The 71,199-nt window shown below is 44.0% G+C and overlaps 2 protein-coding genes across 5 annotated transcripts; one reads left to right on the forward strand and one right to left on the reverse strand.

Annotated features, from left to right (window-relative positions):
• Window positions 1–10,494: 10,494 nt before the first annotated feature.
• Window positions 10,495–38,635, reverse strand: SNX5 (sorting nexin 5). Of its 3 annotated transcripts, none has more exons than XM_080813185.1 (14): window positions 38,490–38,635; window positions 38,169–38,251; window positions 26,367–26,471; window positions 24,358–24,468; window positions 22,985–23,106; window positions 21,533–21,656; window positions 19,883–19,978; window positions 18,473–18,578; window positions 18,312–18,387; window positions 17,290–17,329; window positions 17,113–17,199; window positions 15,403–15,562; window positions 12,257–12,342; window positions 10,495–11,089 (listed from the first exon to the last, which is right to left on the reverse strand). In XM_080813185.1, exons 2-14 carry the CDS (start codon window positions 38,217–38,219, stop codon window positions 11,039–11,041), a joined length of 1,215 nt encoding a protein of 404 aa, XP_080669311.1. In that variant the 5' UTR covers window positions 38,220–38,251; window positions 38,490–38,635; the 3' UTR covers window positions 10,495–11,038. The 3 variants fall into 3 exon arrangements, with proteins under 3 accessions (XP_080669311.1, XP_080669312.1, XP_080669310.1); XM_080813186.1 differs by having other exon boundaries at window positions 38,169–38,247; window positions 38,490–38,534; XM_080813184.1 differs by lacking the exon at window positions 38,490–38,635 and having other exon boundaries at window positions 38,169–38,389.
• Window positions 38,636–38,733: 98 nt separating this feature from the next.
• Window positions 38,734–56,292, forward strand: MGME1 (mitochondrial genome maintenance exonuclease 1). 2 transcript variants are annotated; one of them, XM_080814499.1, is made up of 5 exons: window positions 38,734–38,914; window positions 39,588–40,167; window positions 44,214–44,430; window positions 54,614–54,746; window positions 55,131–56,292. In XM_080814499.1, exons 2-5 carry the CDS (start codon window positions 39,654–39,656, stop codon window positions 55,290–55,292), a joined length of 1,026 nt encoding a protein of 341 aa, XP_080670625.1. In that variant the 5' UTR covers window positions 38,734–38,914; window positions 39,588–39,653; the 3' UTR covers window positions 55,293–56,292. The 2 variants fall into 2 exon arrangements, with proteins under 2 accessions (XP_080670625.1, XP_080670624.1); XM_080814498.1 differs by lacking the exon at window positions 38,734–38,914 and adding an exon at window positions 39,049–39,193.
• Window positions 56,293–71,199: the final 14,907 nt, after the last annotated feature.

The following is a 71,199-nucleotide window of genomic DNA, read 5'->3' on the forward strand; positions in this document are numbered from 1 at the left end:
CTGGGTGGCTCAGTTGGTTAAGCGTCTGTCTTCGGCTTAGGTCATGATCTCAGGGTCCTAGGATCAAAATCGTGTTCCCTGCACCATGGGAAGCCTGCCTCTCCCTCTCCCACTCCCCCTGCTTGTATTCCCTCTCTTGCTGTGTCTCTCTCTGTCAAATGAATAAATAAAATCTTAAAAAAAGGGGTGCCTGGGTGGCTCAGTGGGTTAAAGCCTCTGCCTTCAGCTCAGATCATGATCCCAGGGTCCCGGGATCGAGCCCCACGTCGGGCTCTCTGCTCAGCGAGGAGCCTGCTTCCCTTCCTCTCTCTCTGCCTGTCTCTGTCTCCTTGTGATCTCTGTCTGTCAAATAAATAAATAAAATCTTTAAAAAAAAAAAAAAAAAAAAAACCCACACTTTTAATTAAAAAAAAATTTTTGTCCAGATAACAACTCCAAGCCACGGAAGTCTCAGTCCCTTCCCACAGGAAGGCTTCCCTGAACCCCCAATCCCTGGGCTGGCTTCTCATCTGGCACTGGCCACACTGGCGTGTGACAAGGCACTGACCCTTGGCTGCCCCACAGCAGCACAGTGCCTGGCACACGGACGAAGAGGCGGGTCGAGGTCATCAGGGATCTCTCTGCAGTGGCCCACTGGAAAGTTTGGGGTGAGGAGATTTACTCGCGGTGAGGGGAGGCACATCACCCAAAAGAGAGATGGCAGCTGGTACGCAAAGCCCAGCACACATCCGCATCCAGCCCCACCTCCCCTTCCCCCAACATCCCCTCCCCCCCACCCCCCACCCCTGCCACCCACCAGGGGGCTCATCCATCGAGAGGGCTGTGCTGGTAATCAAAACTCTTCAGGATCCAGTCCAGTCCTGTCTCCCTGTCTCTCTTACACCTACTTCTGCCTTTTTAGGGCCGCCTGGAACAACACTCCCCTTTGTTGGCCTGATGGCCCTCAAAGGGTTTGGTGGGAGCTCTCATGTCCTCCACCAACCACCCCAACTGTGCTCCCCCCACATGGGTTAACTCCAATCCCTGCACTCCCATTGCCTCTGTCCTGGACACCTGTTGTTAGTCACACACGGACCACTCTCCTTCTCCAACCCTCAGTGGCAGCCCATTCCCTGCCATTCCTAGATCCATATAACCTAGCCCCCATGTGCCTGGGTGGCTCAGATGGTTAGGTATCTGCCTTCAGCTCGGGTCGTGATCTCGGGGTCAAGCCCCACGTTGGGCTCTCCGCTCAGTGGGGAAACTGCTTCTCCCTCTGCCTCTCTGTCTCTCATGAATAAATAAATAAAATCTTAAAAAATAAAATAATAAAATTGTAGCCCTGGCTCCCAAAACAGAATTGGCAGCTAGTCATTATCCCATAAGTGTGTTCTGATTATTTGTAATAAAAAAGGTAAATATCTCCAACTTCTCTGCCCCTCTTGGAGATTGGACCCACTCATGCGCCCTCTTCTCTTGGGCAAGCTCCCAGGGAGAGCAAGTGGAAACTGCCGGGAGCTTGCCTGCCTGCTGAGAGCACAAGCCTGGTCTAGCCTGCCGGGAGTCAGGAGATCACAATGGAGCAGAGGTGAGCTGTCCCAGCGGGGGCCATTCTAAACCTGACCTCAGACAACCAAGGGAGCCCAGCCCAGCCCAGAACTGCCCAGCTGGGCCCACCCATTCAAAATACACAGGGCTATTCTAAGCACTAGGCTAGTTTGTTATGCAGCAATAGCTGAGAGCACACTGGAAATGTCCCTACTTCACCCTCGCTCTTTCTTCAGCCTGGAATCCTCTTCCCCCCAGTATCCATGGATTGGTCTGCAATGTGGCCCCGAGGTCTCTGCTCAGTGAGGTCCCATTCACTCTCCCTGATAGACACGTTGTGATAGCACTCATCACTTCGCCTCTTACATTGGCCTGTTTATCGTCTCTCCTGCCCCAAAATTCCCGGCAGAGTCTAAGCTCCATGAGACGAAAGACAGTGTCCATTTTCTCCATGCTAGCCCTAGTGCCCAGCACGTGTACTGGCTCAGCTTCTCCTGGAATGAACGAAGGAGCTCATCTCACACCCTGGTGATTCCTATTGGGCTGGGCACGGACCACCACTCTGGGCCTCCCTGCACCTGCCAGCCTTGCTCTGGGCCCTCAACTCCCCTGAATCATAGTGGTCCTTGTATTTGAATAACCCCCTTAGCTTGTAAAAGGTCCCGCTGTTTGGTCTCCCCTTTCCCTCAGTCTGCCAGTGGGGGACGCTCTCACCCCTATTTCTCAGATGAGAAGCCAGACGCTGAGAGGCTTGCACAAGAAATATTCTGAGGCCCATCTTGCCCGGAGCTCCCTGAGATCACCAGACAGAGGTAACTCCAGCTACCACCTGGGACTCCCCCAGACTCCCGGTCAGGAGACCCCGCTCTGAGCCTCTCTCCTCCTCCCAGCCGGGGCTTGGGAGGTAGCCGCAGAAGTTCTGGGCATGAGGGGCCGTGAGAATCCAGCTCCAATTCATCCCACCGACAGGCGGGGCAAGGACCTACCAGCTCCAGCCTCTGCCAGGTGAAGGTCACTGCTGGGTGCTGCAGGCAAGCATGCCCTGGGACAGAGAGCTGAGACCTGACGTAGGCCTGGTCCGCCTGTGCAGGAACAGCCGAGGTGGCCTCAGTGACCAGGGCCCTGGAGGAAAACTGATAAACCCGAGGATGAATCAAAGAATGGCTCTCAGGGGGTCTTTCTGCTGGGAAGGCAGGCTTGGCCTGGAGGACTCTGGCAGGTGATCCGGCTGGGTAGCAGCGCATTGTCCAAGCTCGCCAGGCCCACACAGGCATCGGTGGACAAGCAGAGCAGGGAGCTGCCTGCCCAACCATAGGAGGCCATGACCTGTTGCCTCTGGTTATCCTCTGGGAATGCTTCTTGGGCAGAGATGGAATTCCTAGAATTAGCCCCCAGGTAAAAGGCTCCAAATCCATGGAATAAACACCACTGACTTGGAGTCTACCTGAGCACATTCTGCACAGCCCACAGCCCAGAGAGGGGCAGGGACCAATCCTACGACAACAGTCACATTTATTAAGCACTGACTGTGTGCGTGCCCAGCCCTGTGCTTAGAAGGCTTTTGCATGGACTCCCCCCACTTTTGGCCTCACAGTCCCTCAAAGTGATCTGAATTCTTATCTTTATCACAGAGGGGACCAATATTCCAAACACCTCTTAGGTGCTGGCATGGGAGCCAAAAATTTCACCAAAGAGACCCTCTGTCCTCAGAGTAAAGATCCCCCGCTTTAGGAAGGCCAAAAGGAGTATGCCCACGGTCACCGCTGGGTGATTCCAAAACGCCACCAAATCCTTTCCCACGGGAGCCCTGGTTTGGCCGGGGATACAAGACCCAGGGGAGAGCAAGAGAAGTTAAACCCCAACACAAAGCCCACACACTGGGGAGGGTACAACCCCGGAGGTGGATGGTGGGCGCCCAGGTGTCCCAGCTGCTTCTCCCCTGGTGGGGGGAGGGGAGGGGAGGGGCCTGCTCTCTTCGCATATTCTGTGAAGTTTCTATAAAGATGTCTGAAAGACTACTCCGAGCGTCACTTGGTGGACAGAAGGGGTTGTTGCCCTCTACTCTGAAACACTTGCCACTGGATTGTGCCACCCCTGTAGGGTTCTAGAGCTGCTGTCACCTCCCGTGCTGTCCACCCTGCTCCTGCCCCCAGGACAGGCAGCCAGCTGCAGGAAAGCAGCCCCTTTCATTAAGCCAGGGAGGGTTCTCCCGCTGGAAACCACGTCCCCAGGTCCTGGGAAACTGCTGAGGAGGCAATAAAATTAGAGAGAAGGGCGGAGAGCAAATTACAGAGGGAGAGTGGGTGGGGCCAGAGAGCCTCTCATTAGCCTGATTAGCTATGGGTGAGGGCCTGGATAGAAGGAGGCCGGGCTCTGCTGGAGGTGGTTATCGGCCTCCTGTGGGATAGAGGGCCCCTCCAAAGTCCTCGGGGCCCAATCCCCAGGCCTCTGCGTTCTGGCCAGACCCTGTCCCCTCACTGTAGCGGGAGGACCCAGGGACTCCGAGATGCACTGTTTCTTGCCCTTTACCTCCTCTGGGTACTCTGGAGCCTCACTGTCCTCATCTGTAAAGTGGAGCTGGATCACAGGCAATAACCAGGATTCATGTAAACAAGTGGTTCTTTTTTTTTTAAGTTGGCTCTACCTCCACGCTGGGCTTGAACTCACCACCCTAAGATCAAGACTTGAGCTTAGATCGAGTCAAATTCTTAATGGACTGAGCCACCCAGGCGCCCCTAAACAAGTGGTTCTAATCCTGCCTGTACTTCAGAACCACCAGGTAAGTTTTGCAAACTGCCAGCATTTGGGCTGGAAATCGAGAACTATGAAGGCCGGCCTAGGCACCAGAATTTTAAAAAATTTTCCACAGTGAGAGGCTGAGACAAGACCATGCCTGGGAAAGTAGCTATGATGCCTGCGTTCATGTCACCAACACCAAGTGAAACGGTGATTTGAGGGTCGCCCTCCTGGAACCTCACCCTCTCAGAGGAGAGACTGCTTGAGGACAGGACTGTCACCCGTCATGGCCACCTCTGTATCCCCAGGTCTTGGGATGGTACCTGGCATGGAGTGTTTGTTGAATGAATACCCTTCACAGGGAATCTAGGGACAGTGAACAGCACAGCCATACCTGATGGGTCTGGAAAGAGGTCACCCCCTCATCCACTTAACACTGATTCACTCATTCCACAAATATCTACTGAGTATCCACTGTGTGAAGGGCACTCTTCTCTGGATCTGGGGCACATCAGAAAACAGGAAGGTTAAACAGAAATAGATAGAAAACAAGCTGCATGTATACAGCCAAGATGGAGAGGTTTGTGAACATTTTTTTACATAGAGTAAGGTAAAGTGAATCAGGAACTGAACAGGGTGTTCAGGGATAACAAACTACCACAATGTTATTGCTTGAAAACAACCACCTTGTCATGCTTTGAGACAGGGTTTAGTGGTTACACAAAGTCTGGGGCTTCAGCTGGGGAGACGTGACTGTCTTGGGATGACAGGAGTGACTGGATCTGGAATCCTCTAGAGTGCTCTATCCAGTGCAGTAGTCACCAGGCACATGTGGCAAATCAAATTAAAAATTAAATTTAAACAAAATGTCAAAGTCACTTCCTCAGGGGCACTAGCCACATTGCAGGTGCCAGACTTAGCCAGTAAACATGCAGGATGCTCAGAAAATTTGGATTTCAGGTACGTAATGAGTAATTGTTCTTAATGTAAGTATATCCCAGATGGTGCATGGGACATACTTATACTACAGAAGTATTTACTATTTAACTCAAATTCAAACTGAACAGGGTTTTCTGTGTTCTCTCTACAACTTAGCTAACATGCGCTAATGGCCACTGTATTGGACAGCACAGATAAGGAACATTTTCATCACACACGAAGTTCTATGGGACACTGCTGATCTAGAGACTTCTAGAAACCTGTCTGGTTTCTGGGCTGGGATGACTGGAAGGCTGGGCTTAGCTGGGACACAGGGCCTCGCCCAAGTGAGGCTTAGCTTCTCCCAGCATAGCAGTAGAGAGACAGAGACAGAGAGAGGCTCCAGGGGAACAACGGTCATCTAGAAATCCAGGCTTCTTCCTCTGGTCTATACTGGGAAGGTACCTCCCCCACATCACTTCTGTCCCATTCTATGGCTTACACATGTATCATTAAAGCCAGCTCAGATTCAAGAGGGCAGGGAGAGGAGATTCACTTCCTGTGACAAGGAAGCCACAAGGTCACATTACACAAACATGGAATTGGAAATATCTATCATCTTAGACAGCTTTGGAAAACACCTCCACCGGGCAAGGGCAGCAAACCAGGCAAGGACTTGGGCTTTTCTGTTATATCAAATGGAGAGTCATGGGAGGTAGAGAAGGGTCACAATCAGACTTGGGTTTTTAAATGAAGCGTTAAGGGGTGAAGGTAGGATGAGGGGCTTATCTGGGATGGAGCTAGGCTGCCTGTCCCAGACCTGCACCCCCACCCCTTCCCCCACAAGGACCCTTGCAGCCCACCACAGGACATTTCCACCTCCTGTCCCCAACTCTGAGCCAAGTCCCATCTGGCCAGCTCTGTGTCCCCTGCCCCTCCTAGCGGGAGCAGCGCTTTAACAGACAGTGCAAGAGGGGTCCAAAGCACTGCAGACACAAACCAGACTTTAGAAAAACACTCTGAGCAAGCCCCATGGGGACCCAGTGGGTGTTTCCAGCGTTTCCCTCGAGACCGCCCAGACGGGATTTCCTGTCTTCTGGGGCATTCGCTGAGCAGGCCAAGATCAGCTTCTCGGAAGGAAGGAAGGAAGGAAGGAGTGGGGCTTTATCCATCGCCTATCTGCACACGCTCCCTGGCTCCTTCTCCTCTGCTCCCCTGAGGGTCCTTTCCCTCTATCCTTCTGCCTCCTCCTGTTTTTCAGCCCCTAAACACAGGCTCGCCCACCTGCCTCCCAGCACAACTGAATTACAGGCTTGTGTGATACAATCAGCAGCTCCGAGGAGCACAGGCCCTGAGAGCCACAGCTGGAGCCAGCTGGAATCCGGAAGGCCGCCTCTGGCTTGAAGTTTCCACACTGAGCAAACTGCTCTGCAGAAACCTCCCTTACTTAACGCTGGCAGGACAGGGCAATGGGAAGCTGCAGCTTTCAACTATGCCAAGAATGACTGTGTGTATCAGGCTGGAATCAGGGTCATCCCCAGCAGCAGTTTCTATTCGCTATTCTGGAATCTTGCCTTGTCTTGGGTTCATCCAGGGCATGAAAAGTTCCTTCTGTGGCTCTGCCATGTGGAAGGGACATGGCAAAGGAAGGACAATCTCCGTTCCATCTGCAAACAACTCTGAAATGACAGGAGAGATTGCAGATCTCTCCGTGGCGGCTAAAAAAATAAGACCAGTAACAGACGGTTCCTGAAACAGGAGCGGCCCACCAGCCCCCACTCCTGCCATGTAATCCCGGGAATCCCATGCCTGGAGGGCTCAGATCCCTCCCATCTGATTGAGGATAAAAAAAATCCCTCGGTGGCTGAGGGTGCTCCCAATGAATTAATGCAAGGGCCGGAAGGCAACCGTTAGAAAAATGGCTGTGGGCTGGGATGATGGGTGTCCTTTTCCTGAATGTTTTGAGTATTACAGGTCCCACAGTTTAACAAGCTTTAAAGGAGTTTGTAACTCATAAAAGAGTGAATCAGTGGGGGCACCTGGGTGGCTCAGTGGGTTAAGCCTCTGCCTTTGGCTCAGGTCATGATCTCAGGGTCCTGGGATGGAGCCCCGCATTGGGCTCTCTGCTCAGCGGAGAGCCTGCTTCCCCGCCCCCTCTCTCCCTACTTGGGATCTGCCAAATAAATAAAATCTTTAAAAAAAGAAGAGAGTCAATTAATATTAAAACCCTTCTAGAATGACAAGACTTCAGTTTTATGAAACCTTTGCAGGAAGGGGGATGTTGGCTGACAGAGGGCTGGGGGGGATGGGCAGTGGAAGCACAAGATGCCAAACAGATGTTCAGGAGACAGGGCCATGGAGACTAGTTCCAGAGAGATACCCAACAGCTAGGAACTTCCAAACTCCAACCCAACTCTGGCATCCCTAAATTCCTGTCTGTAAACCACACTACACATATGGCTAGTAGGAAAAGAAAATCAGAAGCCTATTTAATAAATGACTTTTTAAAAAGTTTATTATCAGTATGTTAGTAACTTCTATACCCAATGTGGGCCCTAAACTCACGACCCCGTTGCACTCTTCCAACTGAGCCAGTCAGGAGCTCCTAATAACAGACTTTTATGGGATGTGTAAAATAGAGGACTTTTACTCTCTATTGCATATAGATTTTTGCTGTTTGGATTGCTAAGTATGTATTGCTTTTATAGTCAGAAATAAAGATTAAAGACAAAAAGTAAATGCCCTTTAAATGGCGACAAACAAACCTCTGATAGGGAACCTTTGCTCTGCCCATCCAGGCAAGGGGAGCCATGTGTGGGGATGGGGAAGGGTACTCCTGGCTGGCCTTCCAGGCTTGTCACTTGGCCCAGTTCTGAACCAGTCCCCTTCCCATTACCTCACAGCTGTTTGACACCAGTCCCAGAGGGAGCAGCCTTAGCAACAGACATCACGTCTTGGGTCAGCAGGAATCAGAGGCCCACCTGAATCCTGGAGAGGACTGCTGGTCTGGGAACACACCACCCAGAACTTGAAATCTCAGGTCCCATGACATTTCTCTTCCTGCCTCAAAATGATCCTTTGAGGGGTATCTGGGTCGATCAGTTAAGCATCTGCTTTATGATCAGGTCAAGATCTTCCACCCTGGGATTGAGCCCCACACCCGGCACCCTGCTCAGCAGGGAGCCTGCCTCTCCCTCTCCCTGCTTCTTCTGTCAAAGGAGTGGCTCAGCCAGTTGAGTTAGCCTTCGGCTCAGGTCATGATCCCAGGGTCCTGGAATTGAGCCCCATGTTGGGCTCCCAGCTCAGAAGGAAGCCTGCTTCTTCCTCTCCCCCCTGCTCATGCTCTCCCAAATAAGTACTTTTAAAAAAACAAAACAACAACAAAAAATGATGATGATCCTTTGAACAACTGCAGGACTACCAGGCTTCCCTGCTCGGTTGCACCCAGAGAGGGCCCACAAGGGGGCGTGTGGCTGCCCTGGGAGCCTCTGCCACCTACAGGCAGAAAGCTGATGGTACAACGCACTTTTCCTATCTGCAGGAAAGAGCTTCCAAGTAAAATCCACCCCTTATAGGACTGAGTCTAGGAATGCTCTCAATGAACCTCAAAAGGGGGGCAAGGCATACAGTGACACCCCAAAAGATGAGGGTGGGCCAAGTGGGGAGGTAGCTGGCCCACAGCTTGTTCTGGTTTTACAGACCACGGTGGTCTTCCCTTGTCCCGTCACCTGGCAACTGTGTCTGTGCAAGCTACAATGCAACATCCCTAGGATCACCAGAGGTCACTTACTTTACTGACACCCCTACAAATCATTCCGAAGTGACCCCAATTCACCCCAAAGTCCTTAAAACATTTCAGAAAGTTCTAAGTCCACCTCCACACTCAGCAGCTAGTTTGCTGCTTGCCTTTCCCCTGCAGAGGTACACATATAGGTCGCCTTTGCTCTGCTCCCCCACCCACACAGGCTCTGCAGCATGTAGGATGGACACGCCAGCATCTAGCACACTGCCTCGCCTTCATGTTCCAGGATGTTGGTTACCTTTCTGTGGTCCAACTGGTTCCTAAGGAATACTGAGCATACGATAGCACAAAGATAGGGATGGCTCAGTTGATGGACACCAGTGGGAAAGGGCTGGAAACACTCCTCACTCACTCAGATCCCCACGGTTTCCTGGACATGACCATCAGACCTAGTCATGACTAAAAGACAGTTGAGCCTTGAAGCATGCGTGCCAGCAGCTGGAGCTCCTTAGACCAGTTGTGACCCAGGGACATTAAGTCACCTACCCCAACAACACTTAACATTGTGCTATGAACAGTATTGTGTGGGGCTGTCAGGTTAAGTAGGAGATAAATATGGACAGGAAACCAGACTGGAGTTACAACTGTTTAAATTCATTTTGTGCACTATGCTTCCTAAATATCTGACATGGAGAAGCAAGCTTCTGTGTCTGGCCAATTTAGAAATTTAGGTACTGGGTTCATTTAACTGGCTGGGTGTGGAAGCTGGACTTTAGTAACAGTTTAATAGAAGAAAAACGGCTCCCTGTGGTGTTTGGACATCAATATTCTGCAACCCTTGTACCAGTTACAGCTAATCCAAGAACAGGGTAGGGCACCTGGGTGGCTCAGTCATTAAGTGTCTGCCTTTGGTTCAGGTTGTGATCCCAGGGTTCTGATTTTGAGCCCCACATCGAGCTCCCTGCTCAGTGGAAAGCCTGCTTCTTCCACTCCTACTCCCTCTGCTTGTGTTCCCTCTTTCTGTCAAATAAATGAATAAAAAAAATCTTAAAAAAAAAAAAAAAACTTTACAGGGAAACCCGTGGCAGGTACTACCTTAAATGCTCAGTCATCACCAACAGGAGCTATGTGGCCTGAGAACACTGCATCACTTATGCTAAGCCTGTAAAAAGTGCAAAACCAAATTGAACCCATGAGCAAGCCAGACAAATCCAGATATAGGGACCTTCTAAAACACTGGTCATCAGTAGTCTCAAAAGATGAGGATTTGAACAGAGGCTAGGATGGTGGGCAGAGACCTCGAAGCCCTAGCACCACGTGCAGTCCTGGGGCACACTTGGGCCTTCTTTCCCACAAAAACACTCCATATGGTAACATGATTTATTATTTTATTATACACTTTATAAAAAGTCCACACACACACACACAACACCCCTATGATCAGGAAGAGGGCTCACATCTTAACATGAACAGGCCATCTTCTAAAGCAGGCCGTATTATTTCTTATACCCTAAGTTATTTCTTGCCCCTCAAGTATACCCCAACTACAAAAAATGGAGCTGCAAAGGGTATATAAAGACAAATGAGATTTTTTTGTTCTTGTTATAATACAATCACTTAAGGTGACTAAAGAACCATGAATGTAAGGAGGGACAGGGGAAAAAAATCACAGTAAGGAATGGAATGTGTGTATGTTATCTGCAACAAGCAGCTGACTTCTCTGTCGTCAGTGGCACCTACTCTAAATTAACTGGTTTGTAGGGATATGGGCACATGAAACCATGAGACAACATGCACCAGGCCATTGCTTATACTTGGTTCCAGAAGGCACGTTTCCTGCACTCTTTAATAACTAAAGACGTATTACAGAAGGACCCAGTATGTAGATTCTGAGGTATTAAATGCATAAGGAAAAGATTAGTTATGTCCAAGTAGCATGCAATAGAAATATTTTTAAACCAACATGGTTAAGTGTTAAGATTTTTAGAAATCAAAATATTTATTCACATAATTTTAAACTGAAGTCAAAGGTAATAAATCTTCTGTGGTAATGATTTAAAAGTGCAAGTGATGCTGGCTTTCACATTCACGTCCTTCATTCAGAGAAAAGGCAGATCAGTTGTTCTTGAACAAGTCAATGCAGCTCTGCAGGAGGGAGACATTGTTCTGGAAGACAAAAGTCAAGGTAGACCAATGCATCTCTCTAGAGTCCAGACCTCCTATGTATCTGTAAGAATTTGACTCAAAGCCATCAAATTAAGCTTTTCTTAAGAGATTTAAAGCCAACCAAACTGGGTTGGATCTTTTTTTTCATTAAATCACAACTGCACCTCATGCTACAACATGCACCCCAATTTCATGTTGGTGAGTTCCTTACCCTCTGAGGGTCTGGGACTGCCACCTGGAGAGGCTCACAGCTGCCACCCCAGGTTTGCTCTCAATTCAATCCTGCCAATTTTGCTGTGACATAAATTAAACACTACAGAGTTGTCCTTGAAACTGAAGGCCTTGGAAAGACCAGATAAAAAGGTGCTAAAAATTAATTTATGAGTGAGATTATAAATGATGAATATTCATAAAGGTCTAGCACAAATTGCTTTATAAAGTTCTCACTTAAAAGGAACTTAGAAAACTCCAAACACCCAGAACACCATGGGTATGATTTACATATACAGGACACTCTAAAACCCCAAATTAAAAGGTCATACATAACAAGACTTGAACTTAATCAGAAAGTAAATAAATGGTGTAGTCAAAATAAAGAAACTCAAAATACACACACATGTTCAAAGTCTTCCTGCTTAACCAATGCTGACTGGCCAGTGGCAGTTCCCTCCTACTGTGGTTCCCTGCTGATCCTGTAGCCCTGGGCTAGACAGCACTGCCAGGACTCACATGCAGCTGCACCCAGGAGCTGTGTGAAAAGCCATGCCCAGAAACTGAGCCAACTGCTCCAGGCAACACTTTAAAGGCTCCTTAAGGAGATTCTAATGCATACCCAACATTGAGAACCATTTTTCTCCACCTGTTCCATACCAAATTAAGCTACAAACCTTAAATATACAAGAAGTTCTTCCTTCCTAAACAAAAAAAATTAAATATCCTAAAACACTACTACGCTTTTCTCAAAAACACTATTTCATCATTATGTTACAGAATTTTGGTTTGCAGAAGAAAAAATAATCCAACAAGTAACTCCCACCTGTATCACAGGAGATTAATACCACAAAGCAAACCTCATCTGCCAATGATACTGGGATGGTGAACTGGGAAAATAACTTGGGGGGGGGGGGAGCCTAAAAAGCTGGCTTAATTTAAAGGAAAAACACTTACCCTGGCATGCTTTATTTCCAGTTCAGACATTTCAATTAAATTCTTTCTAAATGCTGCCACTCTCTTTCGTTTGAAATTGACTAGTTCTATAAAAGAAAAGTTACCAACAAAAGCTGAATAATTTTAATCTTTAATTTCCAAACATCATTCTTACATATAATCTCCAACACTTTGATACATTTTCTCATATTTTTTATTATCTCTGCAAACTGGGACACATACCTGACATTTTATGGACAATATAGTGATGTGCCTGCCTTTGTCTTTATGTATTTAAAGATTTTATTTATTTGAGTGAGAGTGAGAGAGGACATGAGCGGAGAGGGAGTGAGAGGGAGAAGCAGACTCCTCTGCTGAGCAGGGAACCCAACTTGGCGCTCGATCCCAGGACCCTGGGATCATGACCTGAGCTGAAGGTAGATGCTTTACCAACTGAGCTACCCAGGCGCCCGCCTTTGTTTTTTAAGATTTTATTTTTAAGTCATATCTACACCCAACGTAGGGCTTGAACTTATAACCCTGAGATCGAGTCACATGCTCTTACCTACTGAGCCAGCCAGGCGCCCCTGTCATTGCCTTTAAAATGAGCACTGCACCCAATTACTGAGCATCAAAATTCAGAGAATGCCACAGACTACTTGGAGAATCTACGAAATAAGCAGTCTTGCCCTAACCTCTAGCTACCAGTACTTATGGAAGGAAACAAGGCTGGGGAGGTGGTGAGCCACACATACATAACCTGCACCTATGCTTATTTCTTTAAATGATTATTTTTAAACTTTGAAACTACTGCTTACGTTCAGACGGCTTCTCTGTAGACAGATCTATACAATATGCCCTTTACATCTGTTGTTTCCTATCACCAAACACTATTTAGGATTGATGCCCCATTAGACATTAGGGTAAGCCAATAAGTACTTTCTCCCTTGGATTCCTTCCATAAACCCAGTTCTGACCATCACTCCTTTGGTCAAAATCCTCTCCAGCTTCAGCTGGGGGTCCAGTCCTCAGGAGCAAACTTATCCTCCTGTACCAGGTCTAATGTAGCACTGGCCAAAAGAAAGATCAAGCAGCCAACATTAAAAAGTAAAAACTTGCAAAACAAATTATCATGATGGGTTAATTACCTTGGATATACTAAATAGGTCTTCGCAGAGGTCAAGATAAACTCACCTTTCCTCTAGGCCTGCACCCAGGACCAGGACTCAACACTAACCTGTCTCATCTCCCGTTGATGCCTGTTCACACCACCTTCATTTGTACTATGCTTGTTCAACTGACTATCAGTTCAGTCATGAATTTCAGGAAGAACCTGGACCAGAGGCAGACAAGACCCATTCATTGCAGTATTCTACATAATACTGTACTTTTAAATATAGTATAACTAGACTTACATTTTGAATAAAGAGGATAAAATCTAATACAGGAACAAACCTTAGGCAAGGACAGGCCTAAACTGGCACCACTATAAAGATTTGTGGTTTTTCTTTAATCCGCTCTGAAGCTGTCAGAGCTAGTAAACTCTGGCCTATGTAATACCCTAAGATTTCAACTCAGTAGTTTTTCAAGTTTGTTCTTTTCCTTATAAATTAGCTAATTAAACAAAGGGCAAGATTTATTTTACTATGCTAGTAAGGAGGTTCCTTTGAAAATAATCCAAAAGCCACATGCGCATATCTGCATGCCCTTTTCAAGATTTTTGTCTTGAAAAAGAGTCAGAGCAGCTCTGACTCTTACAGTTAAGGAATTACAGTACTGAAAACAATGAGCCAAGACAATGGAACCCTACTGCTCACTGCTGGTTATCAGGACATTTTCAGATAATGTCCTGGGGGGTGGAAATGTTCTCAGAAAACACAGTCTTAAAATGAGACAGGGATTTCTCACAGAAACCCAAGTCTGGGATGAATCAGGTACAGAGTATCACTACAATTACATTCACATTCAGGAAAATAACATTCTTGGGTGCCTGGGTGGCTCAGTCAGTTAAGCATCTGCTTTCGGCTCAGGTCATGATCCCGCGGTCCTGCATCAGGCTTCCTACTACTCTGTGGGGAGCCTGCTTCTCCCTCTCCCTCGGCTGCTCTCCCTGCTTGTGCTCACTCACACGTTCTGTCAAATAAATAGAATCTTGAAAAAAAAAAAAAAAAAACACAACAACAAAACAAAACATGACTCTAATAATGACAAGGAAGGAAATGTGGAAAAGGGAAGGCTTGTGTTTAAAGGGTGATGATGCCAAGGGTGTAGGAAGAGAATGCTAGAACTGGGGAAGAGGAATCATTTTTCTGCAACCATCACAGTAAAGGCTGGCTCAGACAAAAATCAACACAGACTAAATTTAGGGAGAAAGCATGATGAAGAGTAGGCTATCTGCAAGGTCTTAAATTGTCTCCCCAGACACTGCTGATTAGCAGCACAGGGAAAGAATTTAACTATACAGTGAAGAAATTGGGCAACACCTTGATTTGGTAATCAAAATTAACACCACAAATGAGCAGAAAATGGAACATAAAGTGCCCTCAGATGCCACACCTGAAAGACACGTAACTCAGTATTCTGCTGGAAATGCACAAACAGAACCTATTCATGACAGAACAGACATTCTGAAAATGAGGAACACTATTCACTATTTACAGAGCTTTTGGTCCCCAAAAAGGCAAATGTCGTTTTAAAAAAAGGTGGGGGCAGGGGTCCCTTCCAAATTAAAGGAGACATAAGAGCTATGGTAGCCTAACGGCAACCCTAGACAGGAAGACGCTGTTGGGACAAACAACAAACTGAGAAAACAGACAACAGGCTGGAGTGTATTATATCTAAGTTTACCAAAGTCACTAAGTATACTATAGGGATGTAAGGGAAATACACAACAAAAGGTTTTTTTAGGGATAAAAAGACAACAGATACAACTTAATCTCAAATGATTGAAAAAGGAAAACAAAACAAACAAACAAACAAAAACAAAAAAAACCCACCCCGTGTACATGTATGTGCAAGTGAGGAAGCAGAAGAGGCAAATTGGACAACTAGGGGACTCCCGGTAAAGAATGCATGGGTGTTCTCGGCATTATCTGTGCAACTTTTCTCTATAAGCTTGAAATTACTTCCAAATAAAAAGCAAGAAGTAAAGAGTAGCCCTGTTCAACCTTCTTTTGCAGATTCAGAAAGCTGTTCAAATTTCTGGCAGCATTCCTGCTGGTGTGCCTCAGCCAACTTGACATCTTTGCTTTTCAACCGGGCCTTATCCAAGGCTTTGTTTGAGTTCTCATAGTCAGTGAGGGCTTTGGTACGTCTGTATAAGAGATCCTGAGAAAAAAATTAACAGACAGGACACGGTAGTTAAACTTATGCTGAAAAATTGCTAGAGACCAAAACGGGAAAACTAAGTATCTAAAACTACTCTAAAATAAAAAAATAAAAAAAAAGGGGGGGGCATGCACGGCCTGAAATGTCAAAAGAGGCAACAATCTAGTCCACTTCTACCTCCCCCTTCTATTATGTGTTTTTTTTTTTTTAAATCTCAAGATTAACCTGGGGGCAATAATTCTTGCAGCACTGTTGAGAGCTTTTTGAAATTCTTTGTATGGATTAAAAACACCACCCAAAAAAGCAAAAACAAAACAAAAAAAACCCCAATAGTGAAAACTAAAGGATCAAATAATTTCCATGATTCAATCTTGGAAAGCAGTTTCAGAAAATTAACCACCTTCTTACCAGAACAGAAAGCACTGCTGGGCGTGTCAAGTGATGCTACTAAAACAGTGAGGCAGCAGAAGAAAGTTGTTCTAACCTTACCCCACCACAAGCCCTGCCTCAAGTCCATCAGAGGCTCTCATCTGAAATAAAGACTATTTGCAATCTCCAGCCAAGTACTAGTTACCTCCTTATTTAAAACAGAACAGGTATGGGAGGTTCAACATACATGTATTTTAAAAACCTGGGTTTATCATCATTTCAAGTCCATTAAAATAGGAAATAAGAAATATAGTCTAACATATATAAAAATATAAAACTAAGGAAACATGTCAAAAGACAAATTGACTAAATATGAAACTATGAGTAAAATAATGAATTTCTACTTCCTAATGACATTCACGGCAGTGTTATGCCCAGTGAGTGCATGTTTCATTCCCAAAGGTCATTTTGCTTACCACTTAGTCTTGTTTTTGATAAGTAATGGTTGGTTTATAGACTCAAAACTGCAATTCAATAAAAGCTCACAAAATCCCAACCTTTTCTCCCTCAGAAATAGTTGTGTTCAGTTTTACCATATCCAATAGCCTACAATCCCCCAAATTTCTATCTGTTCACTTGGCACCACCCCTACTGCTCCTGATACAAACTAAGGATACAATGCCACAAAAAGGTATGTTACTGCAGAAAAATTTCAATCTAAAATGGAACGAGAAGCTATGAAATGGAGAATCTCACAAATGTGCCCTCAAAAGAATGGAACCTAAGAACTAAGAGACTGATTTCAAATGCCTAATTTACAGAAGACCACAAGATACTTGTCTCCTGACTTAACAACTCACTTCTTGGCAGAAATATCCTCAAGCCAAATGAACATACTGTTTGGATGTCCTTCTCTTCACGCTCCTACTAAATACAAGCCCAGCCCAAACCCTTGATGCACTTACCTGTAGCTTGCTACAGCATCTGTTTCCTGAACTGCAATTCCCAAATCAGCTCAATTTCTGGCCAAACTTATCTCAGTTTACTGAGTTTATTATTTACACAAACAATCCTGACAAATTCCCATCTTCTTTCATTTTCAACAACAAAATACATCTCTAACATGAAACCTCTTCTGGGTAATGCAACATGGTCTTGTATTATAACAACTGCTGCCTTACCTTAGCAGCCTCTATGTTGAGCATGTAGTATCGGAGAAGCTCTGTCAGCTTTAAGTCTTCATCGGAGGAGACTCGACTTTCTACCTTCTAATAAAAAAAGTAAAGGTTACCATCAACTAAGCAGAAATCTACAGATTATAAAATATGTATTATGAAGACCAACATAGAAATTCTTACCCTAAGTTTTTCGAATAGCTCAGCAATCTTCAATAGATACCTGAAAAAATATACATGATTTTGGCTTACAGTCTTAAATCATGTATGAAATAGGACCTTATCAGTAAGACATGAATGAGTAAATGCAGAAATCTGAGCCACTGGTGCTTTAGAATTAATTTATCAAAGTAGTACTTTCATCACTAACTGGCCCAATCTAGCAGAAAAGATGATTACAGAACTAAGCATATCGATAGTGCCACACCTGTGGCTATCAACCTCTCAGTGCCCCTCAGCCACCTTGCCATGCAGAAACTGTATTCCAAGATAGTCTTTAATCAATGTCAAAGCTGTGTTAACCAAGGGCAGGTTCTAATGAGCTGCCACCATGGGTATCCCAAAGACAGAAATACGTTATTTAAATAAATAAATAAAAATTTTAAAAAGCTACGGTTTCATTTGGGTTTTGACAGTAACCGAACTTCTACCTTCAAAATCAGAAATATCACCACCCATTATACCAAGCAAGCCCTAGGTGTTAAGTAGAATGCAGCTTCACACCAGAAAAGCCCAGGATGAAGAAACTGAAAAATTCATATAAAAAAGCTCAAAACCAGACTGGGGTCACTGTATTCGCCTTAAGACCACCTTAACCAAAACAAATTTCTTAAGTCCAGGGCACTTATAAGTCTTAGTCCGTCCAGGTGAAACACCATTTGCCAGAGAATGTATAAGGCAAACTTCATTCAGACACAAATCCAGAATTAAATCAATATAAAAAAGAGACAGTTTGACAAAAATAAAATCTTTGACAAGAGCTACCATGTTTGGTATAGAAGTGCCCACTGAGTACCCTACAAACATCTTAAATGTGTCTATGTTCACAGGTGCGTAAAGATTTGAGTCCTAGAGACCACACTATCCTCTACTCTCGATGAGCTGGTACTCAAAAGCAGAAGTGAAACCATACAGTCATTCTTCATTATACCACTCACAAGTTGTCAACTGGGGAGTAGGGAAAATGCTTTTCCAACAAAACTTACTTTTTGATGACTGTGGGCTCTTCTAAAGCCAGGCTATGCAGGCAGGCTGCAGTGTGGATATAGTCATCTGCAACATCTGCAAAAACAGGGACAGCCCTTTTTATATGAACAGAGCTAGTACATCAGCAAAGCTAAGTGTCTAGTGGGTAAATGGTATTTACTTTTATGAGATCGGGTCATTTTGTCAGCTTTTGCACACGAATCCTTGATCCTATTATAATAGTTAATGAGGAAATTCTTCTCTTGCTCAAAGAAGTCATCTACCTCCTAAAGGGGAAAAAAGAAATTTAAGAAGCAAAACTCTGAAAAATATGAATGTATTTTTCATTAGAAAAAACAATAAGGAAATAAGCTCAAGAACTTTAACCTCTATGGACCAGAAAAACCCAAACTAAAAAGACAGCATTTCATACCCAAGATTAGCAAAACTCAAGTGCTAGCAGGAAATGTCAACAGAGAAAACCATTTTCAAGAGCCATTCAACAACGCCCAGGAAAACTGTGGTATCCTCTCTAACATCCAACAAGCCTGCAAGAGAAGTGGTTCTGCCTGGCAGGTTGCAAACTAGCAGTAGATACCCACATCTTTGTATGGGCGGGGGAGGCGGGAGGGTGTATATTTGGTGGGCACCAATCAGGGATGCCAAACATTCCATGTTATATGGGAACAGCACAGCCCCATACACCTTAAAATGCACCAAGGAGAATTATCTAGAGTTTCCAAATTCCTGACAATGCCCTCTACTTAGCACCTGTACCCTGGGCTCCCTGCTCATGCCCTCAACAAGTGGCAATGTTAGAAGATGGTAACTCAGTTAAAAAGTGGAAGGGGCTGAGAAGAGCTAAATTATCAATTCAGTCTTTTAAGACAGCTTTGTCCAACAGATGTATGTGAATGACATATGCTATTTTAAAATTTTCTAGTAGCCACATTATAAAAAAAAGTAACAAAAAGACAGGTGAAACTACTTTTAATATTTTACAGTATTTTCTTCACATCAGATCCTTGAAATCTGACACACACAAAAAAATTAAAAATTTGGTGCGTCTGGGACTACCAAAGTGGACAGTGTAGTTCTGCAGAATGTCATGAAATACTATAAATCTTGTAGCTTATTTTCTTTTTAAAAAATAAAACTGGGGCGCCTGAGCTCAGTGGGTTGAAGCCTCTGCCTTCAGCTCAGGTCATGGTCCCAGCTCAGGTGGAGTCCCACATCGGGCTCTCTGCTCAACAGGGAGCCTGCTTCTCCGTCTCTCTCTGCCTGCCTCTCTGCCTACTTGTGATCTCTGTCAAATAAATAAGAAATAATTAATTGGGTAACTGCTCTTCGTACGGAAAAGGAGAAAATGAATTAAATGAGACTATTCTTATCCTCTCACTTAAGAGAACACAGTTATTTTAGAAATATAAGTGAAAATTCAGAAAGTAGATAAAAATACCCAAGATATTAAAAATTGCTTACATTTCTGTGAAGTTAATACATTTGCTTCACAAATATCTCTTGTGAAGAAATAAAAAGTCAGCTATTCACATGAAGTCAAGAGTTTTCTGTAACAGCTAAGAGCCCTTACCTTAACTCCAGAAAAAAGGACCTCATCAGCACTTTTCACCACACTTTTGAAAAAGCCACCAAACACCTCTTTGGTATTTTTCCGCCGAACACTTAGCTGGGGGGAAAAAAAAAGAAAAAAAAGAAAAAGAAGAAAATTATGTAATAGTTTATGGTATACATGTTTTTCTAAGTACTTTTGGCTTTAAATATCTTCCAAGTGATACTGTGTCCTAATATAGGAACACACACAAAATCTTTCATTCCATCTTAGCCACCAGGTCTAAATAGGAATAAATAGCAAAATTTAAACACTGGTCATAGTTCTAAAAGTATAACCCAAGATATTCTGGAAAAATATATGGCACTAAGTCTCACTGGCTTTTATTTTATGTTGTATTTATTTGTTTTTTATACGAAGGTCTTACATCCAACATGGGGCCTGAACTCACGGACCCAAGATCAAGAGTTGCATGCTCTTCCAACTGACCCAGCCAGGCATGAGATAGTGGCCTTTAAAAATCTTTCCTTGAATTATTGTAATGTCCTATGCTGTTGACTGAACTTTACTGGTTCAAAGATGCTGAGGAAATTTTTAAGTAAGGGACTGCCTCACACATATAAAGAAGTAATTAAAAAAAAAAAATTAAAGGGGGGAGAAAAAAAAAGGGCAACAGGAGCTCCTGGATGGCAGAGATGGTTAAGTGTCTGCCTTCAGCTCAGGTCATCATCTCCAGGTCCTGGGATGGAGCCCTAGGTTCAAATCCTAGCTCAGCAGGGAGTCTGCTCGCCCCCCCCCCCAGCTTTTCTGCGCACACATGCGCTCTCAAATAAAATCTTTCAAAAAGGGGGGAGGGGTGCAAAACATACAATTCCTTCCAACAAACAGGTAACCAAAAGCAAATGTGAAGAAAATTCCTCTCAATCCCAAAATTGGGGTGCCTGTGTGGCTCAGTAAGTTGGGTGTCTGACTTCCCACATCAGGCTGCCTGCAAAGTGAACAGTCTGTTTCTCCCTCTCCCTCTGCCCCCCGCCGCTTATTCTCTTTCAAATAAAACCTTTCAAAACAAATAACAATCCCAAAATTAACAGAGGGCAAAAACCAGTCTTTCATTAAAAGGGGCAAAAAGTAATCTTCAAGCAGCATTTTATAAAAAGTATCTTGAAATGGGGAGGTGGAAACAGTATCTAAAAAAGGATTTCACTGTGCCATTAAAAAAATTCAGTACTTTAAAAGTCAATTTTCCAGAAAATTTATCAGGCCATCAAGTATATTTCTATTAATTTTTATTTTTTTTAAAGCAATCTCTATACCCAGTGTGGGGCTCAAACTCATGATCCCAAGGATCAAGAGGTGCATGCTCTTCTGGTAGGCAGCATGGTGCCCCTCAAACATATTAAAAAAAAAAAAAATACAGTCAAGTCGGGGTGCCTGGGTGGCTCAGTTAAGCATCCACATCCAACTCTTGATTTCAGATCAGGTCATGATCTCAGGGCTGAGGGAACAAGCTCCACATCGGGGCTCTGTGCTGGGTATAAAGCCTGTTCTGGATTCTCTCACTCTCCCTCTTCTCTCTTTCCTAAGGGGGTAGGGGAGAGAAGAGAGAATAGAAAAAAAAAATTGTCATGTGCATTTTCACTGGATCATGGAAATGGAACAAAAATGCCTTACATCCTGATCATATTCCAGGAACACATGGAAGTTGCGATCCTTACTGAGAACAGGGTGAGAAGAGAGCCGCTGTAGAAAAACTTCATGGGAGGATACAGTCTTCTTAAAGACCGCGAGATACTCACTGGAAGAGAAACACACAAGGCATTAAGCTGGGACCACTTGACTAAATAACCAGTATTGGTCCCAGTTATCACCACTGTTCTGCTCATACCACTTAAGGAAAACAGTCAAACTAGACCAAAACATTCTGGTACAACCTTTTATCTAGTTAATAATTAGGCATTTGCCATTTGGGAACCTGTGGGGGAAAAAAAAAGGAAGGAGAAAGTAATACTACAACGGGAGCTGAGAGAGCAAGCCTACAAAGCCCAAATCTATATGCAATGACTGCTAGTATTTAGCAGCCACAGAACACTGGCTTCCATCAAACAATCAAAACGCCTTAGTCCCGCAGCCACATACAGAGCACTCAAGTCTAATAAGGCTTGGAATTATCACACATTATAAAGTGACTATCTCAACCTAGGCATTACAGATCACTCTAAACTTCTTAATGGTAGGACTTTAGTATATTGTGCTCAGTACCTTATCCTCAGAACAGGCCATGACAGGTACTCCAGCATGTGTGGAATGACTTAGTACCTGGAGCCATGTGAACACCAGCCCCAGAGAGTATGGACACTGGACAGAGCATGGAGGACAACTGCTGAAATGGGCACCACACCAATAGTGTGAACAGGGAGAAAGGGTCAAGAGAAAGAAGTACAAGGATAATTTCATAACTAACTTTAATATAAATCCCCAACTGTGATACATTTTTGTTTGAAATACTTATAATCAAGTTAAAAGATGCTTGCTGTGAACCTAGGACTTCTCTCAAACCACTGATGTGATTGTTATTCAGAGTGCTTCTCGTAACCATATCACTGCAATCTAGTTTCAGCTACACCTCTAGTCACCAAATTTCAGGCAATGAAACTTAGTTCATTATCAGCAGCCTGAGGAGTTATCTATACAGACACAAAGGCTTTCTTCTTCACTATGCCAGACCAGCATTCCATAACAAGCAGTCCACCTGGGGGAAAACAATCACTCTATCCAGTATCCATAGGGAATCAACTGCAAAATGCAGTTCTACAAGACCACACATTAGAGAACTAATTAATTCCATACTTTAAGAGAACTGCCAGCTTCTTCTGATTTCTATATACATCATCACTTTGGTTCTTCTCAAAAGAACAGAGTCCTGGGTGCGTCTGGGTGGCTCAGTGGGTTAAGCCTCTACCTTCGGCTCAGGTCATGATCTCAGGGTCCTGGGATCGAGCCCCACATCGGGCTCTCTGCTTAGTGGGGAGACTGCCCCCCCTCGCCTACTTTTGATCTGTCTGTCAAATAAATAAATAAAATACTAAAAAAAAACAAAAGAGTCCTATCAAGAAACACACTTACGCTTCCAGCTCTTGCTTCATCTTAGCGAATTCTTCTTTGGTCATAGACCCTTCACCCTCTCCCAATTTCTGCATCTTTTCTCGAGGGCCATCAAAGTCAGGCTTCGTAGGAGCAGGTGGAATCTGTAGGAAAGGCAGGTTAACTCTCAAGCACTCTTGTCCTGGCAGTGATATTCTACTCAGTGCCTATGCACAAGGAGGCAGCCAGCCCAGTGGGGCTATCTAACAGGTCAGCCTGTTTTTCTCTTAACCTTATTCCTCTTGGCCATATAAAAGAAGTCTCCTCCCCACAACTGGACACTCAGATTGTCATTTTTTTAGGTTACCCATTCAGATGATTTATAGGGGATAATAGTGTTTAGCCTGCTTCAATGTCAGCTTAAAATGTATGTATTAGAATCAGTGCTAAAATGAAGTCAATGAAGCACCATCAAGATTAGGCTCTAGGGGCGCCTGGGTGGCTCAGTCGGTTAAAGCCTCTGCCTTCGGCTCAGGTCATGATCCCAGGGTCCTGGGATTGAGCCCCACATCCGGCTTTCTGCTCAGCAGGGAGCCTGCATCCCCCACCCCACCACCTGCCTTCTCTGCCTACTTGTGATCTCTGTCAAATAAATAAATAAAATCTTTTTTTTTTTTTAAGATTTTATTTATTTATTTGACAGACAGATCACAAGTAGGCAGAAAGGCAGGCAGAGAGAGAAGGGAGGAAGCAGGCTCCCTGCTGAGCAGAGAGCCCGATGCGGGGCTCGATCCCAGGACGCTGGGATCATGACCTGAGCCGAAGGCAGAGGCTTTAACCCACTGAGCCACCCAGGCGCCCCTAAATAAATAAAATCTTAAAAAAAAAATCGTTAAAAAAAAATTAGGCTCTAGACATAAAGCAATTTTTAATTCCAGAGGATAATAAAAAGATTCCAATTTTAGGTGAACAGAATATTCTCAGACACAAGCTTCAATACTACTTTTATTAGCACAAAGAGAACTGCTTCTCCTACTTCGAGTGGACAACAACACTTTTGAGAAATCTACTATACACCATCACCACTACTGAGGTTTTCCTATAAATCAATTCTACTTGATGCCCGAAAGTACCAGAGAAAACCCCAAACCCAAAAGGTAGAGAAGATTCAAGCCATGAAATTAGTCTATTATACAGGTCTTAAGACTGTATGCTTCACCTCATAGCTATAACACAACTCTTATGTAGTTTAGCCATTACCAATAGCACTTGCTCTACTTGATAGATGAAATCAGACAGTTTTCACAACCCATTATAAAAAAAAAAATGGGTAAAAGTCTATTTAAACAAAACAAATACGATAAGGTAGAAGAAACTGGCTTCAGAAATTACATGATTTTCCAAAATGCACTTACGATAAGCCCAGCATAGTCTGCAGTTTCAATAAGAGTGTCATGTAGCCACACAAAGTCTTCATGTTGCCTTGTAACAGAGAACTCTGGGTTCTGAAACGTGGACAGCGTGGTCTGTGAAAAACAGAAAGAAGTTAACTGGTAACCACCACTTTTTGAAAAAGTGGTTTGGGTTTCCTGGGCTGGTGCGATGAGAAAACTCTGCATGACAAAACATCTCAGTGAGACCCAGTCAAGAACAAAAGCAGCAACACGTGTTCTCCTCACTATAATAAAAGTCACCCCTAAAGGGGCGCGGGGGGGGGGGCCCTCCGTGGGTTAAAGCCTGTGCCTTCAGCTCAGATCATGATCCCAGGGTCCTGGGATGGAGCCCCCATCAGGCTCTCTGCTCAGCTGGGAGCCTGCATCTCCCCCCACCCCGCCCACCTACTTGGGATCTCTGTCAAATAAATAAATAAAATCTTAGAAAAAAAAAAAAATTAACCCCTGAAGATTCAAGATGTTCTTTAAAGAATTTTTTTCACAAAACTCTACCTCTCAGGTCAAGTCAGGCAGATATATAATCACATAGTTGTCACACTGCCTCCTGAGTGAGGTATGCTGATCAAGCCACCAAGGTATTAAGAGAAATCCACAGGGGGAAGGACCATACACATACCATGTCTCTATGCTGGAGATGTGCTATAACCCAAAAGCTTTGTATAGCATCTTCAGTCTTGAATTCATAGTGCCCAATGATGGCACTGCTCAGTACTATATAGTCATTTTGCCCCAATTTAAGTTTAGAAATTACCAATTTCAGTAACAGTTGAGTCACTGGTTTTCTCAACAGCTGTTCAAAATGTTAATAAAAGTTTTGTTGCATGGTAGCAAGGGGGGGGGGCAGTTTGCCCAATTCAAATTGTGCCTTAGATATTTATTTTACTTAAACCTGTGGCACAGTTTCCACACCTGTGATAATACAATAATACCATAAGGTTATTATAAAGAGAAAATTAAATACATGTTAACTCTTTACAACAATGCCTGGCATAAGACAAGCATTCAGTGCATTTTAACTAGCATGGAAGGAGAAAGCACACTGAAAATGTTCCTGAAAGGATGGATTCTGAAACATTGTATTTACTCTCCACATTTTTTAGACTGGCATATTGCCTTTGTCAAATTAAAAATCTGTATATAAGGCGCTTGGATAGCTCAGATTGACTCTTGATTTTCAGCTCAGATCATGTTCTCAGGGTTGGAGACAGAGCCCTGCATTGGGCTTCAGGCTCCATGGGGAGTCGGCTACAGATTATCTTTCCCTCTCTCTCTGCCCCCCCCCTCCCAAAATGTGCTCTCTTTCTCTAAAATAAGATCTTGTAAAAAAAAAAAAACTGGATGAGGAGGGGCGCTTGGGTGGCTCAGTGGGTTAAGCCTCTGCCTTCCGCTCAGGTCATGACCTCAGGGTCCTGGAATCAAGTCCTGCATCAGGCTCTCTAGTTTGCGGGGGGGCCTCTTCCCCGCCCCCCTGCCTGCCTCTATGCTTACTTGTAATCTGTCAAATAAATAAATAAAATCTTTTTAAAATAAATAAATAAAAATTGGATGAGGAAAAAAGTGTTCTGAATCACAGCAAATAGAAGAGGCAAAAACCAATAACTTATTAAATACCGGAAAAAGCAAGCACTTCTCCCTCATGCAAATAAAAACAAAGGGGGAAGATCTGCGCTGTGCCGGTAGTGGCTCCACACATCACTGCCTGGTCTGCTTCCTCATGAAGCAGAGTACAAGCCACCCAAACATCAGCAATACCCACAGCCCTGGGGCTCCCCTACAGTGGAAAATGCTGAAGCGAGAGCACTTATCTGATGCTCACTCCACCAAGATGAGGTATGTTCTCCCTCAGCAGTAACGTTACACGGCAAACAAACAGCAATCATTTCAGTTCAGGACATTTCTTCTTGCCCACTGTGAATCACAAAGCTACAACATAGCATTGCTTTGATCACTAAAGTCACTCTGTCACTTACCTTGGTGTGCACAGTAAATTTGACCTTCTCTCTCTCACTGAGTGCATCAGGTATGTCAATCTGAAGCGAGGGATCAACATTCAGGTCCACAGATACAGATCTCAGCTGAAAGACAGTTTTTGGCTATTAGTCTCAACTTCACTGTAGTGTTAAAAGTATCCCTCCAAAAATGTAAGCTAGGAATTAAAAAGCATTCTATGCAAAATCATTTGTAACAAGATCAGCTTAGATAGCTCTTACATTTATTTGAAATTGTAGGGAAACCTGCTCTTTAAATGAATGGGTAGGTCGAAAATATTCCTCTATTTCTGAATATAGGAACAAGATGATTTTATGTCTATGTGAAAAATACACTTAACCAAATATTTCAACTAAAGTGGAACTAGACAGAATAAATAAATGCCCCAACTACAAAGAACATTCAAGAGGCACTACCAGATAGTACACAGAACTGAACTAACTTAGAAACTAAAAAAACAAATACACAAAACGGTCATGTGGTATGGGATTCCTCAGTATAAAAGAAAAATTAGCTCAAGAGAACCAATTTATAATCAGATCGTTTCAAAGAGATGAAAAATCTAGACACAAGATGTAGATTATAAAAACAAAGGCCTCAATTAGGAAAATCCCATTTTTTTAAAGACTTTATTTATTTAGTTGATAGAGATCACAAGTAGGCAGAGAGGCAGGCAGAGAGAGAGAGGGAGGGGGAAGCAGGCTTCCTGCTGAGCAGAAATGCAGGGCTCAATCCTTTCCGGAGCTGAAGGCAGAGGCTTTAACCCACTGAGCCACCCAGGCACCCCAAAATACCACATTCTTGACACATGAGGACAAGTGTGAACGCTGCCCCGGAAGCGAAAGTAACGGATTTTTGTTATCTAGAAATTCAGAGGAAAGAAATACCCAGTTTCTTTTTCCCAGTTTAAGAAGAATTTTGGAAGAACTAGACTGTTGGGGGATGTGGTTAAAATAGCTTTCCCACTAAATCTAAAACATGATAAATGTCCTAAGTCTGAAAGCAGACAAGCTGAGGGTCAATCTGAAGATGTGCTACAAACACAGCATGACAGTGTATGCAGAATAAGCAGCTTATCCCCCTCGCACCCAACTAGGAAACTAGTGCCAAAGCATCACACTCTAGTTACTGAACCCGGGGAATGCCAAGTGAAGACTGGCATTAAGAGGATAACAGAGCAGGGAATACGAAGTTACTTCCCTCTGAATTTCCCTTTGGAATTTTCCCCTTCAAAATTTGAAGTTTAACACCAAGTTTAACTTCAGAAACTAGAAAATCTGGTTCAATCAGTTCTATAAAGATTAAATATATTCACATACCAAAAATGATTATTTCTCTCTCCTATCTTAGAAGAGATCAGTACCCTCTTTTCCTTGTGAGCACTGCAAACTAAAAAATTTTAAGCTGCAAAAACCTGTCAGCCCTTGAACAATTGCTCTCCTCTAAGAAAGAAGCTTCAAAGAATAAATAGTTCCTACTCAAAGGCTTTAGGTATTAGTAAGAACACAGTATACTTAACAGTCCCTGACATCTCAACCTCAATACTTCTTCCAAATGGATTCTTGATTATGCCTATGAAATATCTGCTTGTTTGGCTTAATTTTCACATGTCCATTTATGAGATCTCTGCAAACAGAGATAAGGCTTCAAGGTCAGGAATACTTCCTTTTATCACAACTGTGACTCCAGCTGACATATTTCTGATAAAAGCTTCCTTCCTTCTGTTCATTTGTCACTGGACAAATACAGTGCTGGAAAAGACCTCAAAATACACACAAAATCTGATTGCAGAGAATAATGGCCATCCCACCTATCTTATGTTTATTTCTGGTAGTCCAGGAAATAAAGTAGGCCAGGTGTAAAAGAGGCAAGAGATACTGCTGGAAAGACAGGGTAGTCCATGGGACAGGTCTGAGGTACATTCAAACAGCTGCTCTTTCCTAAGATTCCAGCTCCCAAGAAGTCACAAATCCTGGTTCCTAGCCAGCTCTCAACTTCTGAACACCAAAGATTCCATTTTAGCCCACTACAAGTGAAGCAAACTCCATGAGCCTACAAACTCCACATGGACTACATTTTGAATTAAGATCGAAGGACCCAAAGGAAATGTAATCTAGTAAATGGGGTTTATTTAAGCACCTCAGTCAAAGCTACAATCGACTTTCCCAACTGCTTTTTGTTCCACGCAACAAATTATTCTGGCTTCCTCTCTTCCCATAGGTTCAACCATACAGAGGTAAAACCCCAGACTACTTACTATATTACTACCTTCCTTTCTTGTCAGCACAGAAATATCGGGTTTTTGGGGGGGGGGGGTTGTTTTTTTTGGGTTTTTTTTTTTTGCAACAAGGGCAAAGAAATCGCAAAAACCGGGGCATCTGGGCGGCTCAGCGGGTTGAGCCTCTGGCTTTGGCTCGGGTCATGATCTCAGGGTCCTGGGATCAAGCCCCACATCGGGCTCTTGGCTCGGTGGGGATCCTGCTTCCCCTCTCTCCCTGCCTACTTGTGATTTCTGTCAAATAAATAAAACTTAAAAAAAAAAAAAAAAAAAAAAAGAAATCGCAAAAACCACCGGAGGCTTGAAAAGACTTTCCATCATAGGATACCAAGCATCCAAGGTTCTCCAAAATATACTCATTTTTACCGGGACACATCACCCTAGAATTCAAACAAAAATCCAACCACCTGACATGGTAGTCTTATCCTCCAAAAAACCCCCCAGATAACACAGTAAGTCTGCATTTGAGGCTTAAAGAACTGTTGTCTGAAAAAGATACTAGCAAAATTCCATACATTCAGGCCATCACCAACCTCAAGAGTCCTCATTCACAAGCTAAATGAACTTTCTTGTTCTGAAAAAGCATATAACCCTCCAGATAATGAAGCAGATACATCATCAAGGAGTAAAAAGTTGTGAAATGTTCAAAGCTTCTAAGTCAGCACTATATCCCGAGTCTGGAAGCACAAGTGTGATTAAAAGGTCAGCATTCCTCATGCTTAGTCAACAAAAACACCCGACTGCCCCATGCCACAATGCTTGCTAAATAAATCACCAGGATGGAGAGTATAAGGATTGCACCCCTCCATAAAACTTTCCCCCATTCACCCACCTGCATCCCCTTTCCTAAAGGAGTATTCAGAGTACTGCTTAGCACTGCAGGCCAACACTGCCAGTCTTTCACTTGGGCCACAGATGCCAAAATGCCTAGAAGAAGGCAGACTTCAGAACTATCTGACCTTAGGCATACTAATTTTTCTGTTCCCAGTTCCTTAGGTACCTCCTGAGAATCCAATTTAAAACGTTACCTATTCTCAAACAATGTTTTAAAACTTTCTTTCGTAGATTTCCATAGAAACCACTGCATCACATACTCAAAGTTTCAGATAGTGTTTCAGACCCAAAGTACTTCCCTACCAGATTAATTCTTACAAGGATTACAATAATCTTTTAAAAGAGGGGAGGAAGGGTAGGAAACAAGCACTGTTCCATTTAGAATGCAAATTTTTAACTGTTAAAAAAAAAAAAAAAAAAAAAACCTGAATGCTATGGGGCCTGGGTGGCTCAGTTGGTTAGGCGTCTGCCTTCAGCTTGGGTCAGGTCCTGGGGTCCTGGGATAGAGCCCCATGCTCAGCAGGGAGACTGCTTTGCCCTCTCTCTGCTCCTTCCCCATGCTCATGCTCTCTCAAATAAAAACCCTTTTCAAAAAATCTGAATGCTTGCTAAAAGAACCTGAAAAAGAAAAATTGATATAGAATCCCTGTGCACTTCCTTACCTGTTTATCACCTTTACAGGTGGGGCACCTGATACTACTACAGAACAATTCTGCAGAGCTCTGAGCTGCTAAGGACCAATTCTGATCTAAATCTTACTTATAACTCACCCTGGTACAAGATACCATCATCTGCAAAGCTCCCTCTACAAATGGTTTAATGGCTTACACATGGCAAAGGGTATCCACCTATGTGACTGAAGAACACAGAAAATACCTAAATAGGATGTAGTAAACGTTATGGGAACGAAAGACTCCAGTTTACACTAGCAACATACAACCAAAATGACAAGACAACACAATGGGAAGAAATTATCTCACAGCAATTCTGTTCTGCTAGAATGGGGGCTAGCTGAATAGCCATTTACACTGAACTACTTTGGGTGGGGGGTGGACGAAATGATGGGTATTATGGACGGCACTATTGTTGGGAACTGGGTATTATATTAAGTGATGAATCATTAGATTCTGTTCCCAAAACCAACGTTACACTGTATGTTAACTAACTACAACTTAAATAAAAATTTGAAAATAAAAAATAAAACCAGTTTTGTACACAGGAGGAAGTTGAATATGCTAGCACATGTGACACCAATGTGTCTTCCCTTCCAACTGTTTTCTTTCTCCTAAGGCTTTTGCTTTGTAATCCCTCCCACTGCCTAGGAACTAAGACCCCTATCAGGGAGGGAGGCAACATGACATATGATCCACTAATGGTCTGTTAACAGCATGGAGCCAAAACAGCGGCCATGAAGCCTGCCTTGTAAACCAGATTTTCATTTTGATCACAAGAACCAAGAAACAAAGTGTTTCAGCTAGAAAGGTATGCACACCTTGCCTAGCCCAATACTCATTAGTGAGGAAATAAATTTTAAAAAATGCTCAGCTGCAGACTTACTGTACATCTGTACTTCTGGAAACAAGACTCACATGATCATACTTGTGAAACACACTCTGCTACTATTTCAATTCATAAGAAGTGCTCTAATACCATATCCTCCTCCAAAGCCCTCTTCATGGTTCAAGTATTGCTTACTCCAAGTGTCTGTTACAGTTTTCCTCCATCCTGAAAGGTAACCAAAACCTATTTATTATCTGCATTCAATTCCAGCTTTTCATCATAGCACTGGTGCATGAAAAGCAATTCAATCAACTCTAAGCAACGTATAAGCTCTGCTTTTACAGGTATTTGTCACATCTCCTGCCTCCCTCCCCCCACACCAACTGGTCTCCCCTTCTGCAATTCAGTCCTGCTGTTATCATCCTAGTCCTCAAAGGTAACAGAGCCAAACGCTTCTGGAAAACTTTAGTCTACAAGCACGGGTAATAGTTATGGAAGTCATACGCTTTTAAAACTAGATAAAGGGCTGCAGCAAGTGATCAGATTTCTACCACTCATCTTGGTGAGATGGGACCCAGAGGGACCCATCCCTGCTGACACCAACCATTCTAACCAGTAGTCTACCAACACACAAGCTGCCCACGGTAGAACACCGCAGACTGCAGGGCATTTGGAGGCTACGTAGCCCCAAGTTCCTAGAACAGGAACCGAGGCTTGGAAGAAGGTCAGCGCAGCACACTCAGCGAATGGATAAACTGAATCATCACTTCACAAAGCTGCAAGCCTATGAAGTCAAATTCTAACGAGCAACCAGAAAGAGATTAAGTTCAATTACTGGCTTAAATACCTTAATTCAAGAAAACCATCTATGTGCCAGATACCTAAATTATTTTCAAAAAAATTCACAAAACACATGGGTTAAACTGTACGATCTGTGATGATCTTGCAGCACAGAAGTTCTACTAGGAAGCAATAAACCAACACTACAGAGGAAGTAGCTCCAACAAATCCATTCAGAGCTCAAGTCCTTTGCCTCCCCACCAAGGCAAGGCTGCTCCCAGCAGTTTCTTGGTCCACCAAGTCCAGGGCCCTCTGAAACAAACCTGACATTTTACACATCAGTCACCTTGATGAAGGTGTTTAGAAACATTAACCACCACGGTAGCTTAGGCAGCACATATACTGCAAACATTCACTTACTTTATGATCAACCCAAGATGAAACAGACAGATTTGAGAATAAAAAGAATTTACCTTTACCACCAATGATGTGGTTCAGCAACATGGGCAGAGAACTATCTGAGGTTAAGCTTGTGTCATCTAAATTTGAGACACAAATCATAGCATACAAAGAGAAGGCTCGTGGTGGTATTTATTCTGCTTTGAGTCAGAGGTAAGGCACATTTCCCAGATCATTCAGATACAAAGACTGCAACACCAGCTTTTTAAAATTTCATCATTCACCAGCTCCCTGTATCCATGTATCCCTGTATCCATGTTCAAGCTTTGTACTGCTCTCCATGAAAGGTCAAGTGAAAGCCTTGGAATTTGGTGACATCTGCATTTGTACTCTTCACAATTTACACCGACCCCAACAAAAGTAGTAAACCATAAACTCTTCAGGCAGAAAATGCACACTGCAGGCAACTATCTTGAGAAAATTACCCTTTCTCTCCAGACCATAGTAGTACCTTAAAAGTTACACCAAATTTGTGAAAAGAAAAGGAGGGAATCAAGCCAAGGACCCAATTTCTGAAGTGAAGGAAGTTCAGTCATTTCTCTACTCCTCCAGCTACAACTTAACACACTCCCTCCTGTGTATTTATGGTTTGCATTTGGGGTGTGAAACAGCTGATGATTTCCACATTCCTCTTTTAGGGTGAAGATCTCTTTTAAGAGTTAACTCATTGGCCAATTATAAATAGGTGTTAAGAGGTAAAGAAATAGCTTTTTGGAAAGCTAAATCATGCAGAGAAACTTCAATTTATACTTGTGAGAAGTTTGCCACATTCATGTGAGACAAGATGTCCTGCAGTTGTCTTCCTGCCGTTTCAAAAAGTAAAGGCAGAATTTTACAAAGCTCTGAAATACTTTCCTCAAAAGAACTGGGTTCATTAGAAGTTAGGCTGTTTCCTTAAAATACTATCCAACTTCACTGCATGAGCCTTTCACACTGGTTATTTGAAGACTTCGGAGTACTAACCTACAGAACTACTCTTGCCTAATTTCCTCAAGCATTCAGGCCCTGACAAACAAAGAAAGATGTTCAAAAAGCAGGGTATTACACCAGTTCTAAACACAGCACACTTCTCAGTGAGCTTACATCTTGGCCCACAACGCTCTGCTGTGCTGTGTCAAAGCCCCCAGCAGCCTCAGGTTTCCACAGCGGCACTGAACTCCACCATGGTAAACACAGTTGCCCCTGTAACCTTCAACTGCCCTGAACCTGCTGAAGAAAACGACCTTTTTCCATCTTTTTTTTTTTTAAAGATTTTATTTACTTATTTGACAGAGATCACAAGGAGTCAGAGAGGCAGGCAGAGAGAGAGGCGGAAGCAGGCTCCCCGCTGAGCAGAGAGCCCAATGTGGGGCTCGATCCCAGGCCCGAGATCATGACCCTAGCCAAAAGCAGAGGCTTTAACCCACTGAGCCACCCAGGCGCCCCTTTTTCCATCTTTTGATACGATTCCTCAATACTGGTGAGAAAGCTAATTCCAAAGTTGGCCAACAATGCTTACGTTTTTATACAGCATTATTATTTCCTTAGGATTTATCAATCCTAGATCTAATAAACTTTGAAATGGGCTTACTAAGTATTAGTCTCTTTAACACAACCTGACCCACACATATCATACCATCTTAGGGATAAAAGTTACCAAGTGATTCTAAAGGGACATTTGACAATTCTTAATTTTACTCGCACTACTGGAGGGAAGGGAATCATCACCCAATAGAGGCCAGGGATACTGAACACCCTACAATGCACAGTACAGTTCACCACAACAAAAAATTATCAAGCAAAAAATGTGCACAGTATTTAGGTTGAGAAGTCCTGCTTTAAACCAAAGGTCTGGGGCGCCTGGGTAGCTCAGATGGTTAAGCATCTGACTTCGGCTTAGCTCATGATCCCAGGGTCCTGGGATTGAGTCCCGCATCAGGCTCCTGGCTCAGTGAGGAGTCTGCTTCTCCCTCTCCCCTACTTATGTATTAGATGTTTAGGTTTCACCAAAGGAGAATCTCAAGATATAGAAAATTCTCCCTTAACCATTTCTTCTCACAGTCAAAAAAAGGAGAGCAAATTACGACTTCTAAAGTAGTATTCACAAATAAGGATCCGAAGACACACTGTACAAGTTACTGATCCAGAACTAAGGTGTGGGCAGCTCCAATTAAGTCATACTTCTGGCGTGCAGTAAACTAAGAGAAAAATGAAGTCAGGCATTTGGTATATACTTCAGTCCACAAAAATTAGTAAATTTGGACTTGCTATAGTATTTTTAAAAGTTCAATATTTTTTCCTATAATAAATTGTAGGTCACTCTTCACCCAAGCTGAAAGAGAACAGTGTCCCTACAACTTCCACACCAGTTTAAGAAGACACAGGGCAGGATTAAGCATCTGTCTTCCACTTAGGTCATGTGGGTCCTGGGGTTGAGCCCCACATAGGGCTCTCTGCTCAGAGGGGAGTCTGTTTCTTCCTCTCCCTGCTGCTTCCCCTGCTTGTGTTCTTTGTCAAATAAAATCTTTATGTACAGGACACCTGGGTAGCAGTCTGTTAAGCATCTGACTCTTGGTTTCAGCTCAGTACATGATCTCAGGGTCCTGGGACTATACCCTGCAGTCAGGCTCCAAGCTCAGTGTGGAGCCCACTTACAATTCTCTCTCCCTCCCGCTCTGCCCCTCCTATTTGTGATGTCTCTCAGATAAATAAAATCTTTAAATAAAATAAAAACAACTAGCTGCAAACCAGAGTACCACCATAAACATTAATGACTGGCAGAGGAGACACCACTCAACCAAAATTCGCATAACCAACTACTGAAGGGCCAAGCTGTAATAGCTGTAGAAAGAGAAGAGTATCTCCTCACAGCTTTTCTTATGTGTTAAAACTTAACTGGACTCTGGTAGCAATTTATTATTTAAAAAAAAAGTCCAAGGGCGCCTGGGTGGCTCAGTGGGTTAAAGCCTCTGCCTTCGGCTCAGGTCATGATCCCGGGGTCCTAGGATCGAGCCCCACACCGGGATCTCTGTGGAGAGCCTGCTTCCTCCTCTCTCTCTGCCTAGTTGTGATCTCTGTCAAATAAATAAAAGTAAAAATCTAAAAAAAAAAAAAAAAAAAAAAGTCCAACAGGCAATCAGGACCCACATTCAACTTACATAGGTTTGCTAGACTAACAGGAATGAGACTCATCAACTTAAAAAGATAAACACTGACTCTAAGCAGAAACTCACACATGCTGCCCACCTATTTTAATGACTATTTTACAAAGGGAAGGCCCAGAAAGCCTAAAAAATTACAGAATGACCAAAGGCCAGCATAACTATTTTTGCAGGAACAAGGTTCTGCATAATCTCCAATTATTCTCCCCTACCCGCAAAAAACTCACCTGCAAAAAAGACACTACAGAACTCTGGAGGAATGGGGTATCTCGGTACTAGTTTATCATGATAAGGCCTAAAATGGTGTCAATGTTTTAATCTTTTCAAGAGCGACTTGGTGGGCACCGGGGCCGCTCAGTGGGTTGAGCCTCTGCCTTCAGCTCAGGTCGTGATCTCAGGGTCCCGTGACTGAGGCCCGCATGGGGCTCTCTGCTCTGTGGGGAGCCTGCTTCCCTCTCTCTCTCTCTCTCTCTCTGCGTACTCGTGATCTCTCTGTGTCAAATTAATAAATAAAATCTTAAAAAAAAAAAAGACTTTGTAAAACCTTACTTTTCTAAAAATCAAAATACAATCTTTCCTATCAGTATAGGATGAGTTTAAAAAAAATTTATCATGTATCTCTTTTCCTCAACTGCTTTCTGGGAAAGGAAACAAATCCTAACACCCCCAACTAACAGGTGTAACTAAGCGGAATTATCAGGCTACCAGATACAAACCAATACCCCTTTAAGTTTTGCTGAACAAGCTGAAAAGAGTACTTAACTGCATGAGCATTCAAAATCCTCAAGTCAATTATGTTCCTACTTTACTAGTCATCTAAACCCCATCCTTATCCTCATGTAAACCCCGAAATGATAAGTTCACATTTAAGACCTGTGCTGTAAAAACGTAAAATACTTCACTTGGCTAACAAAGCTGTATTATGGCAAGAAAATAGTTTGCCCGAGATCTGACTTCCTGTTATTTCTCATTTTTCCCAAACTCCCTTTTCCTGAACAGTGAAAAACACCTATACTTGATCCATAGCACAGGGCTGGCTGTGGAACACAGATTAAGAAAGCAGAATGAGGGAGCCTCCTTTTGAGGCTCAGTTGGTTAAGCATCTGCCTCCAGCTGGGATCCTGATCCCAGGGTCCAGCTCACTGCTCAGCGGGAGTCCCTTCACCTTCTCCCTCCACCCCTCTCCACTATGCGCGGCTGTCTTTCAAATAAAATCTTAAAAAAAAAAAAAAAAAAAGGCAAGATGAAGCCAAGAGTTAGAGTGGTATTATTAGGCTTTTTTATTTCCTGATTTCTGTAACTTAATAATAATGCTGTATAATCCTTTCCTGTATCCACTAAAACAGGCAGGAAATAGCCTTTATAATCCCCCAGTTCTGTCGGAGCATGAGTGGTAGGAAAAATTACTTTAAAAGCTAGCTACAATATAGTGCGGTAACACAGGAAGGTCAGTTGAAGGAGCTAAGTCCTTTTAAATAGCTGTATAAGACAGATTCTGGATCAAGAGATGAGGTACCAGATGGGGGAAAAAAAACTGCTGTCAACATTCTATTCAAGCATCTAAACTCCTAAAAGAAAACTACGGCTATAGTATTCTAGAAAGAATCATGATCTCAAGCTCCCACTTTGGGTTAAACAAAGAACACTTTGCTTCAACTCTCAAAAAAATATAAAAAATACCCCCATCAAGACCCTACCCTCACACACCAAGTTGCATTTCAGTAACTAACGCGGCAATGATACCCTTGCTGGAAGAATCCAGCTAGCTGTTTCACTTCGCTACTTCCTAGATGGAAAACAGTCTCTCCCCACGTGCTGCGTGGATCAAAGGTTGCCTTTGACTTCTGAGTAGATGTAACGCTATTAAAATGCCTTCCAGGTTACTTATACTCGACAATGCTTTGTATTCTTAGGGGTTTTTTTTCCCCCTATTTTCTGTCAGAAAAACTTTCACGGTGATGATTCCGCACGTAATGCGTCTCGTATCCACCTTTATTAATTACGAAATCAGCAAGTGTAAAAAAATCAATGAGCGACCTCTCTCAATCTTTAATTGACTACAGTAACCCGAACTTACTGCATTATCTTTTAGAATTCAAGATTTAAGGGACATGGGGATAGCTTACACAAACACGCCAATTTTTTTTTTTTTCAAACACGCCAAATTTTTAAAAGGAAAACTAAGTTTAACAAGTATTTCAGTACCTACTAAAAATGACGGAATTCCCGCAGTGACGCATTTGGTGTTTACAAAGTTCTAAAGAACACGCTTCAGATTTGATTTGATGGAATTTCCCCAGTATTTGGGCCAAAAAGCTTTCCCAAAGAGGGGGAGGGGGGCGGGAGGGGAGCAGGCGTGGGGGGAGACTGGCAGTTCGAAGGCAACAGAACCAAAATATGCCATTTACTGCACGTCAAGTGCATTTCACGTTCACCGTCGAATCCTTACAAAGCCAGATGCTTTCCTAACTTTTTACATGAGAGTACTTTCTCGTGTCTCCAGAGAGGAGCTCCAAAGACCCGCCACGCGCCTTCCGTACCCGACACCAGGGCGTGTGCTAGCAGGGACCGGTCCCGCGACGCCGGCTCGCGCCTCGGGTCCGCAGCCCTCAAAGAGGAAGGAGCAAAGAGCACGCGGGGTCCGGCGGGAGCCTCCGCGTGGCGGTGGGGGGTGGCCTTTGCGGAGAAACAGGGCTGCATGAGCAGACCCCAAGGGATAAGGGAAGGAATTGGGGCTCCAGGAGGTCGGCGTGGCCTCCCGTCCCGGAGCATGAGGGCGAGGAGGGCCTCACCTTGCTGCGGTCCTCCTCCTGCTGCTGCAGCAACTCGGGAACCGCGGCCATGGCGACGCGGGCCTCGAGCGGGGGCCGCCTGGCTGTGCGAGGAAAGAAGAAGCTGGGCCGCCGCCGCCTCCGGGGCGCCTCTCAGGGGCGGCCGCGGCCCCGCCTCCGCCAGCGTCCCTGCCCGACGGCGGCGGGAGGCCTCCGGATTCCGCCACCATCCCAGCAGCCCCGGGAAAGGCCAGAGCGCGACACGTGCTCCCCCAGGGCGGCCTCCCCCGTCCCCGCTGCCGTCCATCTTGGAGCCGGGCAAAAAAGCTACGCGTAGCCTACCCTCGCTCCGGGCCACGCGGAAACCGCCAACCGCAGGGCCGCGACAAGGACTCTGAGCAACGTGAACCCTCTCAGCAAGGCGCTCCTCAAGAAAGCCCGCGCTCTAGCGCGGGGCAATTTATTATTTAGCCAGAGTTCAAGATGGCGACGGGCTGTGACGTAAACAAGATATCGTGAGAGCGTAAGGGCGCGATTTGAGAGAACGCGCGCTAACTCCGGAGGGGAGGGACTCCCCAAGGATCGCGGGAGTGTCTACAGTAGTGAAGGAGAGGCTAGCAGCAAGGCGTCAGCGCCGCGGTGCATACGGGGACCGCCGCCCCTTAGGCGGGGCCTAACTCGAGCTCTGAGCGCGGGACCGGGGAAAGTACGGGTCTGGAGAGGTTGTGGGCGCGCTGGAAGTTGAGTGAAGTCTGGTGGCTTCTGAGGTACCTTTCCTGGCCGAGAGCTGGCTTCTATTTAAGCTGTTTTTTCCCTAATCCTGATTCCCACAGCAGAGGCCCCAGCCGTCCGGTCCACATGTAGGACCGTGGTTCCACATGTAGGGCGTGGTTTCAAATGTAGGGCGGAGCGGGAGGCCCCAGCCTGGGGATCACGATGATGGACCCCCGCTGATCACCGCTTACCCGCGCTTTCCTGGTGGAACCGTTCGGAAGCTCAACTTCCGAGTCTGTAAAACGGTGTCGCAGAAGTAACCACCTTAAAGGGTGCGAGAGTTTAGTGAGAAGTCTTCTGGAATACTTAGCAAGCGAGGAGCCTTGTATCTAGGGGATCAGTGGTTCACCTTGACCGTCGTGGCCGCTATGGGACGGGCTGTAGCATTCTCTTTTTCTGTATGTCTCACGTGCCTCCCTTCTTAGGCGTCCCGATTCTTGGGATTGAATATTAGCGATGTCTTGCCCCAAGCTGTACGATTTCACATTTAACAAGTCGTTCTGCCTATTAACGAGAGTCTTTCTTCGGAAATAGCTTTGTCCAGACATGTCGGAAAAGCTTAATGGAATGCAGGTTAATGTGCCTTACCGTACTGATGCAGTTTCCATTTTAGCTGTTCAAATATTTAATGCATTTGGTATCTAACTCCACTTTTCTCTTTAATAGGAGTGCAAAGATAAAAGGCCCTCAACATTGCAAGTAGACTAGAGGGAAGTGAGAAAGCATCTAAAGATGAAGGCGTTTCAGACCATCTGCAGGCAGCTCAGAAGTTCAAAGGGGTTTTCTCTAGAACCAGCCGCCCATGTGGATTTCTCCACTTCCTCTTATTCATGCAGCCGGAAGAAAAAAGTGAACCCTTATAAAGAAGTGGACCAAGGAAAGTACTCTGATTTAGTACAATCTGTCTTGTCATCCAGAGGCCTTGCTCAGACTCCGGAATCATTGTTTGAGGAAGATGATTTACTTTATGGACCTGTGAGTAAGTGTAAGCCCCCAAAGCAAGATGAAGAAGCAAGAGTTCCACGAAACTGGTGTCCTCTCTTCAATCCAGAGAGAAGCATAAAACCAAACACAGCAAGTACTCCTACAGTTCCTTTGAAAATCCCTTTGCAAAGAAATACAATACGTAGTGTGACCAAGATCCTTCAGCAGACCATGACATCAGAACAGCTTTTCTACTTGGAGAGGTGGAAACAGCGGATGATTCTGGAACTGGGAGAGGATGGCTTTGCAGAATATTCTTCAAGTAATTTTCTCAATCCTGGTTCTGTATGTTTACTGGGTTTTCTAGACTATAGAGCACCAGTGTCAAAAGAGTGAGGGTGTTTTTGGCCTGAACTAGTGAGGCGCTGCTTTCAAATGATAAGTAGCATTAAATAGCACTTAATCTGTATTAACTCAATCATCATAACAACCCTATGCAGCATATTACTATTATTCTCATTTCAGATGAAATGAAACTGAAGCACAGAGAGCAAGTAGTTTGACTAAATGATGTGGAAAATTCTTTTATAAGCTACAAACTTAAGTATTAAAGTTGCCCGTTTTCTTTGATTAAGGAAAAGAATCACCTGATAATGGAATTCTACTTGTTTGCTAGGCATTCTCTTCAGAATGCAGTGACTACCCCTGCCTCTACTTATCCTCATTGACATGTAAATTTAAAGACAAGGGGTAAACCGGAGCACATGATTTGTATTTAGATTTTGGTAAACTGAAATAATCTGACGCTCTTGTTCAGTAACTGAGATAAAAAAAACTTAAGCTTTCAACTCCTAATACTAATTTCTTAGGTGAGGAGAACAGCTTCCTTAAAACAGGCTTCATTCAAAAGCAAGGTGAAAGGGGCACCTGGGTGGCTCAGTGGGTTAAAGCCTCTGCCTTCGGCTCAGGTCATGGTCCCAGAGTCCTGGGATCGAGCCCCACATCGGGCTCTCTGCTCAGCGGGAAGCCTGCTTCCCTTCCTCTCTCTCTGCCTGCCTCTCTGCCTACTTGTGGTCCCTGTCTGTCAAATAAAAAAAAAAAAACAAAAACAAGGTGAAAGACCATTGGCACAGGTGAATTAGCTGGTCCCATCAGGATTATATAGTTGTCTTTTATTAAAGCTAGGCTGTTTTTGTTGATCATTCCTTAGCCCATGCTTCCCCGAGAGCAGTACGTGTACCCCTAGTGGCTGGTAGAGAGCACTTTTAATTTTGAGAGTAATGCACTAATTTTGTGGCACCTTAGAAAAAACTGTGTGTGGGTGGCACATTAAACATGTCACATACGTTAAGTATATAGACAGCACCTGCGTATGTCAAAAAATGGTCAAGGTCCTCATCCTTTAGAACATTCCTCAGCTGTGGTGGGGGAGGAATATATGCAGGAGCTAACTGCCTTGAGGTAATAAGTAACAACCACTAAGCTATTTTTTGCTTTCTAAACAAGCAGCATAAAATGAAATCTAATGGCATCTTTTCATATTTTGTACCACTAGGATTTAGACTTGACATTGTTTCCTCATGGGAAGTTGTTTTGATTTTCCTTGAACCTGGAATATCATAGTTTGTGGAGATGCTGAAATCACGGATAAGTAAAGGCAGAAACCTGCTAGGAGTTTGGGAACCTAGGACTTTGTAGCCCTTGGCACAAAGTAAAAAAGTACTCTGGAGGCCTCCTTGATAAAGGGAAGGAATTTCTGTTGGGAATGTGAAGGTGCTTCACTATCCCGAGCAGAAATAAAACAATGGTGGTTTTCCATATAATTCACTTTGTTGATCTAGATTATTACTCTGACGTGTTTCTCAGGATCAATTTTAAGAAACAGGCAGAATCACTTTTTTTCATAAGGGGCAATCACGTAAGGATTAGGGTCATGCTCCCCACTACCAATAAAGAAGGGAAGAAAAGAAAGAAAAAGCATGTCATAGCCCACTAAATTGATTAACGGGTCAGGAGAGGCAGTTTTTAAAATACGGTATTGGTAAATTCTTTTCCCCCTGCTCTTTCCAAAGGCTAGAGCATAGAGATGTGCCCAGAGCTGGCATTCTCAACATTTGGTCAATTTCTCAAGTGTCACTTTACCTTTTGAAGATTGCCAAAGGTAAAAAAGTCCGACTTGGATTTATATTTAAGTGTTGATCATAGTGGAAAGGGGTGGAGTTTATTTTTTCCAGTTTATTACTAAAAATAGTTACTTTTTAATCTGAAAATGTTATCCATCCTGCCAGTTTATCAGTCAGAATCTTGGAGACTCGTGGATTTTTTTTCCTCTTAAATGCACATTATATACTGGGACTTGAAAACATTTCATTTTCATTCCTTTAATTTACTGAATGAATATTCTGATGATGCTATCTGCAATAAATCTTGTGCTTTTAAAAACTTACTTAGACAGGGGCACCTAGGTGTCTCAGTTGGCTAAGCATCTACCTTTGGCTCAAGTTAATGATCCCAACATCCTGAGATCAAGTTCTGTTTCTGGCTCCCTCCTCAGTGGGGAGTTGGCTTCTCCCTCTCCCTCTGCTCCTTCCCCCTGCTCTACTTGCTCTCTCAAATAAATGAATAAAATCTTTAAAAATTAATAATAATAAATAAAATTTACTTTGACAAATTCAATCATATTTAATGTTCTGAGCCTTACAATGAAGGGGACCCCAAATCTAGATTCCGTTGTTTGTTGCCTCTTACGTGTGAAGGACCTAGCTAAGGGTTAAGTCTGAAGTAGAAAATTGTTTATTTGCTTGGCAATTGATAAAACAGTTTGTTTTCTTCCTGTTTTGACTATGTTTGTGTTCTGCCTCATTAAACTTGTCTATAGATGAATGCTGTACTTTTACCTAAATTTTAATTCCATCTGTCTTAAATTTCTTGTAGGCCTTTCATATGCAAATAAGTCCAGTTGAGCCAGGTAAATTTGGAGTATAATAGCTCAGTTCTTCAGTTGAATGTCATTTAACTCTCCAAGTAATTTCCCAGAAGTGATTCGATTTTTTGACTGTGATAGAACTAACCTTTCAAAGTCTTGGTAAAAGAGTATTTGACAAATGTAATATATGCATTGGAATTACCTTACTAGATCAGATTTTCCTAATTTTCTGTGGATCTGTCTCCATGCATGTATATTTCCTACTCTAATCCCTAATTTTGCCTTCCTCTTTCTGTTGTATGATAGACTGGAATTGAACATGGACTCTGGTGCCAGGCTGCTAGTCTGCCTTTTTGCTTTGGGGCAAAGCATTGTGTAGGCCTCATTCATTAAACATGATTGTTACCTTGCTGGGTTGTTGTGTTTGAAAGTTAAATAATATTTTGAAAGCACCAAGGCCACTTCTTAGCACAATGCCTCCTCTTTGTTTCCTTCCCTTGTCAAGGATCAAGTGAATATGTACAATTTCTTGGATTTGTTTGTGTTTTCTTAACTTAAAAATGTATGAGGATATACAGATACCAAATCATTATGTTAAATGCCTGAAACAAATACAGCCTCATATGTCAATTACATATCCAATTTTTCTTAAGCATATGAGGAAAAATTTCAGGATAGAGCAACTGTCTTAACCTGTTTTAGTCCCCCCAAAAAGTGCATAAGAGTGTTACATATATCCTCTTACCCCCAAGCCCCAAAACCTGCAGTTTGTATTTAATTTGTATGTGACTTGATTTTTATTCCTTGCCATTCATTAGGCCTGTTAGTGAAAGGATTCCCCCACTGTGTTCATTAATTTGGTGTTCGTTGTAAAAAGAACTGTGAACAGAATTACAGTTCCTTAACTTTCTAATAATTATTTCTCATAACCAGTTAAGTTACTAAAATGGATGCTTAAATTCATAATATGATACACTAGGTGTTGCCCTAGATCTTCCAACTGTAGCTTTGGCCTAATTCTACTAGAAATTCTTTATTTTGATTCTTTTTATTGTTCAAACTATTTTAAGTCCCTTTGCCTTTTTTTTTTTAAGATTTTATTTATTTATTTGACAGAGATCACAAGTAGGCAGGCAGGCAGGCAGAGAGAGAGGGGGAAGCAGGCTCCCCGCCGAGCAGAGAGCCTGATGTGGGGCTTGATCCCAGGACCTGAGCCGAAGCCAGAGACCCAACCCACTGAGCCACCCAGGCGCCCCTTAAGTCCCTTTGCTTTTCAAAGTACGTTCTTAGATTTCACAAGAGGCCAAAATGTGGTATCTTAGCAGTTGTCACTTAAAGGTAATTCATACAATTTCTAATTTTATTGTTCAGAGATTTTTAAGTATTTGTTTTTTAGTACTAACTTTGTTCTTGTTTGTTTTTTCCCCTGATTTTCTTTTCAGACATATTTTTACAAGGGAAACGGTTCCATAAAGCCTTGGAAAGCATACTTGCACCTGAGGGGGACATGAAGGAAAGAGAAGAAAATCTCGAATCTGGATATATTGAAAGTGTCCAGCATATCCTGAAAGATGTCAGTGGAGTGCGAGCTCTTGAAAGTGCTGTTCAACATGAGACCCTAAAGTATGTAGGTCTACTGGACTGTGTGGCTGAATATCAGTAAGTATTAGATTTTTTTTTTTTTATCAAAGTGTGGAGATAAAGTAATGTGGGGTGGAACAGATGACGCCTGTCAAACACTATTTTTTCCTCTGAACTCCTGCTTCAAGGTACAGCCCTATGAAATCAAAAATCTGTATGATACATAAAAGAATTGGGTAAGGGGCAGGAGATAAGAGATACATGGGGAAGAGCCTCATAATTCTTGTAAATTTGTGTTCCAGAATCAAAGTATTTGGTAGAAAAAAGATACAATTTTTCCATATCCAGCATGTTCCTCCTTCCCTACTCCCAAGCAAGCTACTAACCACTAGATCCAATTTGATGGGGTACCCAAGTGGCTCAGTCAGTTAAGCGTCCAACTCTTGATTTTGGCTCAGGTCCTGATCTCAGGGTCATGAGATTGAGACTGGATCGGGTGTGTGCTGAGTGTAGAGTCAGCTTAAGACTTTTCTTCCTCTCCCTCGTGATCTCAGGGTCCTGGTATTGAGCCCCACATTGGGCTCTCTGCTCAGCAGGGAGCCTGCTTCCTGTCCCCCACCTTGCCTACTTGTGATCTCTGTCTGTCAAATAAATAAAATCTTTAAAAAAAAAAAAAAAAAAGACTTTTCTTCCTCTCCCTCTGCCCCCACCCATCCCCCTGCAACTCGTGTGCATGCTCTCTCACTCTCTCTCTCTCTAAAATAAATAACTTAAAAAAAAAGATCCAATTTGATTCCTGCATTTTCTTTCCCGTTTCCCTAAAAATAGCACCTTGATCTGTTAGCCCTGAAAATCATTTCTTTTCCTGGCTTCCAGGTGGTGGTTGACATGGGTAGGGACTCTGAACTTACTAAAGCTTTCTGTGATTTTTAACTTGCTGCTATGTTACTGTTTTTCCCACTTATTCCAGATTCCAAGGGGAGATATAACCTGCAGATACCCTATTGCAATAAATAAATAAATAAATAAAATATGTGGGCGACACACCAGGATAGGTAAAAACCTGTGAGTGTGGGGCGCCTGGGTGGCTCAGTGGGTTAAAGCCGCTGCCTTTGGCGCCTGGGTGGCTCAGTCGGTTGGGTGTCTGCCTTCAGCTCAGGTCATGATCCCAGAGCCCCTGATCAAGTCCTGAGTCGGGCTCCCTACTTAGCAGGGAATCTGCTTCTCCCTCTGACCATCCCCTCTCTCGTGCTTTCTCTCTCTCTCTCAGATAAATAAAATCTTTAAAACAACAACCAAAAAAAACCACAACAAAATCAAAAAAGAAGTTCCTAACACCAGACACTTCACAGTGCTGTCCACAGTACTGATAATTGTTTTCTGCTCTTCAAGTGGAAAGGATCAACATTGAGAATATGTCCATTGAATATTTTTGAAAATTAAGGTTTCAGAAATTTTAAAAACATTTTTAATAGGTAATATATGTGGTTAACCCACGCTACTAAAAGTAAGTCTCCCATTTCCACTTTTTCTTTAAAAAAGGTTTTAATGTGGTGAAATATATGTTACATAAAATTTGCCATAAACTTCACCATTTTTAAGTATACAATTTATTACCATTAAATACATTCATGATGTCGTACAACCGTCAATACCATCCATCTCCAGGACATGTCATCTTATAAAACTGAAATTCTGTGCCCATTAAACAGTGATTACTATACTCTCCCCTGCTTTCAGCCCCTGGCAACCACCATTCTACTTTCAGTCTCTATGAATTTAACTACTCTTTGGTACCTCATGTGAGTAAAGTCAAAGTATTTGTCTTTTTGTGACTGACTAGTCTTTATCCTTGTGCTTTGATGCACAATTTTTAGAGCTTTTCCTATAAGCCAGTTGGTGTATTTTGTTGTTGTTGTTGCCTGTGCCTTTGGTGTCACATTCAGTAAAATCCAAATCCAGTGTCATTAAGCTTGGGTCCTATGTTTTTTCTTCTAAAAGTTTTATGTAGTTTTAAGTCTTAGTTTTAAGTATTACCTTTAAGTCATGGATCCATTTGAGTTAAATTTTGTATATGGTGTTAGGTAAGAGTCCAGCTTTATTCTTTTGCGTGTGGATGTCCAGTTTCCCCAGTACCATTTGTTGAAAAGACTGTCCTTTCCTCATTGAATAGATGTCGCGCCTTTGTCAAAAATCATGTGACAGTGTATATGAGAGTTTCTGGGCTTTCTATTCATTTCCATCAGTCTATGCATCTGTCCTTATACAAGAACCATACTATTTTAATTACTATAGCTTTGTAGTAAGCTTTGAAATTAACAAGTGTGAGTCCTCCAGGTGTTTTTTTGTTTTTTTTTTTTCCAGGGTTATTTTGGCTTTTCAGAGTCCCTTTTAGATTCCATGTGGATTTTAAGATTGGTTTCAATTTGTGCAAAATCGTCATTGAGATTTTTATAGATTATATTAAATTTGCAGATCACTTGGGGTAATATGAACATCTTAAAAATATTACATCTAATCTGTGAACATGGGGCATGTTTTCATTTAGGTCTTTAATTTTTTTAAATTTTTAATTTTTTCAACAGTGATTTGCAGTTTTCATTGTACAAGTCTTCAGTCTCCTTGGTTAATTTTCAAGTATTTTATTCATTTTGATGTTATATGGGATTGTTTTTGTAATTTCCTTTCCATATTGTTCATTGTTTATGTATAGAAATGCACTGGACTTGTGTGTTGACTTTGTATCCTGCTACTTTGGTGAATTTATTTATATAGTCCTACCAGTTTTTGTATGTATGCTTTAGAATTTTTAACATAAAAGATCATTCATCTGTGAACAGAGATAATTTTACTTCTTCCTTTCCAGTTTGGTTGCTTTTTTATTTCTTTGTTTTGCCTAATTGCCCTGGCTAGAACATCCAGATCTGTTAAATAGAAGTGATGAAAGCAGGCAGCCTTGCCTTGTTCCTGATCTTAGAGGAAAACCTTACAGTCTTTCACCATTGAGTATGCTGTGGGCTTTTCATATGTATATGGCTTTTATTATATTGAGGTAGTTATTTTTCTATCCCTGGCTTGTTGAGTATTTTTATCATAAAGGGTATTTCATTTTGTCAGATGCTTTTTTTTCATCAGTTAAGATGATTAAATGGTTTCCTTCATTCTATTAATAAGGCATATAACATTGGTGGATTTTTGTGTTTAACCATCCTTGCATTCCAGGAATAAAGCCCACTTTGTGATGCTGTATGATTCTTTTAATATGTGCTGAATTTGATTTGCTACTATTTTGTAGAGGATTTTTACAACTTTGTTCATAAGGATTATTCTGTAGTTTTCTTGTAGTGCCTTTGTCTGGCTTTGGTATCAGGGTAATACTGGATTCATAGAATGAATTACAAAGTTCCCTACTTTACAATTTATTTGGGAAAGTTTTAGCATTGGTATTAGTTATGTAAATGTTTGGTGGGATTCATCCATATGAAATCATCAGGTCTAGAGCTGTTAGCTGCCAGGAGATTTTTGATTACTGATGAAATCTCCTTTCTAATTATAGAGCTGTTCAGATATTCTGTTTCTTCATGATATAGTCCTCGTAGGTTTTGTGTTTATTTTCATTGATTTTTTTCCTATTTTCTTTTCTGAATTTCATTTGTCTTTAATCTCTTTTATTTTCTTCTGTAAGTTTTGGGTTTACTTTGTTTTTTTGGTTCCTTAAGTTATAAGGTTAGGATGTTGATTTGATTCTTCATTGTTTCTTTTTTTTTCTTATATTTATTTTATTTTATTTATTTATTTGACAGAGATCACAAGTAGGCAGAGGAGCAGGCAGAGAGAGAGGAGGAAGCAGGCTCCCTGCTGAGCAGAGAGCCTGATGTGGGGCTCGATCCCAGGACCTTGGGACCGTGACCTGAGCCAAAGGCAGAGGCTTTAACCCATTGAGCCACCCAGGCGCCCCTCGTTGTTTCTTAATATAAGTATTTATTGTTGTATAGCTTCCCTAACACTGTTTTCACTGTGTCCCATAAGTTTTGGAATGCTGTGTTCTCGTTTTTATTCACCTCTAAGTATCTTCTGATTTCCCCTGTGACTTCTTTGGTTGGTTATGTTAATTTCCCCAAATTTATGATTTTTTATTCCAGTTCTACTTCTTTTACTGATTTCTAACTTCATCTTGTGATTGGAGAAGATGCTTTGTGTGACATCTATCTGTTTAAATATGTTGAGACTTAATTTATGGCCTAATATATGGTTTGTCCTGGAAAATGTCCTGGTGTGTGCTTGAAAAGGTGTGTATTCTGTTGTTGGGTAGAGAGTACTGTATGTTCGTTAGATCTAGTTGGTTTATTGTGTTAAGTCCTTTATTTTCTTAGTTCCTACTGTCTGGTTCTATCCATTATTGAAAATTGGTATTGAAGTTCTCCCACTGTTATTATTGAACTGAATTTCTGGGGCACCTGGCTGGCTTTCTTGGAAGAGCATGTGGCTTTTGATCTCGGGGTCAGACTCCCATGTTGGGTATAGAGATTACGTAAGTAAATAAAAGTTTAAAAAGAACTGTATTTCTCCCTTCAATTTTGTCAGGTTTTGCTTTATGTATTTTGATAACCTGTTACTAGGTGTGTAAATGTATATAATTGTTATGCTTCTTGATGTATTGAACCTTTTATTAATATATAATGTCTTTCTTTGTCTCATTTTTTTCAATTTAAAGACAATTTTTTCTGCTGTTAGAGCCACCTTTGCTCTCTTTTGGTTTTTATTTGCATGGAATATCTTTCTCTGTCTTTTCACATTCAGCCTGTTTGTGTCTTTGAGTCTATAGTGAGTCTCTTGTAGACAGCATATAGTTGAATCATGTGTTTTAGCCATCCTGCCAATCTCTGTCTTTTGATTAGAGAATTTAATCCATTTACATTTAAACTAGTTACTGAAGGGCACCTGAGTGGCTCAGTGGGTTAAAGCCTCTGCCTTGGGCTCAGGTCATGATCCCAGAGTCCTAGGATTGAGCCCCGCATGGGGCTCTCTGCTCAGCAGTGAGCCTGCTTCTTCCTCTCTCTCTCTCTCTCTGCCTGCCTCTCTGCCTGCTTGTGATCTCTGTCTGTCAAATTAAAAAAAAAAAAAAAAAATCTTAAACTAGTTACTGAAAAGGAGAGACTTCTGTCATTTTGTTACCTATTTTCTATAGGCATGATATCTTTTTTGTCTCATTTCCTGTATGTTTCTGTCTTTTGTGTTCTGTTTCTTTTTTGTAGTGAAACATTTCAATTCTTTTTTCATTCCCTTTTGTGTATATCTATAGCTATTGTCCTTGTGCTTACCATGGGGATTACCTTTAATATCCCAGTTATAACACTCTAATTTAAATTTGTACCAACCTCAATGACATACAGAAACTGCTCCTTTAAACAACTCTGTCCCTTCTTATCCCTTTTAGTTGTTGTCACAAAATTGTCTTTATATATTATGTGCCCCAAAACATAAACTAATAATTTTTTTAGGTTTATTAATCTCTTTAATTATGTAGAAAAAAACCCACTCACCTATCCATGGGGCCCTCCCTCTTTGCTGCATGCAGTCTCTGGCACCTGAAATGCATGGCTCATTGCCAGCAACAGGATGCTACTGACAGGTTAAGGGTAAGGGTTAGAAAGGGAGTCAGCATATTTTCAAAAGTACCTTGGAATATGTCTAACTCAGGGTTTTACAGAAGTAGCAAGAATTTACTGAATCCAATAGAGTGGGTAGTATTGTGGATTTATAAGTATAAGGAAATGTGGCTGGAGTAACTGAGACGAAAGGAAATGGCCAACTTGGAGCATGAATGAGAACCAGCTCTGATGGGGCAGGAAATGATGGAGAGACTCAAGTCAGAGGAGCTCCTGTTTCAGCAGCAACAGCTAATATTCTAGCTGGAGTTGGAAATGCAAGAAAAAGACAGGAGATTAGGAGAACTGCAGAGATCTCAAGAACAACTAGAGAAGGAGATGAGTGGGGCGCCTAGATGGCTCAGTTTGTTAAGTATCCGCATTCAACTCAGGTCATGATATCAGGGTCCTAGGATCAAGCCCCACATCGACCTCCCTGCTTCTCAGAAGAGTCTGCTGCTCCCTCTCCCTCTGTCCCACCCCCCCCATGCTTATGCTCATGCTCTCTCTGTTTGTCTCAAATAAATAAAATCTTCAAAAAAAAAAAAAAGGGGATGAGAATGAGTATAGAAAATAACAGTGAAGATGTTTCCCATTGGGAGGATACAGCAGCAGTCTTAGGCAAAACACTAGTTGAAATTAGTGCTCTGTATGGGGCAGCTCACTTGAGCAGAGTGGAAGAACATGATGAACCAGTGCTATCTGATGTTTCATAAAACATTGATCAAGATTTGTATGATCAACCAACCTAAGGGCAATATTTTTTTCTGCTTGTTTCAAGTTTAAAAAAAAAACTGTAGAAAACAAAAAATGGAGTTACAAATCATTGTTATAAGAGTGCTAACTTTTTTTTTTTTTAAGATTTTATTTATTTCTTTGACAGAGAGAGAGCACAAGTAGGCAGAGCAGCAGGCATAGGGAGAGGGAGAAGCAGGCTCTCTGCTGAGCAGGGAGCCCAATGTGGGACTCAATCCCAGGACCCTGAGATCATGACCTGAGCCGAAGGCAGACACTTAACTGACTGAGCCACCCAGGCACCCCTATTCACCCCTATTGTTTTTGTTTGGGGTTTTGTTATTGTTCTCATTTTTGTTATTGTTCTCATAGGCTGTCTCTGTGTTAAGGATCAGCCTGAAGTATAAACTCAAGGTCTTCTCAAGTCTTTTCTGGGCCTGTGCCTTTCCCTGGACATACACAGTCACTTTCTATTTTCCCATTGGTGTTGTAGTCTTTAGTATCTTAATTCCCAAATAAGGGGAAAAGAGAAAAATGAAGGGTTGGAAAAAATGGGTGTTCACCCTTTAAGTCCTCTGGAAGTAATTTGGCTGGAGGAAGAGGGGCTTGTAGCAGTGGGCGGAGGTGCAGTAACAATGGCCATCCTACTCATCTATACCTCTGTGAACCAAAGCAGCAGTCAGTGATGAGAGCACAGATCCCTGACATTTGGAGGATGAGGCCCTTTTTGTCTGCTCTTATTCCCACAGACTGTGTATGTGCTCCTCCAGGATCATGTGCACAGCTGCCTGCCCCTTGAGAAGGGGTGGGGGGAATGGGTAGTTGTTAAGAGCCGAAACTGACCAAAATTAACCAGAGTTTACCATCCAAGGCTTCAGTAGGCTCTAGATGTCCAATAATTATATCAGGCAGATTCTGCCATTGCAGTTGTTGTCTAGGTGGGCCTACAGATTTCAGGTGCTTCCTACTCTTCCATTTTCCCAGAATCCTCCACCCCTACTCTGATTTTAAGTTCTTGTGATCTTGGGGCGCCTGGATGGCTCAGTCTGTTAGGCACTGGACTCTTGATTTTGGCTCAGGTCTTCATCTCAGGGTAGTGAGATCAAGCCTGTTAGGTTCTCTCCCTCTCTCTCTCTCCCTTCCCTCCCCCTCCCTCCCTCCCTTCTTCCCTAAAAATAAATAAAGTTCTTGTGGTCTTGAGGTACTTTATGACTGTATGTTACAATCATTTGTCTCCACTCCCACTTATTAACACAAAGTGCCAAACCCTGCTTTATTTCATTTTGAAACTATTTTAGAGATCTTTCCTTATTAGTTTATGTAGATCTGCAACATCCTTTTCTCTTTTAATAATTTTCCACCACTGAAAATTAATTTAACACAGTCACATCTGCTTCTGATTTTTTTTTAATATACCATAAATTAAGCTCACATCACCTATAACCACATCTTCCCTCCTCTCACAGTCCCCTTGCCAAAGACAATCACTATGTCCTAGGCTACTTCCTATACTACTTAACACACCCACAAGACTAACACTGTTTAATGCATATATAAGACACTGCCAGTCTACTTTCCACATACATACACAGCACTGTATAGGATACATACACAGAATACCATGTATTGTTACCTACATGTCTGTGAGAGTCACAGTATATAGAAATTTCTACGTGCATGGTATCACAAAGCTGATAAGATATTTGGCTCTGGAGCCAGGCTGGCTAAGTTTGGTTTCTAGCTTTTCATCTTAACCTTAAGCTAGTTAGCCTCTCTGTACTTCTCTTTGTTCATCTCTAAAATAAGACAAATAAAAGGACTTACCTCATAGAGCTCTTACAGAGATTAAATGAGACATTCTCTGTATAGTACTTAAAATGCAAACTACTCGATAGATGTTAGCATGGTGATTTTGATCTTCTCTCTTTAACTGTTATTTGGTATTCCTTTGTATTAATGAACCATATTTATTTCCCTCTGGGGAACATTCAGTTTATTTCTGGTTTTCCACAATTACAAACTGCAGCAGTGTACATATCTCCTTGTATATGGCTGTGAGGTTCACTTGTTGGTTTGGTGGATCTTATTATATACAGTTCGGATAAATTCAGTTGATCTGAAGTAGGCCTGGATATGAATACTTATATTTTCCAGGCTCTTGTCACTTGCATCTGGGATATGAAACTATTGTTCTCCAGTGCATACTGAAAAGGGCAGTTGCTGGATTAAAGGGAACAGGCATTTTCAGTTGTCCCAGGTGGAGTGTGCTTATTTGTGCAGACCTTCAATGACACTGTATTAAAGTGCTGTTTATCAACATTGTCTCTCGTGGTTTCAATCTGTATTTCGCTTAACTTAGGCTGAGCATCTTTTCATTTGTTGTGAACTGTAACTGTCTTAGTGCAATTTTAATTAGGGTTTATGCTACTAAAAATCTCTTTTCCACATTATTTAGTTCTCCAAGTTATAGTATGTTGCAAGAAACGGTGGTCCATATCAAAAATCTTTATTTTAGGATATTTTTATTTATTCCAGATTGAGAACTGTGAAGCCCCCTGGGGATACTGGGGCCTTCTCTTCATTTTCATAGATTATATTGGTTTTGTAATATTGCAGAGTTTGACAGAGACGGTAAAGCTACCTCCAGCCCTGTACTGTCCAAGAGACTACCCACTAGCACATACAACCATTAGATTCTTGAGTGTGGCCAATCTAAAGTGAGGTATGCTGTGAATATATAAAGTAGGTTTCAGTGATTTACTACAAAAAAGAATGTAATGTATCCCATTAATAACTTCTTAATATTACATAATGAAATGATAGTATTTTGAGTATGTTGGGTTAAATAAAATACTAAAATTTTACCTGTTTTCTTTTTTGATGTGGTTACTAGAAAATTTGAAATAACATATATAGCTTGCATTTTATATCTTTTAGACAGTGCTACTCTAGGTTGACTTTATAAATACCTTGCATAAGTTCTAGAACTATGGTGACAGGTGGGTAACATGCATACTTTGTACAAAAACTCCCTCTAAACTGCTGGTTTTGAAACTGAAGTTCATGAAAGACAGAATGAACAGATAGTCACCAGTTATCAGTCTGCTCACCCTGTGATCCTTCTGATATCTGCACCTGGCAAATATAAACCCCACTGGGAGAGGGGTAATGGGGAGGAATATACTGGTTATTTGACTTTATTTTAAAGTGGCAACAAGAATTTTTTTTATCTTTCCCAATACCCCTAATAGTAAGTCACCCTACCCTGTATGTAAACTTTAAAGGCAGGGACCAAGTCTTATTTGTATTTCTGCGTATAATCAGTGCCTATTAAATGCTGATGGATTTGAACTCCAGCTTTGGTTTCTAGCAAGAGAATTTCTGAAGCACCATGATGCTTTTGTCCTTTATGATGGGGATTGCTACTGGTCTCTTGTGGTTCATCCTGATAAATACTTGAAATAAGATCCAACTAAGATAGTGATAGACATAGTTTCAATTCCCATGTCAACTATTAAACAAGGCCATGGAGGTCCAAAGGACTTTTGAGACAGTTTAGAAACTGGAACTGCGGGAAAGTTCCCCAGCACTCCTGCGTGGATCCACACCTGTAATTCTTGCTGGTGTGCTTCTGGAAGCATTTCCCATCATAACCCTGACAGGCCCATTACTGACCTGAATGTAGGACTCAGGAAAGAGAACATCACACTTCTCTAATCCTCATGAGTAAAGCTCAGAGGAGCTCGCTGTCTTTTTGGAAAGTGGAGAATAGAAGCAACAGTCATTGAGTGATAAGTAGTAAACCATACCTAAGAAGAGGCTTAAGGTTTCTCAGTTTGAACTATTACTTACGAAGACTTCCTTTTCTTTCTCTTTAGGGGCAAGCTGTGTGTGATTGATTGGAAGACATCGGAGAAACCGAAACCTTACATTCGAAATACATTTGACAACCCGCTGCAGGTTGTGGCCTATGTTGGTGCCATAAATAATGATGCCAATTATAGCTTTCAGGTTGGGACACTGAGCCTCTACTTACATAAAGCCTTGCTTGATGCTTATTCATGGCTACTTAACTCCTCGTGATTTTTATTCTGTTTGTGTCCCATTGTTCACTCTGTTCCTTGTCCTTCTACCACCTTAAAAAGCACATCCCCTGTTCTGAGCTTTCTGTCATTGTTAATAGTGCTTTAGTGTTTACAGTCCATTCTTCGATACCTTACTTGTCATCTTTGTGTTCTTACGTATCCTGGTATAATCTTTCACCAACCCCTCTTAGAAACAGGAGTTATTACTGTAGATTGTTTTATTCTGAGTTTGCCCTAGAGCAAAAAGGAAATGAACCTCAACTCTGGTCCTACTGTATAAATGTTGGAACTGCCCTGTGTTTCTTCCTAGGTTCAGTGTGGCTTAATCGTGGTGGCCTACAAAGATGGATCCCCTGCTCACCCACATTTCATGGACACTGAGCTCTGTTCGAAGTACTGGGCCAAGTGGCTTCTTCGATTAGAAGAATATACAAAGAAGGAAAAGAACCAGAATGTTCAGAAACCAGATTAAGGGACAGAATGATGTCTGGGAACATTCAGTGGTTCCTCACAATTTGGGAAGATCTATTGCTGCTTAAGGTAGAGATGCCACAGGATCTGAAAGCTACATAACCCAAGTGGAAGTATTTGTTGAAATCTATTACAACCAAAAAGATCGAAAAGCCAGAGAAATTTAGATGTTAAGGGTTGGACTTGAGCACATAAAAGAAGCACAAGTAAGCATGGTCTATCATTTACCTAGAAAAGCAAAGCAGGATTCTCACCATGTTGGTGGCTCTTGGACTCCCCTCTATAACCTGTTCCTGAGAAGGATGTCCAGTCCTTGAATTGAGATTGGAGGGCTTGAGGCTTGGCATGCAAGAAGTTCCCCAGGGTACCCCAGGAGGGAAGGGGTCACAAGCCCCCAGCTATGTGTGGAGGGAGAAATCGCATCGGCCCACTCCTACTGCCAATGTGATTTCCTAAAACTAGTTTTATATGTTGAGTTTTCTGTATATTTCACTTGGGGGGAAAAAACTTCCATTTAACATTTTTGAAAAAATGTATTTTTTTTTTTCATATATAATGTGATTCCTTAGCCTCAGGTAAAACATTGCTCTCTGGAAAGATGGAGCATTTTTCACATGGTTGACAATCCCGCTTAACATACCAGTGAATAACCTTAGGAGTAGCCAGACCCCAATCTGAGCTTTGTGTTTATGGATATTTTAGTAGCTCTCTTCTGGTTTGAGTCAATGAACCATGTACATAAAGAAAAAGTATCATTTGTGAGATTCTTCAGCTAGGGAGAACAGTAGTTTTTGTGTGTTTGATAAGTAATAAAAAGTATTAGTTGTCACTGGGATCGGGAAACTTAAAAAGTAAATGCCCACTATAGCTTTGGGGGAAGGGTCCCTGTTTTATGGAATGGGACAGCATTTAGGTTACATTTGTGGTCTTAAAATAGTAGGGTGCTACAGTTTTTTCTTTAATTAGCCATTAATTATAATAAAATATAATGTGAGTAAAGTAATGAGGCTGTTGTTTCAGTTTCTTTTTACGTAGATTAGTGTGTTTATAGGGTAATTTCATAAACCTGAAAATTGTTTAGATTTTGTATTTAGAAGTTCAGAATTCAGCTTTGCCACTGGCCTAGTAGCTTTGGTGTGAATTCTGTGTAAGTACATACAGGAAGGAGGCATCCTCTGTGATGGCCACCTGGCAAGGAAAGTAAGCTTCAGGTAGGAGGAAGGAGGATTGCAGGGGAACTTTCACTTATACACACCTCTGCATTCTCTTCAAGCAGCAGACATTCACATAGCCTGTCATTTCCAAAGTCAAAAGTCAAGTGAGATCATTAAAAGCTGTAAGAGCATGGGGCACCTCGGTGGCTCAGTGGGTTAAAGCCTCTGCCTTCGGCTAGGGTCATGATCCCGGGATCCTGGGATCAAGCCCCATGTGGGGCTCTCTGCTCAGCAGGGAGTCTGCTTCCCCCTCTCTCTGCCTGCCTCTCTGCCTACTTGTGATCTGTGTCTGTCAAAAAAATAAATAAAATCTTTTAAAAAAATAAAAATTTAAAAAAAAGTTGTAAGAGCAGATTTTCCCACACTGCTTTAATAAGCCTCCCTCCAGAATTGAGGAGACTAGGCCCAGCAAGACAGCTTGCTTTTTTTTTTTTTTTTAAGATTTTATTTGGCACAGGGAAAGACCACAAGTAGGCAGAAAGGCAGGGGGAAGCAGGCTCCCTGCTGAGCAGAGAGCCCAATGCAGGGCTTGATCCCAGGACCCTGAGATCATGACCTGAGCCACCCAGGCACCCAAGACAGCATTTTAATTGTTTCCTAGGGTTCATAGAAATGCACCTTGGACCTGGCGCTTTGCACCAAATCTCCCAAGCTAATGGCATTAAGAGTCCCATGGAAGACCCTCTGAGTCTGACCAGGCAGACAAGGTTGTATGAGAACAACCAAAGTTAATCTCTGGGCAGGCTTCCCAGAAAGACATAAGAATACCAGTGTCTCATTACAATCCTGATATTCCTCAGATCTCACCCATTTAAGAAGTCTCAATCCTCTTGAGAGGGAAATGTCAGTGAAAGATTATTTTCCCGGCTAAGTCAGGAGGAGAAAGCCAAATCTGAGTTTCTAAATGAGACAATTTCTTAAGAATTTACCGTGTATATCACTAAGTTGTGGATACCACCTGTTCCCCTAAGTGATGTGGCATATTAAAATCCAGTGAAGGGGCACCTGGGTGGTTCCGTGGGTTAAGCCTCTGCCTTTGGCTCACGTCATGATCCCTGGGTCCTGGGACTGAGCCCACATCGGGAGCAGGGAGTCTGCTTCCCCCTCTTTTTCTGCCTGCCTCTCAGCCTCCTTGTGATCTCTGTCTGTCAAATGGATAAATAAAATCTTAAAATAAAATCTAGTGAAATGAGATATGATTTGTGATGAGGGATTCTCTAAATGAGGATAATTAAAATGTATTTTTTAAAATGTTTATTTATTCGAGGGCCGCCTGGGTGGCTTAGTCAGTTAAACATCTGCCTTCTGCTCAGGTCATGATCCGAGTCCTGGGATGAGTCCTGCATCAATCAGGCTCCTTGCTCAGCAAGAGCCTGCTGCTTTTGCGTGCCACTCTCCCTGCTGTGTGCGCTCGCTCTCTCTCTGACAAATAAAAACCTTTAAAATAAAATTTAAAAAAAATTTTATTTGAGATCAAGAACACAAGGGAGGGGGGCGGGGAGGCCAGAGGGAGAGGGAGAAGATTCCTCAAGTGAGCAGGGAGCCCAATGTGAGGCTTGATCCCAGGACCCCGGGATCAAGACCTGAGCCAAGGCAGACAGACGTGTAACTGACTGAGCCACCCAGGTGCCCCTAAAATATTTTTTGTGAAGAGGCTCCCTCATAGCATAGGATATAGTATTACAGTCTTGGGCTTTGAGACAATCCATTAGGTTCAGAGCTATCCACATAACCTTTTCCTCTGCAGTTCTACACATTCTTAGTGCATTCAGCCGCTGACAAAAGCTCCATGCTGGCTGGCACTAAAAACCAATTTTCAATTTTATACAAAAAAGTTTTATCTTCCCTCTTCCCATCCACTCCCCCACCCCCCAGACCTGACCTCTTGCTCAGAGCCATTATCCCCTTATAATTGGAGAGCATTAACCTCTATAAAACTATTACAGTTCTAGGAAAACTTGTCACCATATGACCCGTGATTTCATATGTGTTGACTCTGGTAAATACAGGAAGAGGGTAGGTTGTAAGTCATTGTGTTTCTAGGTAACCAATTTGCCTACCGGCTTTAAATGGAGTTAGAGAGGGGTAATTTGTTTGAGTCACTGTGTCTTTCCACCTGAGCAATTAAACATTTGATAATAACCTGCCTTCCTCTCCACCACCACCCCCACCCCCACCCCCGCCACACACACACACACACACACACACACAAGTGAAGCAAAGGAGTAGTTGGAACTTTACTTAAAAAGAAACACTTCAGTGGTTTGGAGCTGGTGCCCTAAAGAGAACCACTGTCTTAAGTCAGTCACTAAGCACAAGACAGAACGCTCCCTGCCTCCTCCTCCTTCCCTTCTTTCCAACCTCAGAGGCCTACAGGTCTTTGTGCTGCTGCAGGAAGTCCGAAGGTATGGAACCTCAAGTGATTTACACTATAGAAGGGAGCTTGAGAAAAGCTCTCTGGGGAGATGCCCCTGATGGAGCAAAAGGTTTGTATGGTTGCTTGACAATAACAGTTGTCAGGTTTGAGGAACGCATTTGTGAGGATCCAATCATAAAATGATGTTCTGGGGGTGCCTGGGTGGCTCAGTGGATTAGGCCTCTGCCTTCAGCTTGGGTCCTGATCTCAGCAGGGAGCCTGCTTCCCCCTCTCTCTGCCTGCCTCTCTGCCTACTTGTGATCTCTTTCTCTCTCTGTCAAATAATTTTTTTTAAAGATTTTATTTATTTATTTGACAGACACGCCAGGAACACAAGCAGAGGTAGTGGGAAAGGGAGAAGCAGGCCTCCCAGAGAGCAGGGAGCCTGATGTGGGGCTTGATCCCAGGACCCCGGGATCATAACCTGAACTGAAGGCATGTCTTGACAGCTGAGCCACCCAGGTGCCCCAATAAACAAATTGTAAAAAAAAAAAAAAAAAAAAAAGATACTCTGGATTAGAGTAGGGTTTGAGCTTCTGCCTTTTTGCTCACGATACAGAAGGAAAGAGAAAATAATAGCACATTACAGATAAGCTTAAAAGTCCTTGTCTTTTGTTTCCCTCCTCAACCCTGACACACCATTATAAATTTGGTGTGTATCTTTCCAGTGTATCCTTTAACAGTTTGAATCTCCATGCTGGTCTCCATAATATGCAGATTTGCTTCCTGTCTTTTTGATAGTTGCTTGCTTTATCTCCACATTTGTTTTTGCCGGGTTGACCACTTGTAGATCTAGTGCGTGATGTTACCTGCTCTCCAGTATTCCCTCAGGCTTTCTTGTTTCATCAACAGGGTTAGGCTAGCAGACATTGCGGCAGTGAACACCCTTGTGTGTATGTGTGTGTGTGTGTGTGTGTGTGTGTGTGTGTTTCCTGGTGTACACGAGGCACATGCCCTGTACTGGAAGCAGGGCGAGCATTGCAGCTCTGCCACTTACTAGCTCTCTAACCTGAGTCAAGGTGCCTGAACTTTGGGTGCCTGGATGTCCCCTGTGTAAAAAGAGAGGGAAATAACCGTGCCTGCCCACATGGAGTTGGGAGGACTGGGTGATGTAAGCACTTAAGGCAGGTCCTGCAAGACACATAGTCAGGTCAAAATAAACATTAGCCATCATCATCCTCAAATCCAGATCAAATCCATGATCAAATCCAGAGGTGTCGAGGCTGGGTCACATGGTGTGTGCCCCGTGAAAGTGACTCTCAAATTCCTCCAAAATAGTGCTATCCACTTATGCTCCCACCAGTGCTTGCTGACATTCCCCGCTTTCCCACATAGTCACTAACAAGAGTTTTAAGACTTTTTTTTCCTTTTGCCAACATCATGGGGTGAAAACGGTTACTTTTTATCTTGAGCAGCATGATTGCGCTAATAAAACTTGCTTTAAAACGGGACTGCCATCTAGTGGTGGGAAAAGTAAACTGCACTTATACGGCACAAGCCAAATCTGGGTGGACCTACATGTAGCTTGGGGTACTTTGTCACTACCGCGGGTCTGGCTGCTTTAATTCCACTGTGTGAGGGTTCTATTGTCTTCTCCCATTTTTAAGCAGCTCGTGATTTTCTCCTCATTTTTTCCAGTACAGCCACATGGAGACCCGTCTGCACAACCCTGTGCGTGCGGCCTCACAGCCCAAGGAATCTGGGTCACTGGCTCAGAAAAGAGGAATGAGATAAATTAGGAACGAGACTATTTACAAACTGGCAGGAGACTGTGGCTCCTAGCAGGGTGGGCTTTCCTTGAGCGATCCTGACTCCCCAGTGGAGAGGTGGTCAAGTGCCTGCATCAGCCTCACTCCCTCAAACCCCCACAGTGTCCCATTGACCATCCTTCCAAACCCAGGACTTGGACTGTCTGCTGTGAAGACTTTTCAAATCATCGTCCACAAAGATTTAAAAGTGCATGGCAATGTTAGAGGTTAATCATCAAAGACATAGACACTTCTTATTTATTTTTTTAAAGATTTTATTTATTTGAGAGAGAGCATGAGTGGGGGGAAAGGGCAGAGGGAGAGGGAGAAGCAGGCTCCCCACTGAGCAGAGAGCCCTTTGCGGGGCTTGATCCCAGACCTGAGCTGGCTTAACCGACTGAAGCAGCCAGGCACCCGACATAGGTACATTTTTAAAGCTCTGTACAAAAATGTTCCATGAAAGATAAAGGTATAAATAAAGCAATGTCACTGAAAAGTTTATACAACATGTATTTAATTAAGTACCATTACTAAAATAATGGGATATTACAAGTTGAAGAAAGAAAACAGTCTTGATGACAAGCAAAGGTCAGGTGTGATTAGAAACACCCACTCAGGCTGATCTAGACTGTCCCTCAGCACCAGGCTCCTGCCCATTTCTAAGCTGTTATTCGTGTAGATACCTTTGCCTGAAATAACTTCCCTTCCTCTGTTCAGCCAGATCTTCATCTTCGAAGTGCTTGGGCCTGAACCCCACTCTCCTCTTAAGTCTCACCAACGCTACAGGGGAGGAGACGACATAGCGTAGAAAGCACGAGTCTCAGAATCAGGCAGACATCGAATCTGGCCTGCTGCCTATTTCTGTGCAGGTTGTGAGCTAACAATTGTTGCTCACATTTTGAAACGGTTGAAAAAAAATCAAAAGTGGACTCAATGACACAAGAAAATGGTAAAAATTCTAATTTCAGTGTCTAAAAATAAAGTGTTCTTGGAACACAGCGACCCCCACTTATTTACATGTTGTCTAGGGCTGCAGAGTTAAGTATGTGCAGCGAAGGCTGTATGACCCGCAAAGCCTAAAATATTTGCTATCTGGACCTGTACAGAAGTTGGCTAACCCCTGGTCTGGACGAGAGCTGATGGTGGCTGGGGCAAGAGAGGTGGCGGGAGATGCTGGCTAACAGCCAGATTTGAGATGTACTTTGGGAGGCTTGCCTGGCCGCTGGGATGAGTAGGGTTGAGGAAGAGGTATAAAGGTAGCTCCTTGCTTCGGGGCTGGAGCAGGTGGGTGTTATTTGCTGGAATGGGAAAGACGAGAGTGAAAGAACAAGCCAGGTGAAATCCTAGCTCTTCCCCCATTGCCAACACCATCAGCTAGCTCTGCTGTGTTAAGAATCACCCCGACATTAGTGGCTTAAAACTTATTTCTCATGACTCAAGGACAGGCTCTGGTGTAGGGACTCCCCTGGGGGCAGGACCAGCTAGGATGGCCCATAGTTAGCTAAGGACCAGCTGGGGCCATGGAGATGCCTGGCCCTGCATCTCCTGTCCTCCAGCAGCCTGGCTCGCTCAGAAGGCAGTGGTGGAAGGGTTCCCAGGAGCCGCAAAAGATTATGCTCCAGTGCACTGTACTTTCCAAGCCTGTCTGGGCTGTGTTCCCCGATCCCCCAATGCCCAAAGCAAGTCATGTGACCAAGCCAAGATTCCGGAGGGGCGTGTGGGGATGAGCAGGGGAGCTGTTAATTACACTTATCACCTCTCCATGAGAGAAGCCAAAAAGTCACATTGCAAAGAGGGTGTGGATCCAGGGAAGGGAAGACCTGGGTGCATTTTTACAATCTACCAAGCTGACCGGGTGACTCAGGCAAGTTACAGGAAGTCTTTGAGCTTTGGTTTTCTCATCAGCAAATGGACAACACAACAACAACTTCATAGAATTTTTATAGGGATTAGAAATAACAAATTTAGGGGCACCTGGGTGGCTCAGTGGATTAAGCCTCTGCCTTCGGCTCAGGTCATGATCTCCGGGTCCGGGTCCGGGGATTGAGCCCCACATCAGGCTTTCTGCTCAGCAGGGACCCTGCTTCCCCCTCCCCCTCTGCCTGCCTCTCTGCTTACTTGTGATCTCTCTCTCTGTGTCAAATAAATAAATAAAATCTTTAGAAATAACAAATTTGAAGCCCCTGGCATAGAATAGATACCCCGATAGTAGCTATTTTATTGTGATAATGAACAATGATCAAGTTTAATTCCTATTGGGTACTAATATTTCCTAAACTTGAGTCCCTTGCAGCCACTACCAGGATTTTTGCTGTCTTTGAGGACCACTTAGACTCTTATTTACACAATATTTTTCTTTAAACAAGTTCACTCTTTTTATTTAAAGAATTTTATTTCGGGGGCGCCTGGGTGGCCTCGTTGGTTAAGCATCTGCCTTCAGCTCAAGTCATGATCCCAAAGTTCTGGGATCGAGTCCTGCATCAGGCTCCTTGCTCAGAGGGGAGTTTGCCTCTCCCTCTCTACACCCCTCCATGCTCTCTCGTGCTGTCTTTCTCTCTCAAATAAAATCTTTAAAAAAGAATTGTATTTCAAAGGCAAACTTTATCTCATTACCACAATAAAAACAGGCCGTGCTTGCCATAAATTGAAGGCAATCGGGGCCCCTGGGTGGCTCGATTGGTTAAGCGGCTGCCTTTGGTTCAGGTCAAGATCTCAGGGTCCTGGGATCGAGCCCCACGTCGGTCTCCCTGCTCTGCGGGGAGTCTGCTTCTCTCCCTTTCTCTGCCCCTCCTCTTGCTCATGCTCTCTGTCTCTCTCTCAAATAAATAAATAAATAAATAAATCATTTTAAAAAATAAATAAATTGAAGGCAACCGTAAAATAAATACAGTGAAAACGAAGCAGTGCTACTAACCCTAACTCAGCTCTCTTGCTTTCCAAAGACCAAATCTGAGGCCTGCTATCTCTTTGTTAAAGATCATGTTCAAGGGACATCTGGGTGGCTTGGTTAGTTAAGAAGCCGACTCTTTGATTTCAGCTCAGGTCAGGGTTACAGGGTTGTGGGATCAGGCCCCTTGTCAGGGTCTGGGCTTAGTGGCATCTGCTTGGGATTCTCTCTCTCCCTCCCACCCTCTGTCCCCACCTCTTAAGAAAAAAAAGGGGGGGGGGTTTCCAAGGACAAAGGTGCCAAAGAAAATCTGCAGAGGTTTCCTTCTCTGTACAACCAGCAGGATGGATGATTCTTCCGCTGTTATCTCCAGAGCGGCACATAAAATGTGCAGTACAGAAATGGGTCTGAAGTCATTTAGGAAAAACCAGAGCAGACCAGAGATGAGAAAACTGCTTCCCACCCTCATGAAGGCCCAGTGGGCCTCCGAAGGCTAGGAAGAGGAGGGAGACACACGGACCTGGGGCAAAGACCCAGGGGTGCCTCATGGACCTGCCACTTCCCAGCCATTTAACCTTGGCCCAACTCATTGACAGTTGGGGGACCTTGGCTTCCTCAGCTGTAGTCAGGAACATCCTACCTACCTCACAGAGTTGCTGTAAAGACAATCATGAGCCTGTATGTCACTGTGCTTCTCCATCTATAAAGTACTATCTAAACAGAGCAGATAATAAGCATATTCCCTGAGACTAGGCATGAAGAGGTGGGCACGAGGAGATGAGCCGCTGGGCTGTAGAGGAGGGGAGAGGTGGCCTGTCAGCCACTGGGCGCAGGGCAGATGACGAAGTGTTGTCACACTGCCCTCCCATGTGGTCTTAAAATCAAGGAGCCAACCAGTCGTAGAGCCCGGGTGGGGAGAGAGGGCCAGGGGCCTCCCAACCACCTTCCAATTCCGGGATCCTCTGATCTGTCGCCAGGGTCATCAGCCCTCCCTTCTAGCCTGGCACCTCAGGAGTAACCGCAGCATTGACTGAGCGGCCTCAGCCCCCTTCCAGCGTAGCCTTCTGTGCTGAAGACCGGGCCACAGTTCACGGAGTGGAATTCCAGGCGTCCAACACCCCCGAAAGCAGCCACCACCATACGAGTGCAGTAGTATAGTATGTAACCCCAAATTCATATCTGGTTCTCAAGACTCCACTGCTGTTCCCTGCTCAGCAAATGTGCCGGTATGGTCCGTGGTGACCTGCCCCCCACAGCCTTCAGCACAGGCCTTTGCATCTACGTTCACCGATCCACTTTGTAACCATCTCCCCCACTAGACTATGAGCAAGGGTCAGGCTTCATATGCACAACACCTGACTGGGGCAGGCGATAGGCAGTGCTGCTCAGGGGACAGCAAACGCCATCTGGTCCTGCCTGTGCTACTTCAGCGCTTACTGTATGCGATGGGCGCCATGGGCTGGATGTTGGTGTTCCCTGCCCACAAATTCATATGTAGAACCCTTAATCCCAATATGATGGGATTGGGAAGTGGGGGCCTTTGGGGGTGTTAGGGCACGAGGGTGGAGCCCCATGAGTAGAATTATTAGTGCCCTTCGCGGAAGAAGCCGGAGAGCTGGCTTGCCCACTTTCCACCAGAATATGAGAAGTTGACAGTAGCCTGCAACCCAGGAGTGGGCGCTTGCTAGAGCCCAACCATGGGAGCACCCTGATCTCGGCCCTCCAGCCCCCAGAACGGTGACACACAAATTCCCATTGTTTACAAGCTCTCTGGTCTATGGTGCATTGTTCCAGCAGCCCAGACTCAGAGGGCTTCTAGGAACCTGAGAACTGCCTGAAAGTTTGGTCTAGCTGCAGGGCAGGCCTAAATTCTGTGGACTGAGGGCCTCTAGGCAACCCCCTTACCCAACAGGAGAAACAGGAGTCGGTGGATGAACCACCCAGGTTCCTCCCCCCTGGGATGGGACAGCTCTGGGGCGCACCGTGCCCAGGTGCCCACAGCGGTCACCTGCTCTCGTGTCCACACCACACCCCGTGTAGACTTTCTCCTCTCCCCTGGTTCACTTCCGCGCCACCCGGTCACACCCCCTGGGGTCAAATGAACTACAGTCTTGGGGTCTGCTTCTGGGACAGTGGGTGAGCTGGCCGACTGGAGGTAGAGGGGGACGCTTAGCCGCAAAGAAAGAAATGGAATCCAGCTCGCCCGCTGTCCCTGAGCACATGCTGCGGCTTCCGCAGTGTCTAGACTACGCTGGAGCACGTGCACAGCCAACAGCTCTGGCACAGGAAAAAGCCCTTCGCAGCTGTCCCCACCATCCTGCTATTTGTCATCCCATCCATCTGCTGTCCCCACGAAACGCTCACCCACGTCAGCTAAAATGGTGCACTGGGCTTGGAATCAGTTGAGAAAATGTCAGGCCGATGGAACAGAGGAGAGAACCGAAATAGCAACTGTACGGACTGTGGGGACCACACCAATCTGCCCCTTCGCCTGGGAGGCAGGACTCCCGGAGCCCTGAGGCCCCTCCCGGGAGGTTGGCACGGAGTGGAGGGAGCGGGGCGGGGCGGGGCGGGGCCCTGCCCTCTGTCCTCCCACCTGGCCCCTTGGGTGCTCTTCGCCCCTTCCTAAGCCTGGCTTTGAGTCAGCTCCTGCTTCTTGCCCCCTTTCTGGGGACATGGGGGGGCACCCAAACACAGAACTGGAGTTGTTTAAAGTTGCTGCTTATTTTTAAATGTTCATTTTAGTCTTCCAATCAGCGTTTCCTGTCAAAAGAGTTCAACAAAAATGTGTCGATTTCATGCCCGGTCAATGGCAGGAGGTACCTCATGGGACAGCATGTGCCCCCCTGTGCTGGGGTTGGGCTGCTCTTCCTCAGAGGAAAAGGGCCCTTCTGAAACCAAGACTGTTCTGATCTCAGAAGAGTGGATACTTATTACATTTCATTCAACACGTTCATTCATTGTTATTTGTTCATTCAGGAGTTATTCATTCAGGAGCGCCTGTGACTAGCGAGGCACCATCTTGAGCTCCAGGAATAAAGCCGTGAGCCTAAGGAAGAAGATGTCCCACCCTGTGGAGATCATGGTGAAGGGGAGGGAGAGCTGTCAGTATAAAATGCCCATACTAATGTCAGGAACTGGGAAGGGGAGTAAAGGAAAAGCAGAGGCAGGGAAGGGACAGAGATCATGGCTTGAGCTGGGCGGTCAGGGAATGTTCCGGGTGTCTACTGCTGCAGGACAAACCACCTCAAATCAAAGTGCTTCAAACAACAATCTTTGCCTTATCTCCCAAGATGCTGTGGACTGACTGGGCCCAGCCGGGTGGTTCCTCTGTTCACCACAGATTTTTGCTGGGGGTGTTGTCTTCTGAGGCCTCTCCCAGTGGGAACGTCCAAGACGACTCACTCACACGTCTGGTGTCTCTGCAGAGATGGCAAGAAGGCTGGGCCCCGCTCGGATGTCAGCACAGCCGGGCCCCTGTCTCCAGGTAGTCCCAGGGCCTTTCCCTGCCCGGGTGGCCTGTCCAGATGGCCCTTCCACCTGGCCTTGCCAGCAGAGTAGCCAGACTTCTCCTCCAGCATCCCAGGGCTCCCCAGATTCAAAAGCAGGTGCCAGGCCATCTTAAGGCTCAGGCCCCGAGTTGGCACAGCCTCCCTTCTGGCACATTCTGTAGGTTACATTGGGCCACAGGCTGACAGATTCAGTGTGTATGTGCAGGGGCTTGCACGGGGCGGTGGGCACCGGGAGGCAGGGCTCGCTGACCGGGGCACATGGGAGCAGACCCCAGAACAGAGGGGATGAGTGAGACAGTCAGTGATCCGCCACCATACAAAGGCCCTGAGTCAGGAGCGGGCTTGGGGTGTGTGAGGAGAGTAGAGTTCACCATGTGAGGAGCAGGGCAGTGAACCCTGGGACCCACCGGCAACTGGAGGCCAGACCACCTCAGTGGCGCAGGCCCTACAAAGGGACTTGGGAGCAGCTGTAGTATGACGGGAAGCACGCAATGTGAGGCCACGGTGTTCCTGACTGGGTCAAGGCTTCCCCCCAGCTTCTCACTTCGGCCTCCTGGGATCACACTATTTAACTGCGGCCCCCTCCCCTTGCTCTCTCCCTGCCACTTCTCTGTCCCAGTGATTCTCCCCCTGCACTCAGCTCATCTTCATCCGAGACTTTGACTCATTTCTCTTAGCTACTGTCCCCCCTCCCCCCAGCATGTACACTCGAAACACGCTGGGGTTTTTGTCCATTCTATCTGCGGGCCCGCCGCTCATATTTGCACAGGAAGGATAATGGGGGGAATCTAGCACACGGCCCCCGGGGAGACCGTTTGTCTGATAAATACTGAATGACTGGGTTGATTTGGCAACCAACTAACTTTTAGAGCTGGACTGCGCTTATCTAGAAGTTACCTTCCAGTAAGCAGTTATCCAGGGAAAAAGGAGAAGAAAGGGAAAAAGCCTTCGGAGCAGCCTCAGTAGCGACTAAAGTTCACAGGACAGCCCCTCATTTTACGATTCTAGTGAGCTCGATAAGGCGATTATCAAGCAAGTGTGGCCCGGAAAGATCCGGTTTGAAGAGAGAGGGCCTCTGCCAGGGCAAGAGGGAAAGTGACACCTGCCAGCAAGGGGAGGCAGAAAACTCCAAATGCACCGAGCAGGTGCAGGGCCCAGCAGTCCCAATGTGGGCCCGTGACCCACGGAGGCCACGCCCCCCACGTGATCTGATGACAGGCCACATGTGGAATGACAGCTAAGTCACTTCCAAAAGGTCAGACTGTGCTCAGTCTGGGCTCTGTTTAAGGTGAGGAGGTACACCTGAGAAACATGTTTATTCCAAGCACCCCCACCACCTCTCACTGCATCCCCCTTTCCTAGGCAACTCCTTCTTCCTCTTCATTGGGTGGGGGCGTTTCTTCTTCGTGCCCCAGCACTGGCTTGCTTGCCCAGGGCTCTTCTCATGGCCACAGATGATCGTGGCCAGCCTCCTGGATTCATCTCTATTCATCTTGCTCTGGTCAAGGAACACTCACATTCCACCTCTGCCCCAGACACCCCACCATCTACTCACCTTGTCCTCGTGCTCACGAGACCCGAGGCCATCTCTGATTCCTCCCAACCAGCAAGCGATGTGCAGTCACTCCATCTCAGTAAATGGCACCACGATGCTTCCAGATGCTTGGGCCAAAAACTTGAAAGCCGTTCCTGACTCCGTGCTTTCTTCTCATAACTAGAGTGCCATGCCTTTCATGACATAAACTAGAAGTGTCCCAGACAAGCCAGGACATGTGGGCTGGCCATTAACCCACATCCGGTTCATCAGGAAACCCAGTCGGCTCGATCTGTAAGTTCTTCCCACCTCCTGCACTATGGCCCTGCCCCAAGCACTCATCCTGTCCCATCTTGATTTTTGCAGTGGCCTCCTAACTGGGCTCCCCACTTCCACCCGTGCCTCCCACCTCCAAATCTGTTCTCACAGCAGCCACAGCAAGCCCATTAAAACCTAAGTGAGATCATGTTACTCCTCTGCTCAAAATTCTCAATGGTTTCCCAGTTCATTCAGAGGAAAAGCCTCGGTCTTTCCCAGAGCTTTGCCTTTGCTGTTCCCTGTGCCCGGGACGTCTCCACTGGGGAACCACAGCATATGCTTCCACACTTCTTCCAGGCACGTGTCCCTGCTCCCCATGTAAAATGCCAATAATCTCCACCACCATCACCTGTGCAACCCCACCTCAGCCCTCCTCGCCTAATGCGAGAGATTGCAATTTCTAAAAATGGCCAGAGCAAATCTTATGGTCCCACAGACTCTTCTAGAACCATTCCTCCCATCAAAAGGGAGTTTAATTCCCCCTACCTTCATTATGGACCTGCCTTAGGAACTCACTTTTAACAGATAAGATGTGACAAAGTGACACTACAGGGCTCCGGAGGTGCGCTCTTCTTGGGCCATATGTCCTCCTGACCCTGTCTCTCAGGACCTCCTTTCTGGGAACCCACCGCACCAGAGGAAGCCCAAGCTAGCCCGCCCAGAGACCAGACGGGGAGGAACCAAGGCCCCACAGCCACCATTAGCCACCATTAACCAGGAGTGAATAAACATTCCGGGGGTTCTTGGACCCTGGGCTTCAATTCTTCTAGCTCAGGTTCCAGACATCAGAAAGCAGAGAAAAGCCCCCTTCTCGCCCTGTTCTGTGCCCTGTCCAAAGCCCCGACCCACAGCACTCCTAAGTTTTGGTACTGTTGGCTACGTGGTCATAATAACTGAAATATCAAACTTGATTTTTCTATGAGCTACCACCGTATACAGTTTTGCTTATTTCTTGTGTCTCCCGGAAAGAGAATGGGAACACCTGGAGGGCAGGGACTTGTGTCTATTCTCCCCTGAGCCTCAGTATCTAGATAAGTACTTGGCACCCAGCGGGCACTCGGTAAATACTTGTTGAACAAACGAGTCTTTGCTAATTAAAGAAAACTGCTCCGTACTATAATTGCAACACCTTCTGCTGAGGCACGCGACCTTTTCCTGAAGAAAGCGTTCTCTGGTGTGTTTTGGACCAGCTCCCTGTTAAAAAATATCTCTTGTCAGCCATCTGGAAAATGATAAAGTTGGATCTATACCTCCCACTATACGCCAGGAAACAGTCCAAACGGATCAAAGATTTATACGTGATAAAACGAAACCATTAAAATCCTAGAAAAAGGCACGACAGAATTCCGATATAACCTTGGAGTGGGAAGGCCCTTCTAACGACGACTCAATCTCTCACAGCCATAAGAGAGGATGGATCAATTCAAACCGCATAAAAAATCACAAAACTTCTGTTGGGCCGAGAAAAAGCAGTATGAGCAAAATCAGAAGATAAATAACCACCTGGGAGGAAAGCCAGTAGCTTCTATCACAAAGAGTTAAACTTCCTGATATCTTTAAACAAACAAACAAACTCCTAGAAGTTGGACAGAAAAAGAGGCCAAAAACTCAGTAGAAACGTGGCCATTCAAGGCAATTCGTACAAAGGGCCCTTCGTCACCTGAGAAAATGCTCAGCATCTTTCTCTCACACGTGATGAGAGAAGTGTAAAGTAAAACTACACTGGGAAACTACTTCTCGCCTATCAGATTGGCCCAAATCCCAAACCATGGTGAACGACGTTGGCAGGGTGGGGGGGAGAGGGCTGCTTTCACGGGTCGCTGGTGGGACGGCCGAGTCCATCAGTGTTATGGTGGGTATACCCTTAGCCCTAACAATGACATTTATTGGGAATTCGGGGGAATTTATCCCACAGATCGGTTGGCATATATGTGAAATAACATATATATGAAGTCACCCACCTAGCGTGTTTCAGAGTGCCCAAACACGGAAACGGCATAAACATCCATCAGTACAGATCGATACCCTACATTATGGTACATGCGTGCGACACAATACTAGAGAGCTAAAGAAGAAAGAGAACTTTGTTGTCCTATTATAGAAAGAGCTAACAGATGCATTATAAAAAGGAAGATGCAAGGTTCCAAACAGTATGCATAATGCTATCTGCTAATTTAAAACGACCTGGAGAACAACAATACTTCTATTCCTGTTCACTTAGACATGAGTAAAGAGACTCAAGAAAGTTACACAAGGGGCGCCTGGGTGGCTCAGGGGGA

This window comes from Martes martes (assembly GCF_963455335.1).
Source record: "Martes martes genome assembly, chromosome: 9".
NCBI classification, from domain to species: domain Eukaryota; kingdom Metazoa; phylum Chordata; class Mammalia; order Carnivora; family Mustelidae; genus Martes; species Martes martes.

Bases quoted from the DNA above. Each gene is read 5' to 3' on its own strand.
- MGME1 (XM_080814499.1), top strand. From the start codon at position 39,654: ATGAAGGCGTTTCAGACCATCTGCAGGCAGCTCAGAAGTTCAAAGGGG. The intron at 44,431-54,613 runs GTAAGTATTAGA...CTTTCTCTTTAG, and splicing joins GACTGTGTGGCTGAATATCA to GGGCAAGCTGTGTGTGATTG. The intron at 54,747-55,130 runs GTTGGGACACTG...GTTTCTTCCTAG, and splicing joins ATGCCAATTATAGCTTTCAG to GTTCAGTGTGGCTTAATCGT.
- SNX5 (XM_080813185.1), bottom strand. From the start codon at position 38,219: ATGGCCGCGGTTCCCGAGTTGCTGCAGCAGCAGGAGGAGGACCGCAGC. The intron at 18,579-19,882 runs GTAAGGGCTCTT...TTTCCCCTTTAG, and splicing joins TCCTTTTTTCTGGAGTTAAG to GAGGTAGATGACTTCTTTGA. The intron at 17,200-17,289 runs GTAAGAATTTCT...TTTTTTTATTAG, and splicing joins AGCTATTCGAAAAACTTAGG to AAGGTAGAAAGTCGAGTCTC.